At 37.8% G+C, this 72,089-nt stretch overlaps 1 protein-coding gene and 2 long non-coding RNA genes across 23 annotated transcripts; 2 read left to right on the plus strand and 1 right to left on the minus strand.

The window, feature by feature from the left end:
- Positions 1 to 4,840: 4,840 nt before the first annotated feature.
- LOC104239002 (protein ALWAYS EARLY 3) lies at positions 4,841 to 22,051 on the plus strand. Of its 5 annotated transcripts, none has more exons than XM_009793536.2 (22): positions 4,841 to 5,010; positions 5,291 to 5,354; positions 5,718 to 5,825; positions 6,514 to 6,612; positions 6,726 to 6,788; positions 8,415 to 8,492; positions 8,971 to 9,145; positions 9,446 to 9,705; positions 9,805 to 10,162; positions 11,283 to 11,360; positions 12,448 to 12,701; positions 12,783 to 12,839; positions 12,981 to 13,289; positions 13,369 to 13,547; positions 13,666 to 13,948; positions 14,896 to 15,123; positions 17,680 to 17,841; positions 19,176 to 19,319; positions 19,397 to 19,612; positions 20,610 to 20,714; positions 20,800 to 20,901; positions 21,589 to 22,051. In XM_009793536.2, exons 3-22 carry the CDS (start codon positions 5,727 to 5,729, stop codon positions 21,751 to 21,753), a joined length of 3,414 nt encoding a protein of 1,137 aa, XP_009791838.1. In that variant the 5' UTR covers positions 4,841 to 5,010; positions 5,291 to 5,354; positions 5,718 to 5,726; the 3' UTR covers positions 21,754 to 22,051. The 5 variants fall into 5 exon arrangements, with proteins under 5 accessions (XP_009791838.1, XP_070006832.1, XP_009791837.1 ...); XM_070150731.1 differs by having other exon boundaries at positions 5,725 to 5,825; XM_009793535.2 differs by lacking the exon at positions 5,291 to 5,354.
- Positions 22,052 to 24,891: 2,840 nt separating this feature from the next.
- Positions 24,892 to 33,369, plus strand: LOC104239000 (uncharacterized). 17 transcript variants are annotated; one of them, XR_011400986.1, is made up of 8 exons: positions 24,892 to 25,047; positions 26,131 to 26,218; positions 26,523 to 29,429; positions 29,680 to 29,871; positions 30,120 to 30,239; positions 30,363 to 30,392; positions 31,768 to 31,837; positions 32,951 to 33,369. It is a non-coding gene; the product is annotated as an uncharacterized lncRNA (long non-coding RNA). The 17 variants fall into 17 exon arrangements; XR_011401010.1 differs by having other exon boundaries at positions 26,591 to 29,429; XR_714023.2 differs by lacking the exon at positions 24,892 to 25,047 and having other exon boundaries at positions 25,054 to 26,899; positions 27,346 to 27,396; positions 29,302 to 29,429.
- Positions 33,370 to 33,643: 274 nt separating this feature from the next.
- On the minus strand, positions 33,644 to 36,497 carry LOC138879420 (uncharacterized). Its single transcript, XR_011402689.1, has 3 exons — positions 36,245 to 36,497; positions 34,736 to 34,942; positions 33,644 to 33,897 (listed from the first exon to the last, which is right to left on the minus strand). It is a non-coding gene; the product is annotated as an uncharacterized lncRNA (long non-coding RNA).
- Positions 36,498 to 72,089: the final 35,592 nt, after the last annotated feature.

Consider the following 72,089-nt stretch of genomic DNA (forward strand, 5'->3'; position numbering starts at 1 on the left):
ATTGGATATTTCGGAGCCCAGTCGGGTGTTGGAATGTGTGGTTTCTCGGTCTTCCTTATATGATCGCATCAAAGAGCGCCAATATGATGATCCGCATTTGCTTGTCCTTAAGGACAGAGTTCATCATGGTGATGCCAGAGATGTGACCATCGGTGATGATGATGTGTTGAGGATGTAGAGCCGGATTTGTGTGCCCAATGTGGATGGGCTTAGAGCGTTGATTCTGGAAGAGGCCCATAGCTCGCGGTATTCTATCCATCCGGGTGCCGCGAAGATGTATCAGGATTTGAGGCAGCACTATTGGTGGAGAAGAATGAAGAAAGATATCGTGGGATTTGTAGCTCGGTGTCTCAATTGTCAGCAGGTGAAATATGAGCATCAGAGACCGGTGGCTTGCTTCAGCAGATGGTTATTCCAGAGTGGAAGTGGGAGAGAGTCACCATGGATTTTGTGAGTGGTCTTCCTCGTACTTTGAAGAAGTTCAATGCTATTTGGGTGATTGTGGATCGGCTGACCAAGTCCGCGCACTTCATCCCTGTGTGTACTACCTATTCTTCAGAGCAGTTGGCAGGGATTTATATCCGGGAGATTGTTCGGTTACATGGTGTTCCGGTCTCCATCATCTCAGATAGAGGTACTCAATTTACTTCCCAATTTTGGAAATCTGTTCAGCGAGAGTTGGGTACTCAAGTGCAGTTCAGCACAGCTTTTCATCCTCAGACGGACGGACAGTCCGAACGTAAGATTCAGATATTGGAGGACATGTTGCGTGCTTGTGTTATTGACTTTGGAGGTTCATGGGATGAGTTTCTACCGCTTGTAGAGTTTGCTTACAATAACAGCTACCAGCGAGTATTCAGATGGCTCCGTATGAGGCTTTGTATGGGAGGCGGTGTAGATCTCCGGTTGGTTGGTTCGAGCCCAGCGAGGCTAGACTATTGGGGACAGATTTTGTTCAGGATGCCTTAGAGAAGGTGAAGGTGATTCAGGAGAGGCTTCATACAGCGCAGTCACGTCAGAAGAGTTATGTGGACCGGAAGGTCCGAGATGTGTCCCACATGGTTGGTGAGAAGGTCTTGCTGAAGGTTTCGTCCATGGAGGGTGTTATGAGGTTTGGGAACAAAGGCAAGTTGAGTCCGCGGTTCATTGAGCCTTTTGAGGTGCTTCGGAGGATTGGGGAGGTGGCTTATGAGCTTGCGTTGCCACCCAGTTTGTCGAGTGTGCATCCGACATTTTATGTTTCTATGCTCCGGAAGTATATCGGAGATCCGTCTCATGTTTTGGACTTCGGCACGGTTCAGTTGGATGATGATTTGACCTTTGATGTGGAGCCAATAGCTATTTTGGGTTGTCAGGTTCGAAAGTTGAGGTCAAAGGGTATAACTTTAGTGAAAGTGCAGTGGAGAGGTTGGCTTGTGGAGGAGGCTACCTGGGAGACCTAGCGGGAGATGCGGAGCAGATATCCTCACCTATTCGAGGCTTCAGGTATGTTTCTTGACTCGTTCGAGGACGAATGTTTGTTTAAGTTGGGGAGGATGTGATGATCCGGTCAGTCGTCTCATGAATTACCGCTCCGTTTTCCCCATTTCAGCTTCTTTACGCTTTGTTATTCGTGTTTTATGTGATCGGGTTGATTAGTTCGAGTTCGGAGAGGATTTGGTAAGAAATGAGACACTTAGTCTCTTTTAAGAAGACTTAAGTTGGAAAAGTCAACCGGATGTTGACTTATGTGTTAGAAGGCTTGAAAGTGAGTTCCGATGGTTCGGTTAGCTTCAGAAGGTGATTTTTGACTTAGGAGCGCGATCAGAATGGGTATTGGAGTTGTAGAGAAGATTTAGGCCTGAATTGGCGAAATTGATATTTTGGCAAATTCCGGTTGATAGGCGAGATTTTGATATAGGGTTCGGAATGGAATTCCGAGAGTTGCAATAGCTTCGTTGTGTCATTTGGGATGTGTGTGCAAAATTTCAGGTCATTCAGACGAGATTTGATAGACCTTTTGATCGAAAGCATAATTTAAGAGTTCTTGGAGTTCTTAGGCTTGAAACCTATGTTAAATTGGTGATTTGATATTTTTGTAAGCGTTCCGAAGTGTTGAACAAGTTTGAACGATGTCATAGGATGTGTTGGTACAATTAGTTTGAAGTTTCGGGGGTTCCGGGATGTTTTAGTGTGAAAATCATAGCCGTAGCAGGTCTAGAAGGGTTGGAGGCCCCGGAACTCACCCACACGGTCCGCACAAAAATGAGTGCGCCCGCGGTGAGTGCTGTGCGGACCGCACAAAAGCGGCCTCAGCCGTGGTAGGTGTCGCGCGGCCCGCACAAAAGGGGCCGCGGCCGCGGTGAAGAACCTTCCCGCTGGTCCAACTTCGGAAGCTCATATCTTTTGATCTATAAGAAATTTCAAGGTGATCCAAAAATGAAAGTTGTAGACCTTCGTGTCTAGTTTTCAGAAGTGTAAACATATCACAATTTGGACATCTGTAGCGAAAGGTATGGACAAAATACTAAAGCTTGTCACTGCAGAGGAAGGACTGTGCGGCCGCGGTTGTTTTTGCGCAGACCGCACTGGCTTGTGCGGCCCGCGGAGGCTGAAATTTGAGGGGTACCCTATAAATACGAGGTTTTGGGTTTTATTTAATATTTTGACCTAGAGAGCTCGGATTTTGGCGATTTTTCGAAGGTTTTTCAAGAAATTCACCGGGGTAAGTGATTTTAACTCAGATTTGGCTAGAATATTTGAATTTATTACTGAATTCATCATTTAATTCGTGATTTGGGATGGAATTTGGGAAGACAATTGTGAAATCTTTCAAAAACATAAAATGATGATTTGAAGGACCAAATGGTATCGGAATTGGATAATTTTGGTATGGTTAGACTCGTGAGGCTATGAGGATTCTAAAAATGTAAATTTTATCTGATTCCGAGACGTGGGCCTGTGGCTCGGGTTTTGCTAATTTCGGGATTTTTGATATTTTTCGAATGTTTTCGCTTGGGCTTTGTTCCCTTAGCATATTGTGACGTATTCGTTCTGATTTTGGATAGATTCGACGCACGTGGAGGCCAATTCGAGGGGAAAAGGCGTCGCGAGCTAGAGAATTAGCCAGTTCGAGGTGAGTAATGGTTGTAAATGATGTCTTGAGGGTTTGAAACCCCAGATTGCACATCGTAGTGCTATATTGAGGCAAGATACGCGTTGGATGATGAGCGTGAGGTCTTTTACTACTGGGGATTTGTGACTTGGTCCGTCCCGATTGATGATTTTACCACGTATTGACTGAAATACATTTGTTATCATCATGATTTGGGTTGATTGCCATATTTGGGGTTCGTGCCAACTATTTGAACCCTTCGGGGATTTTTATCACTGTTTCCTCATTGCTTGACTTATTATTTGAACTCAGTCCTGTTGATATCTACTGTTTTACAAACTCAGCCACTTTTAATCAGATTTGAAACTTAAATGATATTTCTACATCATGTTTTGGGCTGAGAACTACTGTTTTACTAATGCCCAAGGGGCTTGTGATGATTTTTGGACTGAGTGAGGCCGAGGGCCATATGTGAGGATATGCTGAGTGATATGAGGCCGAGGGCCTGAGATACTTTATATGCCACGAGGTGGCTTGAGTGATGTGAGGCCGAGTGCCGAGTGATGATGCCACGAGGTGGCTTGATATAGCGCTTGGGCCGTAAGGGGCCCCTCCGGAGTCTACACACCCACAGTGAGCACGGGTACCCATTATGATCTGAGAGTGAGCCCGAGGGGCTGATACTGTGCTGAGAGTGAACCCGAGGGGCTCATACTGTTCTGAGCAATTGATATTGTGCTTGAGGGGCAGATTTCTACTTGTTATTTACCTGTTAAATTACCTGTTTTACTTATTTTAAAAAGGAATATCATTTGATTTCTTCACTGATTTACTACTTTAAGTGATTTTACTGCTTGATATGGAATTGCCTTGTGCCTTTACGTGTTTTCATACTTTCAGCCATTATTTATAATTATTACTCACTGAGTCGGAGTACTCACATTACTCCCTGCACCGTGTATGCAGATTCAGGCATAGCAGAGTCCGCACCTGAGCGCTGATTCCTTCTAGGCTATACAGTGATTTGGAGTTACGAGGTAGCTGTTGACGTCCGCAGCCCCTTGTCTCTCTTATCCTCTATCATTTATGTTTTCTTCAGACTGTTGTATCGGATTCCGTACTTTGTAGACCTATAACAGATTCTGTAGTAGCTCATGACTTGTGACACCTCAGTTTGAGCTGTGTCGGAATGGTTTCTACTGTTGTTATCGTTAAAGTTTTCGCAACCTATGGATATTATATTATGTTTATTACTGTTTATGATAATTAACTGCTTAAAGAGATGTCCCGTTTTGGTCTGACTGACCTTGTCTTCACGAGAGGTGCCATCACGACCGGGTTCGGGAATTGGATCGTGACAATCACGTAGGATGGTGTTTTTCACATGGGAGTGTCCTAACAGAGGAAGGGTATCTTTGCAGTATTTTTGTAACATCTAAGGCAATAATGGACCTAAATATAATGAAGGATACGAATAATTTTTTTCGCATATATAGTATAAGAGTATTTTTGACCTTTTACGTTTAAGAACATATATCGTCCTAAATCCCAACCGAGTCATCGCACGTGCATTGTTTTGTTTCTAATTTAAATTCTAAAACTTGTTCGCTTATTGTGTATTCCAATAATTTCAGTATCCTATTTAAACATTAACAAACCTTGAATCAGAAAAAGACAAAAGTCATTTTAAGTTTCAATTCAAAAAGAGAAAGAATAATATATAAACCAATTTCTTCCCCATAAAAAATACAAATACAAAAGAGTTTCGCGGCTATTACCCCCAAATATTTTCAATCATCTTCTCCCCCATTTTATCTGCCGCAAGTTTATTCAAAATTAACCTAGCGAATTTCTCTCATCTGTATCGCAGCTCATGGTTCTGAGATTTGATTGAGAAGCTGAATCAGTTTCAATTGGTAAATCAACTCACTTTTCTTTCTGTATGATTTTATTTTTCAACGAATTGGTGCAAAAATATAGGGGTTTCAACTATGAATTTGAAAGTTTTGATCCTTTCTTTGTGGGTCTTTCTAGAAGTTTATCAGATCGCCATAATTATTTTCTGTTAGTGTATCTTGTAAATTTTGTTGCACAAAACTTATCAATAGGAATTATTGGTATGTATAATTCCATATATTTGCTGGATTTACTAGGTACATCCAAGTAGGGAATTTTTTTTAATTTTTTTTTGTGCAGAAGCTCAGAAATTTATATAGAAGATGCTGTTTGAACTTATGGAAACGCATTACAAGTACTTAAGGTGCTGCTACAATTTATATATGTTAATACAAATTATTTCATGCATATCTTTGATAACCATTAAAAGGACCACATATGTGAGTTTCGAAGGGAAAGAAGTTACTATATGCTAATAAGCCACTTGTTCACTTATAATAAATCTGCCATCTATTTATATATATATATATATATATATACATATATATATATATATATTAATCAAGTAACTATGCCATGGATTTTTATTTTGATGAAACTATAGTTTGGTGCTTACATGTTAAAATCATGTATATTACCAATCTATTTTATCACTTTCCTAAACATTTAACTGTCATAAAATAGAATCTTAAATTGTGCTTGCCTGATCCTGCTGAGGTTTCCCAAGATTTTAGGCATGGCTCCAGCAAGAAAATCTAGAAGTGTAAATAAGCGGTTTTCTCCTACAACGGAAATCTCTCCCAGTAAAGATGACAGTGCGAAGAAAAACTTGCGGGTGAGTTTTACTGAACTTTTGTTTGCTCTTGTAATATTACACGAAGAGGCATGTAAGTGAGTACTGTTTTGGTTTTATTTGCTTTTGGAACATGCACATAGGATGAACTAGTATCTTCTTGGAAATGACAGCATGCTCTTTTTTTTTTTTTTTGAGAAGTGGTACTTGTTTATAGCACATGATGGTGCATGTTACCTTTTCCATAGGGGAAAATTTAAAGAGATAGATAGTGCAAGGAAAAAGATGAATGTCTTTGTCAAGAATGTCAAGAAGTTGCTACTAATGTAGTGAAGTGAAGATATTTCCTGCATGTTTTTCTTTGAAGGAAAAAGGAAAGTTTGGAATGAGAAGAAAATATTTGTTCCCAACTTTCAACTTTCTTTAAAAGAAACTGTAGTTCTTTCATCACATTATTTGGATGGAAGTTTATTATGTGGGAAAGTTTCAAAGCTTTTCCCACAAATTTCCTCTTACTAAACACGGAGAATATGCAGGAAAGTTAAAATTTGCCAGCACTTCCCTTTCCTCTTCTTGTCAACCAAATGGTTCTTTAGGAAAGTGGTAATATGTTGAGTTGCAAAGGAGAAATATTTCATGTATTCATTTAGGTTAGTCTTTAAGTATTCTTTGAAGACACATAGAGGACATTATATAAGCATTTTGACATGGTTCTTTGTTCAAATTGTAGAAGAGGAAGTTGTCCGACATGCTTGGTCCTGAGTGGAGTGAGGAAGATCTGACACGCTTCTATCAAGCATACCGCAAGTATGGTAAAGATTGGAAAAAGGTCAGTTCAAATTCAAAGTCTTTGTTAATTGAAGTTTCTTGGATATCCCCGATAACTTGCATATTTTTGCTGTTGATTGATCTCTGACGCCTTGCCTCTAACACTTATCGCAGGTTGCTGCTGCAGTGAAACCCCGAACTTCAGAAATGGTGGAAGCTCTTTACATGATGAATAGGGTAGGCTGTGAATACAGACAACAAAGTAACGTGTCCTTATAATTGATTCCTCTTAGCTTATGAAATCAACGGATCTTGATAGGCAATACTTCTCTTCATTTTCTTATCCATCTTCTAAGCTATTTTCCTGCTAATATATAATTGGACTTAAATTCATCTATGCTAATAGCATGGTGAGAGAACCCATTTTGTCAGAATCTTGTTCAAACGCTTCATGTTGTTGTGAATATTATTATTCAATATAAGTTATTTGAGGAGAACAATACTCTAATGAATTCAATCCTTTTTACAATGACATCTGGTTAGGTTGTCAACTTCTGTGGGGTTGTATTCATCTGATGTTCAGTTTCTCTTGTTCTTGTAGGCAATCATTTTACATTGCCTGCCTTTGGCCACAGAGCCTTTGTTTCTTTATCTTGCTTTTGGAAATAATTAAGTCTTTCCTATTTCATGGTCATGATTGTTAATATGGTGTTATGTGCCTCACCGCTTGTATCAGAGACGTCTATGGATGTTATGAAAATGAGCTGCAGTCTCCTATCTCGATGAGTGCTCTGTACATAATCAGATAGTCAAGTGTGTACTCACGATTTGTTGTTTTCTACTCACCAGCTGCATAGATTTCAAACCTCCAACAGTAGGGTTCCCTGAGTACTGTGAGATTATCACATAATCAAGCACTTTCATACACATATATTTTCTGTTTTCTACCTTGTAAAATGACGCCGCCACAAAAGAATTGTAGGAAAGGTCAAAGGAGAAGGATTGTGTTAAAAAGAAAGTGCATAGTTCCCAGCTTTTGCAGGAGGATATCCCATACCAGTTAGGGATAATATGACGCTTACATTCTGTTTCTTTTCTTCCTTCAATATGTATGACATTTCTAGTCTGTTGTTAGTAAGCATTTAACACTTTTATCATTGATTGAGTTTCCTTACTGTAACTTACCTATTCTTCTCTTTCTTTCTCTGAAGTTTGGGCAGTCACCAGATTCCATTTCTCTGTTTTTTTTTTTTTTTTTTTGGTTTTGCGTCTCCTTCTCATCTTAACCAGCTTAGTTCGGTTTTTGGTGCTACTTTATTTTCCTGTTGTGGATCCTGATATGAAACATTGTAATCCTGTGGGTAATTGATATTACTTGAAAAGATTTGCACCAGAGCTGGCCTCAGATTCATAAATCTGCATTGCCAGTTGGTAAAATGATTTGTCCATTTGCCTTTTGATGTATTATTACAGTGTAACAGCCCTCCGTACTCCATCATTGCACTTGAAATAGAAAACTGTCATTTCCTGGTGAAGATCTCACTTAGAAAGAGTAATCACTTCTCTTGCGGTCATTTATACCCCTTACATGATTCTATACATCGAAATCATTGAGTGCCATGTTAATCATCATAAAACCATTGTCTTTATCAAAAAGATCATCATCATAAATCTTTGTCTTGTGATTTTAGCCAGCAACAAGTCAGAGACAATTTGATGATTGTTTTTGTGGTGATATTATTATAAGATTTTAATTTTAGAACAACAAATGACTCTAAGTACTTAATCAACATTGAATATATAGTTAAATCGTACAAAATGGTGATGGAAATCGTTACCTACTTCATTCTACTGTATTTTCAGGCTTATTTATCTCTTCCAGAGGGGACCGCATCTGTGGTTGGGCTGATTGCCATGATGACTGATCACTACTGCAACTTGGTAAAACTTAAAATATGTTGAGTTTGAGCATGGGGAATGTGGTGTGCTTATGTTTTGTTTTATCTGTGCACGCCTCCTCACTCCTTTCCCCGTCCACCAGACTCATCTATTGCTTTCCTATTTGTTTCAAGCTGAAGGAGTAGTTTTGCAAATGAGATACTAGAATTTTAGCTTTGTGGCATCCAGTGTGTGGGATTGCTTGAATGCTTCAATTGACATATGCAGTTTGTCTTGAACAGAAAAGTCTTTGCAAGTTGTTATTAAATAAACATCAGGAAAGGCGATTCTGTGCATTAGGTCGTGGCAAAGCATTGTCCTTAATGTTCAGATTTTTTTTTTTTTTAAAGAAAAGTGATTATCTGCTAAATGTTACTCCATCCCTTATATTTGTTCATGGTTTCTGAGTTCTAGTGTTTAAATTTGTACCTGAGTCTTAGTTTGTATTTGCTGTTGAAGTAACTTGACTATGGGATGTCAGGCAGCAAGCGACAGTGAGCAAGAAAGTAATGAGGATGCTGGAACGTCTCGAAAACCTCAAAAACGTGCTCGGGGTAAAGTTCAGTCTAATATTTCTAAAGCATATGAGATGACATCTCCGACATTAGCAGCTAGTCATGGTTGTTTAACTTTGTTGAAGAAGAAGCGTTCAGGAGGTGCGTTGTCCCTTCTACCCCTCCCGCAAAAAAGGGATAAATTAAATTAAATGAAGAATTATTCCTGTGAAAAGAAAGAATAGGATATTTCTAAAAATCTTCCGGATGGATCTTGATTAGAAACTCTCTTACTTTTTATTTTTGCATACAGTTTATTGTCACCAGTGCATTGCACTTACATGCAGTAGTAGCTTTTCTTGGGGTTTCATTTTGTTTAGCTGCCTTCCATTATCACTTATCTAAGGATTGAGCCTTGTCATGTAATATTATTGATGAAGATTCTCTGGAGTTGCCTTTCAGGAAGCCGGCCTCGTGCTGTTGGGAAAAGAACTCCACGCTTTCCTGTTTCTTTTTCTTGTGGAAATCCCAAGGGTGAGAAGAATTTTTCTCCTAGTAGGCAGAGTTTGAAACTACAGGCAGATGACACTGATGATGATGTGAAGATAGCATTAGTTTTAACAGAAGCTTCACAAAGAGGTGGCTCTCCTCAGGTCTCTCAGACACCGAACCGTAGGACGGACAGCGCTATGTCCTCACCTGTTGAGACAGCTGAAAGAAAGGTATTGCTTAACTATCGTTTCTAGTGTGACTTATCTCTGTAGACTATATGTACTGAGCACTGACTTTTTTATTTTTTCCTTTTTCTTTTTCTCGACTAGCATGTTAAAATAGGTATGGGAAATGCCAAGCTTCTTAGTAATGAAGTGGACGAAGAAGAGGGAAGCATGGAAGCGGACACTGGAGAGCTTTTGCGGTATAAGAATGATTCAGTGGAAACTGGAACCTTTGGTCGAACAGCACAGAAGGGAAGAAGACCTTATGGTAAAAAGTTGGAAATTGATGATAGTGGAGCCAATCATTTTGATGATATCAAAGAGGCATGTAGTGGTACAGAAGAAGGTCAAATATTGGGTGTGGTGAGGGGTAAACTTGAAATGGAGGCCACATATGAAAAGAATTCAAGGACCTCTTTACAAGGCCCTAGAAAGAGGAGCAAAAAAGTTCTTTTCAGCAGAGGTATTACAAAGTTTTGTAGATTACTGCTCTTGAGAACTTTCCCTTTGAATGGTTTAACGGGATTTTGAATATTCCATTTGGTCCTCTTTGATTATTCTATTTTATCTTTTTGCCATTAGCTAAGAGGGGGAATGAGATCCACTTTTGGAAAATAAGGAAAGTCGAATCCCTAATAGGATCTGAACATGCAACTAACTGCCCTTAGTTAGGAGGGGGAAGAGTGCTGAGCAGTATCGTGAGGTGTTATCATTGCACTAGCCCAACTAGGGGTAATTCTCTTGGAAGGAGAAAATGTCACAGTGGCCATTTCTTACTATCTCGATATAAATGAGTGTATATTAGATCACATCCTCTGTTTTCTTTAGCAGAGGCTACGTTAACCTCAAATATTATCCCCTTACACCCCTCCTCCCTCTTTTCCTGTCGGGTATAAATCATTCCTCCTCTCGCCCTTCTGGTACTCTTGATATGCCACTAAAATTGAAGGATAAAAGTTGTTTACAGAAGCAAAAACTCAAGGATTGCTCCACTAATAGACACAACATCCCTCCTGCAATATTTTAACAAGTTCAAAGTGGCCCGGGAACTTCAGAATGTTAAACAAAATAAGAAACAAAAGAGAGCATATATAGGTTTCCCAAGTGCTTAACCATCAAACAAAGTTTCCCAAGTCTACCTTCAAAGTGTCGGTTCCTTCTGTGCCATAATAATTATTGTAAGCGAAGCTTTCTAGTTGCCATTCTCTGGGACTTCTTCCTTTTTTCCAGCTTTTCACCTTTCAAGGCTTTACTATAGCTGGCATTAGATCAGAACATTACCCCCATAACATTAATATTAGCTAGTTACTTCATCCGTTAAAGGATAGACAGGCAGGAAAAGGCAGAGAAAGGAAGGACTCAGAATTACAAGTTTTGGGCAACTTACATCTGCACAAGTTTGTTATATTTTGAATACTGTTCCTTACTTCTCTGAGTTCTGCTATTTACACCAAAGTAGCATGCTGTTTTTGAAAAGTAATTGACTGCAAACCTGTTATTATGCGATAGAAACTGTTATATATCTTGGTACAATGAGCCAAATTAGAAGATGTATTTGCTAATTTACTTTTTCCTTCATGTAGACGAAAGCTCCGCTTTTGATGCTCTACAAACGTTGGCTGATTTGTCTCTGATGATGCCAACAGCAGAAAATGAAGATGGTAAGGACATAAAATTCTGTTTCTATAGATATTTGTATGGAGGCTTGCTTGTTTGGCAACTGCAGATATGCTAGGTGTTGATAGTATCTCTCCGTCTCCCCCTTTCACATTCTCTCTTAGCCTAACCTTTTAGCAACTTTGACCTTTATGATTTCAGGTATTCTGTCCTGTTATTTCAAACTTTAGAGCTTTGATTTTGCTTTTTTACTTAGATATCAGATGTACTATTGCTTGAAAGGAAACAATGTATTAAATTTGTCTGATCTGATGGACTTGTTAATTTCTATGAGTCTGTGATGTAAACACAAGTCCAGTTTTTGTTATTTTCTGCAGTATTACCTTAATACTGAATATCAATAAAACTTTACCTTATCTGAAAAAATAAAAATTTGTACTTAGATATCATTTTTTTCTGTGAATTATTTACAAAAAAGGTAACTTCAACTTAATCGAAGTTAGTTCGTTTAAGCACAATGATTTCTATTTAGCTTATCATTTGTGCATTGGCTTCAGGACTGTATTATGCTTCGATTTGTCTTAAATATTCGTCTTGGCTGCCTGTCTATTCATGTATTAGTGTCTAGTGAAAAATTATATATATGTGAAAGAAAAAGTATCAGAAGATAAAGAAGAGAAAGAATAAGAAGAAGGAAGGGGGAGAAACACAGAAAAATATTGAAAAAGGTGATGTTTTCCCTAGTTATAGAGGAGTGGGGCCCGTTTTAAATTTGTCAAAGCTCATTTCACACACTCAATACAAGTGAGAAACACGTCTGGTCCATGTCAGTAAAGCATGTCTAATCGGCAGAGTTTTTGAGTAACATAAGGCGTTCAATAGGTACTACACGAGGATGAGGTGCCATAATGGATTTTCAAACCAAGTTTAAGGGGCCGTCTATGTATTTGGCCTTTTAAATTGTTCTTTCCTTCGCTTTTTCTTTCATTTTCTTTCCCAATTGAAGCTTTGGATATGCGACTGTCCTGTATCTTCTTCATCAGTTCACGTATTTCCATTTGATTTTTCAGTTGTTATTCCCTGTCTTAACTAAGATTGTATCAGATTAACCTTTTCTTTTTCTTTTTTCAGAGTCCATGATCCAGTTCAATGATGAACTTGATGATCATGTTGATGAATCTGGCTCCTTGGAGGCCGTGCCTGCAAACAGACATAGAGATAAACGTGGATCTGGGGGGGTTAGATCTAGATGGAGTCAACCTTTATCAAAGTTTGAAGTTGCTTCCACTACAAAATCAAAGCATGGTAAAGTTACATCTACTGATGTTAGTGCTGTTCCTGAAACAAAGCAGGCGAGGAGGGCACATAAAGCAATGTCGTCTAAGGTATTTGGAGACAGCTTGCATCCCTGCTCAATATTCTGATTTTTTAAATGATATGTAACACTTCTGAGAATAATCTTGCAGGCTCGAAAAACTGAAGGTCATGTTAACAATAATGTTGCTGGATCCGAGGAAGCTGAGGTGATTTCTTATTTTTGTCCATTTCAAGTGATTGTTTAGAGGTTTAGACAGATGTTTGAACCATTCCTTTAAACATTTTGCCAGGTTGGCTACCTTAATCAGCTGCACTAAACTAGTTTCACGTGATTTTTTCTCCTATAGGCAAAAGAAGCATCAAAGAAGTCAACCTATAAGGGTAAAAGATCCTATCAGAGTGCATCCCCGAAATTAATCAAAGATCAAGAGCCTTCATCATGTGCAGATCCAAGAACAGAACGAAGTGATTCAGCTCAATCAACTGCGGAGATCCCTGTGGCAAACCAGGTTAACTTACCTACTAAAGTCAGAAGCAGGCGTAAGATGGACCTGAAAAAACCTCAAAGACAAAAAGATTTGAAAATTCCTGATAAAAGTTTGGATGATACTAGTGCATCCTTCACTGCACTTCATGACAGAGCATTCAGTCTTAAGGTTGGTTATGCACCTTTGTCCCTGTTGCAATGCTTTCTCGTGATATAAACACTAGTTAACTTGCATACATTGCATGCAGGAAAATATTTCCAATTGCCTTTCCAACCATCAGGTACGAAGATGGTGTACGTATGAGTGGTTCTACAGTGCAATTGACTACCCTTGGTTTGCCAAAAGGGATTTTGTGGAGTACCTGAATCATGTTGGATTGGGACATGTTCCAAGGTTAACTCGTGTTGAATGGGGCGTCATAAGAAGGTATGCTTCTCAACTTTCCTGCAATTTGGAAGTCACTCTATTCCCTGAGCAAGTTCTGAACATTAAGCTTGTTATTTTTATGTTAATGATGGTCCAATGAATCTGCAACTTGATTTAGTTCTCTTGGAAAACCACGGCGATTCTCTGAGCAATTTCTGAATGAAGAAAAGGAGAAGCTTAATCAATACCGGGAATCTGTCAGAACACATTACACTGAACTTCGTGAAGGTACCAGGGAAGGACTACCCACAGATCTTGCAAGGCCATTGTCTGTTGGGCAACGAGTCATTGCCATCCATCCAAAAACAAGAGAGATTCATGATGGAAGTGTATTGACAGTTGATCGCTCAAGATGTCGTGTTCAGTTTGACCGACCTGAGCTCGGGGTTGAATTTGTCATGGTAATTCATTAGTATTTCTTAATATATGCTCATATGATATTCTGGTATGTTAAACTCTAGTTTTTTTTAGGTCACCGTAAATTGGAGAAGATTAGAAATAATTACGATGGTGTGAGTAGTTGACGCAATGGATAGATGCGAGGAGGTCGCTTTAGATGGTTTGACCTTGTCCTGCATAGACCCCTATATGCACCTGTCCCTATAATCTCGCAAAATTAATATCGATTTATCCAAATAATAGAACACAATGGAATCAAAGGATCCATATAGGCGATGCCAACTAGTTGGGATAGGTTTGGTTTTATCACACTTACATTAGGTCCAGAGTTTGACAATAGGTCTACTGTGGTTAGAGATTATATGTCCATATAAGGTTACCTGAGACTTAAAGAATCTTTAGTCTTGAAAACCCCTTATTTGCCTTTTCTAAGACTCATATTTAGTATCAGAATGAAGTGTGCTTGAGTAGAGCAGACGTATACAGAGGATTTATATAGCCAATTTCAGCTAGTTTGGGATTTAAGAGCTATCTCATAATGTGGGAGAATAGAATTAGAAATTAGGTTACATGAAGAGATCCCAAATAACTGTACTCACACTGTGATGCCATCTCCTTAATTTTTCTTTAAATTTTTTTTAGAAAAAAAATCTTTCTTCTGAGGATACTTCTGAAAGCAAGAAAAAGAAAAAGATATATAACTAAAATTAAATGGATCACTGAACCAAGCTGAAGTATTGAACTCATGCGTCTAACCTTTTTTATCTGTTGGAAGACAAAGCTTATGTGTCCTTGTAACTGGCTTCTGTACTTGGTTCATAACAGGTTGTGTGTATGAGTTAGTAATCAGTACCTGTAAAAGAGGATCGGCATTTTATTTTTTTCTGTTCTGGTTCTCCAGTGGTTGCTTTCTGGACCTGATAAATTGTTGAAACATTTGCTCTGGCAGGACATTGACTGCATGCCTCTAAATCCATTTGAAAACATGCCCACACTACTTACAAGGCGTGCAGATGCTGTTGACAAGTTTTTCGAGAGTTTTAATGAGCTCAAGGTGAATGCACGAGTAAATGAGTATATGAAATTTCCGGCCTGTGACAACATGGAGAATGGAAATGTTTTCTCTCATTTCTCCCCACCAAGTCATCCCATCAGTGATCTCCTAAAGCAGACAAAGGTCAGTGGTTCTCCTCATACTCTCTTAAATACCTTTTATATTTCGTTTTTTTCGGATTCAAAGATTCTCAAGCACCCTGGTTTAAAAACTGAGAAACTCTCCTGCATGGCCATAGTTTTGTCCAAACTATTTTTCAAGACATCATATTAAACAAGATTTTGCAATCTGTCGCATCCAATTCCCAACCAAAATAATTATGACCTCATCGAGCATTTTCCGCCTTTTGTGCTGTAACTTGGGAGAACATTAGTGAAGAATTACTTATCAGGGGAAAAAACCTTAAGGCCTCATTTGTTTTTTTAAATATTAAGACGTCTGAATCTGAATACATCTCTGAATATCAAAAAGTGTATTAAGATTAAGATATTTGGATCTGAATATACATCTGAATATTAAGATGTGTATTAAGATCTGAATACTAAATGATTACGACTTTTTGCCTTTTTACCATCTGAATATATAAAATTTATCTTTATTTAAAAATTAATAAATATAAAATTCATATAAAATACTAATTAATCTAATATTTTATCAATAAAGTATATATAGTTTTTAAAATATGGTAGTTGGTGGTGGTGTGCTTGTGAATGCCAACTAGAGGCGGTGGTGGTTTTGGTTGATGGTGGTAGTTCTAGGTAGTAGCTAGTGGTGATTGGTAGCAATGACGACTATGGTTGATGATGGTGGGTGGTAGTAGTGGTTGTGGTTGTGATTGAAGAAGGTGATGGTGGTGGTAGTTTATAATGGTGGGCGGTGCCGGCTATGATTGTTGATGGTGATGAGATGGTTGGTTGTAGTAGTTGAAGTGGGTGAGTGTATGGTTGTGGTTGAGGATGATGGTAGTGGGGGTGGTGGTGGATGGTGGTAATGGTGGCGGCTATGTATGGTGGTGGTGGATGGTGGTAGTACTGGCGGCTATGATTGAGTATGGTGGTGGTGGTGGTGGATGGTGGTAGCGGTGGCGGCTATGGTCGAGTATGGTGGTGGTGGTAGTTGATAATGGAAGGCGATGACGGTAGTTAGTAATGAATGTGGATGTGCATCTTAATGAAATTAAGTGTATGTTATAGATCTTAATCATACATACCTATTAAGACCCATTAAGTGATTGTGAAGTAAAAAAACAAACACACTTAATGATCAAGATCTGAATGATTAAGATTCAGACTTTAAAAGCAAATGCACTTAATTTCTGAGACCTGAATGATTAAGTGAAGGATTGACTCTTTCCGTACAAAATCTAACAATTTTTTTGTAAGAGCTATGAACTTAGATTAGTAGGTGCAATGAAACAGAGTATGGTTGTATCTATGCTCATTTCCAGAAACAGTTGCCTTTTGATTCTTCTAGCTTATGGAGTGTTTTGTAATCTATGTACTGTGTTTTCTGGTTTGGCTTGTCCCTTTAAGTGGGTGAAGTCCTAGTAGAGATTCCACTTAAAGCCTAGCTTGAATTATTAAGATTGGCTGACGTAGCCTTTGGTCAAACAAACTAATGTGAGAGAACTTTACTCATCCAATTCCTAATCAAAATTATGTCATGCTGGAGTCGGATGGGGTGGGGAAAACAATTATTTCATGTTTCCTTTTTAAGTTTATGCCCTGTGAGATGCTTCTTTCCTCATGCAGTTATTCCTCTTCTCCAAATCTCCCCTTCAAGATTTTTATATCACATACTTCAGTATTCAATCAATGCATCTATGTACTTCCGTCCAAAATAGATGTTTGTATTTGTTTTTGGTGAATGGAAAACTGCAGGATCAAATGTAACATTATAGTTTGTAAGAAAGAGAAAAGGGTTAAAAGCAGGAAGAATACAGGCAACTGTCATTTAACTTTTTGTACTGCATTATATAGTATTTTTTCAAATTAACTATTCTAAGTTGACTTTTGGGGGTTAAAATTATTGACATTTAGCCGTCAAACTATTCTTAGTAGAACTTAGGGTTTTAACCAAAAAAACTTATTTGATAGTATTTCTATTTTAATGCAATGATTACCTGCCATTGTTTTTCTAAATCTTTGTTAACTGAGGCGAAAACCCACACAAAAGTAGGCCACGTAACAGAAATGGTGTATTTCTGCCTTTTGATTTAGCTGAACCTTAATTCGGTTTACCTGAGAATGGAAACCGACACTCAACTTGGGAGTTAGTAGATTTCATGATTACCAACTATACTCCGAATCTCAAATTCTCTGCAGTACTGTATTAATATATACCTTTCGTAGTCCCTTTAGGGCCCTTTTGGGTTAATTCTTCAACTCGAGTTTAAATTTGAGATGAGTTTATCCCATGTTTGGTTGAGATAAAATTGTTGTATAATTAATCCTGAGATTAGTTATCCCGAGATTGTAGTGTTATTTTTATCCCTGTGGGAGGGTGAGATAACAATCCCAGGATAATTAATCTTGGGACAACTTGTTTCCCAACCAAATGACCCCTTAGAGTTTTGATTGTAACTCCCTTATATTGGTTTCACATAATTAAGAAGAGTGAGTAGTTTTTTATGCTTCTCACTTGTCCTTCCACCTAATATATGAGTTCGTTGATGGTTAGGTGGCTTCAGCAGAAGTGGATATGCAATCTAGATTTGGAGTCATGGAAACTGCCATATATCAATCGACAGCATATTCAAAGTCTTCTGGGGTCGCTCAGATTCAAGCAAAGGAAGCTGATGTTCAAGCTCTTGCTGAGTTGGCTCGTGCACTAGACAAAAAGGTTACAAAACTTAATTTATTTTTTACTTAATGAAGATTATACAAATGAAAGCTAGATCTCTCTCTCTATATATATACACAACAACAAAAACAACCAGTAAAATCCCACAAGTGGGTTCGGGGAGGTCACCCAGGGTGTTTCCGATATATATATATATGCTTGTGTATATATATGCTTGTATCTTTGTCTGCTTATGTAAGTGTTGTGGACCTAAAGAAGCTTATTTACTCTCCAACTTAAGCTTTTAAATGAGGTGGTCACATAATTTAACATAGAAGCATAGCAAGAGATTCGAGGCTCAGTATCACTCAAAGTCAAAAGTATTTCCACGTGGTTAGCTCAAGTAAACGAATCAAGCCTGCATGTCAGGGAGCATGTTGCAAACCTATAAAAAATTAATGTATGTGTTTCCTTTCTAGAAGTTAAAGTTAAAGCTATTAGATGAGATGGTCGCACAATTCAGCAGTAAGTTTTTTTTATTTAACCAAATAAAATACCTTTATGAATAAAACTTGTCGAAGTTATGTTCAAATTGCCTATATAAGCTAATAAGGGAGAATAGCTTTCTTTATCGAAACCGAAATGGTTTACTTGCGTAAAAAGAAGAAGAAGAAGATTAACCCTCAGGGGTTGGCCTGGTGGCAATTGACTTGAGCCTTGGGGTTTGCTCCCTTTCAAGGTCTCAAGTTCGAAACCCACTGGGTGCAAACAATTTTTGAGGGCCATCAGACTGGGTAAAACCTGAATTAACCGTGGTGCACTTGCGGGAAACTCCTTGCCGAGGGCCTGTGCACCCCCGGGATTAGTCGGGGCTCTTAGAGACTCGGACACCCGGTGCAAATCCAAAAAAAAAAAAGAAAAATGAAGAAGATTTGTTGAAGGGGTAAGCTTTCATTCACTAGTCGGTTAAAGCTCTATTTACTTTTTAAAAACGAAGACTGAAGAAGTTTTATAGAACTTATTATAGGCATATGTACATCTAAAAATTGAATCTAAAATTGTGGAAGTATTCATTAAGCTTGTATTTGGTGTTAAGAAAAGATGCGTTTACCTTTTTGTTTAGGATGGGGAATATCTAAGATAGAGGTGAGCTAGTTTGAGCAGTTGCTGCTACCATATTGATGACTAGTTTCTTCTATTTTAGAGCTGTACTGCTTCTCGTATTTTATTTTTAAGTTCACTGTTAAGTAGTTGGCTGTTCTTGTATTTCGATGTATGTCTTCAGGAATTTGTGTCAGTAGATGCATTTTTCTAGTTGATCTTAGATATACAATAGGCAAGCATATTTTGTGCCAGATGTGCAGTGAGCTCATGACATTTGGTTGAACGTGTAGGAAGCAGTGGTTTCAGAGTTGAGGCGCATGAATGATGATGTGTTGGAAAACCAAACGAGCAATGACTGTTCTCTTAAGGACTCAGAGACTTTCAAGAAGCAATATGCTGCCATGCTAATACAGTTAAATGAGGTCAATGAGGAGGTCTGTCTATCCTCATATTAGAATTTGAAATTTTGAAAGTGCACAAAGTTTGCTATAGTATTCATTTGTTTTGGCAGGTTTCTTCTGCTCTATATCGCTTGAGACAGCGGAATACCTATCAGGGAAGCATTCCACTTGCATTCCCAAGGCCAGTTCCAAATTTTGCTGATCCTAGTACGTTGAGCACTTTTGATCGTTGTACAAGTCAGTCGCAAGAATCAGGGTTCCTTGTCAATGAGATAATAGAAAGTTCAAAAATCAAAGCCCGGACTATGGTAGATGCAGCAGTGCAGGTATACATTCATTCAACTTTTATTTCTGTTCGAATTCTTTCTAAGAGGATTGGTTGTGTGACCCAAATCGGTTGTAAGATAATGTTTGAAACAATTCGAAAGCGGGTTATGATTAAGCATAGCATGTCAATATTTATTAGTTTCTTCAGAAACCTCATTCACATGGTTGCCAGGTCGATTTATTCCTGAATCCACCTCAGCAGATTGGCAAATATTCGAACATGTTTCTTCAAAAGATGCAATTGTCCATTTTCTCTTCAGTAATAGCATTTACAACATAACAAACTGCACAAATAGTAATAATGCTGTTTATTGTTTAATCAGTATAAATGAAATTTCATGGAAGTACCTGCTTTTGTCCCTCTTTTATCTGAGTGAGAGGAGAAACTTCTTTATAAGGCACTAATTACTGGGTTTTACCTATATGATCTTTAGGGCTTTGGTGTCCTCAATATTTCTTAATATGGTTTTGCATAATTGCACATTCTCTGGATCTCTAATACTTATCCTGTTACCTGGTGATTTCTGCTTTAGCATTTTAAAATAAAATAATTCTTTGTTGGAGGCTTCTTAGAACTTTTGGGCCCTTTGACTCCATTGAAAAATTATAGTATATACTTTTGCATAAAGGTTGTAATTTTTTCATTTCGATATATAACCGAATCAAAATACTTCGAAAAATACATCAGGAATGAAAGGTTAGAGAGAAAAATTGGACGTGTAGTAACTTCTTTGAAACACTCTTTTGAAAGCTATAGATATTAAGTTCATTTAAAACAGTTTCTAACTAGGTTAAATAATATGACAACCTGTAATCTGTTTGGATCTGATTTTATCAATTCAATACCACCAGAGTTTTGCGTGCAGTGGAAAATTTATGATCGTGCATTGCATCCTAACTTTTCTTTATGTTTCTTCAGTCATGTTTGTGATCTTGTCATTATCTTCTGCATGTTGCTGTAGATTCTCTTTGATACTGATTAACTTGTCTGTGTAGGCGATGCTTTCACTTACTGATAGAGACAACACCACTGAAAAGATTGAGGAGGCTATTGGTTATGTGAATGATCGGATTCCACTAGATGATTCTTGCATGCCAACTGTGAGATCTTTTACCACCTCATGTTCACTTAGTGGCTATTTTGCTTCTCCTATCAATTGACTTTTAGTGCATTGATCTGTTGCAGCAACCTACTGATCCTAAGTCAAAGAATATGTCAGATAAAAATGAAGCAGAAATTCCTTCAGAACTTATTACTAAATGCGTCGCTACTTTGCTTATGATTCAGGTAAATACGATTTTTCTGTTTCTTTGGGCTGGCTTTTGTCATAAGAGTATTGCTTTAGAACGTAGGGGATGGAAATTACCTTTGCTTGGATTACCTTTCACTTTCTGTCCTTTACTGGACTTTGGATTTCCATGTTGGCTTGCCTCCTTTTTGCATTGACGTAAGATGTTCCTCAGAAAGATGCTTCTCGTGCTTCTCAAGTTGGATTACAAAATTATTTTTATCTAGCTAAGTCGACTATGTGTTGTGATTTTCGATCACTGAAAAATAACGGAAGAAGGAGAGACTCAAAACAGATTGACTGATGAAGGGGCAATTCCTCTTTCCTCACCAAGTTTTATTCCATAAAGATTGCTAGATAGCCTTCGAGGAGGATATGTTAGAAATTAGAAGGAAAAGGAAAAGGAAAAGATGGTCTATAGTCTCTCGCTGTTGCTTAAACATGATCTCCAGTATAATAAAAACATTGATATAACCTGCATTTTGTTAAGTCTCACGTCAATACATTAGAGATGAATATTTCTTGCTACTTAAGTCCGAAAGAAAAAATTGACCAAAGTGTTTTATGGCAGAATATGACATGATATCTCCTAAAGCCATACTTCACTTTGCTTATTCAGTTCATAGCTCTGGTGTTCCCATCATTATGCTTGACATAAATTGATTGTATATTGTACACGATTGCAGAAGTGTTCGGAACGACAGTTCCCACCAGCTGATGTAGCAAAAGTACTGGATTCCGCTGTAGCAAGCTTACAACCCTGTTGCTCACAGAACTTTCCAATCTATGCGGAAATACAGCAGTGCATGGGAATAATCAGAAACCAAATTCTGGCATTAGTACCGATGTAGACCATGTATTATCAACTGTTATTTTCTTGGCTCTTGTAAATTCACCATGTAGATAACTAGCCTTATTCATGGTTCAGCTCTCAAATCAATGCTAACTCACTTTTTTGCTGCCTCTCTTCCCATTGTTCTTCAATGTTGATTTCTGTATTTTTTCCCTCATAATGGAGGCTAGTCTTTACTTGATCAGTTTCCACTTTAACTAGTCCAATGGTGGCTTTGCTGAACCTGTAGCTACACCTGCTAATTGGCTTGGAAGTTCAGAGGCATGAAATAATATAAATTTTAGATTGTTCTTATATTTCATCTTCTTCATTTTATGATACATTGTCCAATTTCCTTAGTGAGAAGTGGTTTTATTTTGTATGGATTTCCAAATAAAATATGCACTTTTGACATAAAACTGCTTACTGCCCTCATCCTTCAAGTTGAGTTGGAGTTTCTTGCAAGTGACAACAAAGTCGGTAAAAATTTACTCACACTTGGGTTATACCAAATCAATGATGCATGAGATGAGTCTTCCACATAATCATCTATCAGCTAATATGGTTAATTAATCGGCATTTTTACCTCATTATTACTTAACCATGTAAAGCATATTCGCTTGATATAAATAGTGTGGATAAATTTTTACCAAATTCGTATATCTTTAACTTTTTTTCCTTTGTAGAAATTAATTATGCATTAAAATAATGGTTCAGATTTATTGAAAATCCCAGTCACATTCTCTCACTGCTTGAATGCTCCAGCTAAGCTGCAATGAAAATGCAAGATATTATCATGTCAACAAATTGTATTACTATCGGCCCTATCAGGTAATATTTACCTATAAAAGCTCGATCAAGAATAAGTTTTTTCTATCTTTTGAGAAGAATCCAAGATTCATGATGTGATAGCATATGTAGTTTGTGTAGGTAGACGGTGCATGATAGTATTTTTCTAGAAGCGACAGTTTGGGTCCTTCAACTGCATGTATGTATCATCAACACGCCTGTCTGGCCCATGATTTAAGCCCCTTTTATTGACCAAGTTTCAAGAATTTACCCACAAAACTTGATGACTTAGGGATACGTGGAAGAAGTCAGGCACATGTGGGGTCCAGAACCAATTTCTACTGAACAAACAAGAGATTGCATCTACTTCAATACTCAAAAAAATTAGAAAAAAGGAAGAGCTTTGGGTCATCATTCATGGTGCTAGCAGAAAAATAAAGAGCTCTCGGTTATCATCCATGGCTTTTCAATCTATACCCAAGTGTGTTATTGGAATCCTACAGGATAACATCCTTATTTTTAGTAGAACTCAAATTTGTTATACTAGGTTTCCACATTAAAATTAATATTCCATAACATAAAACTTTTTAAGATATCATAATAAGACAAAATACGTGAACATCACTAAATAGGAAAATCAGAGTACCAAAAGTCCAAAACTGGTCATAATGTATTTGTTTACTTTATTTTTGTGTTTTTTCCTTCAAAATTTTAAATTAATTTTGGATATTACATTAACATTTTATTTTGGAAAAGGAAATCTTGAATGGCCATTATTTCGAAATTTTGTTATATTCCTATATTTGGATTGTATTTTAATAAGTTAATAAATAACTGAATAATTCCACACATTAGCAAATTTATTTTCTAAACCTTAATAATTGATTTTCCCCCATAAATATAGTGAATGTAAATTCTAAAAATTATAGCTTCATTTGGGTTTTAGGAAATTTTTCTGATATTCCATTTGTTTGAAAACTTTGATAAAATTAACAGGTACAAAAACAAACAAGAGTTGTTTTGTTTCTTGTACTAATGTTGAATACTTTCTTATGGTTTCCTAGGTTAGGAACAACAATTACGAGTGTAGTTCCACATGATAGTATGTACACAGATCTTACCTATACCTTATGCAGATATGAAGTTATTTATGATAGATCCTCAACTCAGGTCTCATAGGTTAGCAACTTCAAGTGATATTGTAGATGTTGTTTTTCTTTATTAGAGTTTGAACATTTAATGTTAATTAGGTGTATAAAAAAGGGCAACCCGATGCACTAAGCTCCTACTATGCACTAACATTAATTATGTGTATATTTATATTAAACTTGCTTTTAATTATTTAGCATAATATAAATGTATACCAATTTATTTTATGAAAAGTAATTCTTCAATAATTGAGAAGTTCATCTATAAAAAATATAAAACAAAAAACTACTCTTTTTTGAATTGCAGAGAAACTACCTTACGAATAAAATTAATTTGATTGAAAAGGGATTGACAAGAATATTACACGTAAAACTGCAGTGTGTCAAAGGAATTTGCATACAGATTAAAGGGGCAAAGTATGTATTAGGCCAAAATTATTTTACCTTCTAATATGTATTTAAGTTAAATAAAATGAGGCAAAAATACAAACTAAATATTAGCAACATTTATGAGTTTATGATAAGGTTTCATTATATTATTGAGAGTTGTAATTCATAAAGGTGTGTATAGAGAATGCTCATTAATTAATGAGAATTCCATATATGTAATATTTGAAAATACGAATAAATATTATTTGAAGTTTTGTTTGGTTGCAACTTCAGAAATTCTAATCTTAAGTAGTTCACACTATTGAATGCAACTTCAAATTTCGAATCTTAGATTCTGAAACATAAACCTATTTTTCGATTTGCAATAATCCATTACACGATTCACTGCTCAAATCTACTTTAAATGAGCTCAAATTTGAAACATAACTTTAAATATCATAAATAAAAAATCTTGATCAATAAATTATTGAAACAACTATAAAGTTAACAAACCCGAAAAGAAAACAAAATTAAAGAAAAGAGAAAAGTGTATATATCTGAAATTATCTAAAAATTAGGTATCAGTTAAACCTTTTCTAAAAAGTGAATATAAATTCAACGAATGACGCAAAATTTGGCTTCGCATGAAAATTTTACCTTTCACTATGGTTGTTGGGCCCGGGCCCAGCCCGAGCTAATCGTAACTAGTTCTATTTATATAAAAGAGAGAGTTTCGACATGTGTGTTTCATGTTATTTTTAAAAGGTCGAGGCTATATTAGTCATTTCGCACCAATTCTTGCAATATCATACACGTGACTTATTTTTCTATACAAAATGCTACGTGCAAGTTTTAATTGAGCCAAGTTTTAAATGAGTACACACGAACGTGTGTTCTACGGAGCATATTAGGTTTTCACCCGATTTCTTTGTGCATAAATTTTTTTTTCAAATTCTGGATTGCTTCTCCACTTCTCTTTGTCTTCCTCAAATTCCTTCTATCTGCAGGTACAATTTTAATCAATTTTTTCCATGATTTTTGCTGTGCATATGATAAATTAAACAATCCCTTAATCTTCAACTTCAATTTTGTAGTTTGTATTTGTTTCTCCTTTTTCTGCTTTTCCAATTAGTTTCATCCGACATGCGAATTTTTTTGTTGAGATCAATCATGATACTGGTATGGGTATCATGCCTAATTAAAAGGAAGAAAATTTTGGGTATAGTGTTGCAGTGCTTACTCAAGTTTCATGGGTTCTGTTCATACTTCTTTTCTACCCTCTTCCACTTTAATTTTGTAGTTTTGTATTTGTTTCTCCTTCTTTTGCTCATTCGATTAGTTTCAGTCCACATAAATTTTTTTTGGTTGAGATCAATAGCTTCTAAACCTAATTTAAAAGGAATTTTTTTTGGGTATAAGTGCTTACTCAAATTTCACGGTTTTTTTTTAATCTTTATTTCCTTCCGTGCTTTTTCTAGATTCTCCATACCTTCTAAATTTTGCAATGTCATGGCTGATTTTCCTCATCGTTTTTTCCCTTCTTCTAATTTTGCCCTATCTTCTTTTGGGCTCTGTGATGAAGTTTAATTTTGCAACTCCATGGTTGGTGTGTGTTAAATCGAGCGATAAAATGTATTTTTAAATGTGACGCACGCTCAGTTTTTTATTTTATTTGTTTTTTTAGTTGTACGCCTTGAGACTAAACTTCTTATGCTAGATTTGAGAGAGGGGCCAACTAATAAACTTGAATTTAAGAAAAGCTATAGTTTCGACGTGTTGGCTTAAAGTCTTTACAATTGTATTTGAGGATATTTGAGACTTTTCACAATGCTTAATTGAGACATGGTTGTTAAACCTTGGAACATGACTTTTATCCGAAGATGAATAGCCACATATCAGAACAAGGATACTCTTTGTTTTGAAACCTTTACGCTCTTTGCTGGTTCGAGTAAAGTTCAGGAAATTCATCAAAATTCTTAATTTCAGGGGTTCTATGGTATTATTCCATCGATCCTATGTCAGTATTGTTGCTTCTTCATTGCTTTATTGCTCTTACATGATTTTTTTAATCTCTTTCTTTTTTCTTTTAGTTGTTTGATTATGTTTGGATACAAGGAAACTCAAACTGGTAGATGCAATCAAACCTTTTCTTTTGCTTTTGTATTTGTGGAATGAAAGGTATGAATCATTGACGCTCATTTTTTTCCTGATTTTTAATGCTTCCTTATCATAGTAGCTGAATCGAAAGTGACAATGAAAATAAGAAGAGAAATAAGATTTGGGTCAGATTGATATTATCACTTCTGTATGTTTTTTGTATTCAATTTCAATTTGTGTCAGTATTTTGGCATCCGATTTATGTACTTTATGGTTTTTTTTGACGTGTGTGCTTCGTGGTATTTTTAATTCAAGCCCGAGGGCAATTTAGTCATTTTAGTTACTTAGTTGATATTGGTCGTTGCGGTGGCTTTTGTTTTTGCAGCCAACACATCTTCCTTCATTTCTTACTCGACCGTATCTTATTCCTTCATTTGTTTTGCTTCTCTTCAGTTTCTCAAAGGTATATTCCAAATTCATTTTGTTCTTGATGCTCTTTAAATCTGATCTGAAACTTGGGGTTAGATAGTAAGGCATGAGGAAGAAGAGTGCAAGGCAGGAAGGAGAGACTATTTAGAGCTCATCGCCGGAACCAAAGATAAACTTTCTCTCTTTCCATCTCAAGTGTTTGCTTTCCTCTATATTTAGTCAGGACTATGCAGCATGCTTATTTGGTTTTCTGATTGTGGAATGTATGTATCTCTGTTGATTATGGTTGGAATCTTTTGGTTGACAGTCAGTTAATTTCATCTAAAATAACAGGTCAGTATATTTTAAATATCCAAATTCTCATTAATTCGATGTAGCTTCATAATCTTCAGAGAATAGAGGATGGATTCTGTACTTAGATTTGGTTGCGATTTCTAAATGTAGATGATATCCTCAGTATTAGATTTGGGTATGGTGTTTTTTTTTATTTTCTCTCGCGTATGCTGGCTTCATAGCTGTAAGTAACAAGAATTAAAGTTCACAGAACTTTTTACACAACCTTTGATTGTTTGACTATTTGTATAAAATAGCTGTTCTCGACTTGAATATTGGTGTTAATAAAAAGAAAACTTAGACGTGTGGCAAATGCATGTTTTTAAAGTCATGTCGTTGATTCGTCGCTTATGTGTCTATATACTTGCAGTTTAAAGACGTCCTCTGATTTTATTGATAAAGTATAGATGTCCTCTGATTTATATATTCAGTGTTTGTTTTTTCAGTCTCCTAATGGGTACATATCAAAGATCATAAAGAGTTTTCCGTTCTTATGAGTAAGTTTTCATATTTTTTACTCCTATGAATTATCGTGACATTGATCTTCAAAGACATACAATAACCTCTCTTCATTGCTACTTTGTTTCTACTATTTTATGCCTCTATTACATTCATTTCATCCATATGATCATGGTGGTTAGAATTCTATACAATAATAATAAAAAGTTTCAATGTGGAATAGCCTCTTATTCTCTACTGCCTTATGGGAAAATTTGAAAAGTAAAAAAGAACTATTGTTTGGAGGTGAAAAAAAAAGCTGAAAATAGTCATGTTTCTAATGTTTCTTTAAGTTATCTAATTTCCATGATTCATCAATCATATCATAAAGTAGTCATGCTTCCTACAAGCTTTTCTTTCCTTCTATCACTTCTTTTTACCTTTTTGGTATAACTTTTCATATAGGAAAAATGACACACCATGCAAATCGTTTGAAAATCTTATTTTAAATGATACTACTAAACAATAAAGAAATATTTGGTTCAAGTTGGTTGCTATCTGTCCAACTTTTTAGTACTAAAGATGAAATATTGGCCCTTTCAGCATTAAAAGAGAAAGGTTTGTACCCAGCAAGTGCGTGAACTTTTTAGGAGCTTAGAGAGGATAGCTTTTTTTGTTGTTGGTATAACTAGCTTTAAACTGCACGTTCATTGCATTTTTTCTGCAAATTCATGAATACATATGATACAGATGCTTTGTTATTCTAAAACTTGGGACTTTTGTTTTTTGTTTGGTTAAATTTATTTGTTTTCGTGAAAGAGGTAGGTGCTGGATTCATTTAGAATGGTTACAATAAAAAAATTATATCTACGATCAAAATATTATATGATTCTATAACTTAGTGAAAACATAGTGGACATGTAAGAACAGGGAATTCTACATTATATTCCATCATTATAAACTTACACATATGTGATTGCTTCGTAGTGTGAGACCAAAGGAGATGAGATAAATTTGGCATAAATAAGTCAATTATTTTCTTTGGCAAGTATTATTGAAAATGAAGTCCAAAAGTCAACACCATCATTGTTCGCATTATTAAGTTCCTTACTTAAATTCTTATTATTCTTGTAAGTTTTGTTCTTTGAAGATTTTTATAGTTTTGGTAATCATATTTGGTGTTCATATGTGCAAGTGTGACTTATCACCTACTTGAAAAGTTAGATTACATGAAAATTAATGAATGTGGAACGCATTTTCCTTTTGTTCTTCTTTTTTCACATTTCACTTCTAAAATTCCTTTGAAGATTGCGTGACAGTTGAATGCCTGGAGGTCATGAGTATTATCTCATTTAACTTGCTTTGGAGTAAATACATGCCAACACCAATAAATTCTTGATTCCTCGAAGAGTAGTGATCGTTTTACTCATTTTCGATATGCTCTATTCATAAATCTACAATGGTATTCTCTGGTTCGAATATATATTAGCAACACGTCTTTTTTTTTTCCCTTGTAAAAGGTTCATGCTGAATTTTTTTTCCGGTGGCTTGTCATTTTTGTGGTACTTTAAAACCTGAAAAGATGAGCATTTCTGGCAACTTGTGTCATTTTTGGTCCTCATCAAGCAAGTGATATTAAGGAGCTAACAATAATGGATCGTGGAGTGTACATCTATTCAAAAAATATTGTTAGCCCTGCTATATTCTATCCTACTATCTGGTATATCTAAAGGTGATATTATAACAAGGTACGATATAACATGTTTGCGAAACCGTTGAATATTAGCTGAAATATCTTGAATTTCTGAGAAGACACAAGTATCATACATGCTCCGTCTTTTGTCAAAGTACCTCTTACTGCTTATGCGCTGGTGAGGTATATTTTTGTAATTCTTTCTTTTTCCCTAGAAATGTATTCATACACCCTTGTTCGACAGTATGTTGATTGACTATTTAATATACAGAGGAAATTCAGACCTATGTAAAAGTGACGCCAAGGTGGTGGAATGAATTGTTGTCTTAGTGGAGGTTAGAAATACAAGTCTGCATTCATCTGTGCTAGTGTCTCTGCCTGTGAGACAATTCTGTTGAAGTAAGCAAGAATTAATTCTTTAAATAATGATTGGTACTTATATAGTATGAAAGTACTCTATTTTGTTCTGCTACTGTCCATTTATAAGGCCTGATGGTGTGTTTATATATGAAGTTTTTTGCAAAATTGATGGTGGGTTGATATAGTTCTATTGAACTTTAAGAATAAGAAAAAAATAAAGAAAAGAAAAAGTAGCAGGCTTTGGCTTTCTATTTCCCTCTTTTCATTAGTTAATGTTTCGATTATGCAGGGGCAATACCATGCACATTTAAGAAATGAAAGAAGTAAAAGTTGGGATTGCTGTAGTGTATTGGAATCTTGACGGTCACGGTCATGGACTTATTCTCAAGGATATCCATGTAGAGAATTTCAGTATATATAATTGGTGGTCATGTCTTTATTGTCGATGGTTCATCAAACTTCCCTTTTTGAAGACATTATGGTGAGTTTGACTTCCTTTTGTATAAAAGAGATGGAGAAAAATTTTTGTTTGCAGTTTGTTTTTTAATCTATTTGTCTTTGTCACATTAAGTACTTCATGACTGTAGTATTCCACGAAATGCAGATTTTTTTCTTAGGAATCCTTCCTCTATAGGGTGCTTTCTACTTAAATCTGTATATATTTCTTGATGTCTTAAACAAGTCAATTGTTTCAACTCTTTTTAATGTGGTATCTATGTTTTGGTCCAGGAAAAGAAAAACTTCAAGTACTCCATTGGAGTAGAGATCACTATGATGAAACTTGGATAAAATGAATCAATTTTGTAAAATAGTATGTGCCTCAATTTGGAGGAATCTGGGGCTTGCAAGGTATATGCAAATTTTGATATATGACCCATCTCTTCTTGGGCTCTAAGCTAAAATATATGTAGATTTTGATATATGGCTCATCTTTTATGGGTTTGAACTCTTGTCTATGCATTACTATTGCAGGACAAGAAATCTTCTTGCTCTCATGTCGAGGTATCTGCTATTTTTATTAGTATAGAAGTGCTTTACAGTGAATAAAGACCAGTTAAAAGGAACAATTCAATATTTTCTGTTGAAACAGTTCATATGTTATAGACATTCAAGCACTTGAAGAAACTACCTCTTATCTTTTGAGATTCTATTAAAGACTTCAATTTTTATTTTCCCTTTCCTTTCGTTCTACAATTAAACTTAATGTTATAGACATTCAAGCACTTGAAGAAACTATCTCTATCTTTTGAGATTCTATTAAAGGCTTGAATTTTTATTTTTCCTTTTCTTTCGTTCTACAGTTGAACTTAATGAAGTAATTTCTTCACCACAGAAGCTTGCTGCTTAATTAGATAGTTGCACATTTTGTGTAAAACAAGATAGTTGTGCACTAAACAAACCAAGCTCTTCAAAAATATCTCCAGACAAAGGAACTACAAATTGAGTAGTGTATCTCTAGAGAATGCAATATTGACTCTCAGAGTTCATGCTTTTAGGGGCTTCAAGTGTCTTTTGTCTCATTTTAATTTTTATTACATAAAATTTATAGTTTATTAAATAAAATAAAGATCAATCTTAGTCATAAAGTTGCTAATAGTTTGTATTTTTCAGATGATTTCCCTAAGGATACCAAAAAAGAAGCTTTCATTGGCAATCTGCAGTGCTTTTAGGCAATGATTTTGCATTTGATTCTTGATATAAGGCACATGGTTGATTTAAGATCTCTAACCCTTTAGATATATAGATTATGGAATGATGAAAGAAATGTGAAATGCTTATGAATCTATTGGCTGGATAGCTCTAAGTTGAAATGTCTGTAATTTATTGTTTGTACATGAAAGATCTTACATTACCAATGTCTTCTTTTCCTTTGAATGGAGAAATGAGTTGTCTGATAGAAAATCGTTTGAGGTTATGAAGAAGAAAAAAAACTTGAAAATATTATTTCGAGATATCAGCTGTTCTATTTTGATGAAATGTGTTCTGTTGTTATATAGAAGCATAAACGGAATTATTTGATTTTTTTCTATTATAATAGTAATTTGTGAGAGGAACAAGTAGGTGCAATTACAATAGTCCATTCTAGAATTTTAGGTGTTATATTGTAAGATGCTATTCAGATTACTATTTAGAGTTTGTGTGATAAAATACTAAATACTTAAGACCTGAAAATATCTGTTTTTAGATTCTCGGTGTATGGTCATTATGTGTATTATTTTACGTGCTATAATTCCCTTGAAAAGCATTTACATCAACATTTATGAATTTCTTTTTGTTTTAACAGTCTGTGCTCTTAAAGGAGAATATATAAATTTATTGGTAGAAATTGTCATACTACAATGTTCTGACCATTTTATTGTCTTTGATGCATTTCTAGGTTGTTACTATCCTTCTATTGCTGCTGGTGTTAAGACATTTTGATGCAGATATCATTGGGGAGGAGTCCAGTGAGTGCTCTTTTTAAAAAAATTCTTTAGCGTGTTTTTATGGTTGCACATTCTTCTTTTCCTCTTCTATTACCATGTGCAAAAAATCTTAGGAAGATTATAGTGGTATAAGGTCAAAATGCCATATGGTTATCCAAAAATAATCCTCCATTTCCTGCTTTATTCGCCTTAGTTGTGTAAAATATTAGTTATTGAATGAAGTGACAAAGGAAATTCATAATCTGCAAGAGTTCTGTGTCTATTGTCTCTCTTTCTACGTTGTAGTTGTAAGTGTTGAAACATAATCCTCAAGGAAATACATAGATAACTGAGGTAAGTCTCAACAAATCTTAAGGACCTGTAGCAACGTCCATTCGTTGCACCGAAGAGTATGAACCTAAAAATTAGAGCAGCTATTTTTTACTTGATTCACCATCCAGTTTTCGTATATGGTGGATTTTAAGGTTATGAATATTATTAGTGAAAGAAAATTAATCATAAAATAAAGCATGGAACAAGCACAAGAAATGTCATCCAGATGTCACAAATAAGCTTATATCATTAAAAGTAATCTTTATGTCAGAGTTCTTTGATATTCGAGTTGGATCAAATGGTCACCATTTTACTTTTTGTACATTAGATGTATGTATAACCTGACATTGGGTGTTACCTCATTATCAAGTTACATATATATTGTATACACAGTCATTCCTGTTCATTTACAATTTTCACATCTATTGATATATTTAACCTTGAAGTTTGGTTCATTCCGTCATTACAAAGCACAACCTGAAAATAGTCGAGGTAGTACTATCAAAGAAAGTTGGTTCTTCTTTCCTCCATGCATCAGTTATGATGTGAGACTCCTCATTTGCACGAGGACTCATGATGTTGATGTTGTAATTACGATGGAACATCTATAAATGCTTTGTACTCGATTTGAATGAACTCTAAAATTATTCAATTTAAAATTATAAAGATTTGACATATCTTATGTAATTGAGTTAATGATAATTGATTACTTGCTAAATAAGCGCATTGTTAATTCCTAACTTTATATAAGTGTGATTTTTTGCACTTTCTTATTATATGTTGAAAAAATGTTGGTCCTAAATGAATTACAAAATTATGAAGTTAAAGGATGCAGATTTAATAGTGAAAGAAACAGTGTGATCGGGCGCCGCACGGGCACATGCCAACTATGAGTAGAAGTCGAAAAATTTCTACCCTGAGCACATACATGCAGACGAGGAGATATAATGCTGTCTTGAAGGAGTGGATATCTTGATGTAAGAGACGAGGATGATCGCTAAATTTGTATCTTGGATTAAAGTTGGTGATCTGATTGTCTTACCTATTAGAATTACCATAAGTTCACCCTCGACAACAGGATCTATGTCAAGGTGTGCAAAAATTTAAGTTTCTCTTTTATTAAGCATAGAATAAAAGTGTTGTGTTCTCAGGTTTTAAATTCCAGCTTCTTTCGTCTCGCTGTTGACTGCCTAATTTGTTTTAATTTTTTTAAGTAAATTGGATTTGAATTTTATGTGTCAGACACTTTTTTCCGAGTGCTAGACTGACTATGGTGTGTGATCATAATAGCTTTAGTTTATAGCTCACTAGCATCGGGATCTTGGAGCTCATTCAGGTGATACCATCTGTTTAGAGGCAAACGTTAACCTTATAAATACTGAAATTTTTGAAGCACGCTAAATTTCAATTAACTGAGTTTTTTAAATCAAGGATAACTTATTGTTGCGGTTTTGATGAATAGGCAAAGATGAACTGATATTATAACATATTTCTTATGAATACAGATGAGCCACATATCTCACGCTGTCCAAAAACTCTCAGATTTTGTATAACTATTGATATTAGAGAGTATGCTAAGTTATATTGGGAAGAGGTTTTGAAAGTGCATTTTGCATGTTCCCTTATGCTTTGTTGTCTCAAATAAGCCTTTTTTTTTTCTTCTTCATATTATCTTAGGCACACAAAATTCAAAATTCACATGACTTGAATCTGTCGATCTTTTTGATGCATTTTCAGAACATTTCACATCTTGAAGGATTGCATTTCACCTACATGAAAGAATATGTTAATGTTTAAAATAATAATAATGATCTAACAATACAGTTGGGAGAAATTTAAAGTTGGCCAAATAGGTCTCTTTGCTTTCTTCTACCTTGAAAACTTTAAAATTTTCCTCTTTGTTATTCTTGGCCGTCACTTTGGCAAAACTTAATTGTCTTTTTCCACTTTTTCATTGAGATATGAACACTGACAATCGATCATTACTTCATAATTTATAGGCTTTTTTGGTCAAAAATTGCTAAGAAGGCTAAACACCGCACAGAAAAAGCATTGTGACAGCCAATATGTAAATAGTATAGAATGTAAATGGTTCTCCTATACATAATACAAAGAATCTGACACTTTTTACTGCCATAGATGTAAAGAGTATATCATTTGCAACCTTACAACATCGAGTGAAATTTTTGTTCCAAACGCATCGATTTTCAAATTTCATATGAAAATAAAGTTAATAAATAAAAAAATAATAATTCTAACTTTTGCAATGTTGGGGCCGTGCTGGCACGGGCTATCCCCACCTAGTATATATATATATATATGCTAGATATGGTTGCCCATGCTAATGCACAGGCCCAACACAAAGATTTGTCTGCTCTGAAAAATTTCAAATATCCCCATCGTTATTAAGGCCAATGCAAACGACAGTGCTAAGAAAATACTATTTAGTTTGGAAAACATAGAGGAAAAAGAGCATCTTTTTCAGACATGTTAATAAAAAATAGAGGTAAATATTACAACTTATAAAGAAAGTTGATGAACTGGTCAAAATTCTCGATTGTGTTTACCAACACTGAATAATACAAAAGATAAAAGTGAATAATACACCTCCCTAGCTTTTTCATGTGGCCATTCTTCAACTCATCGATACATGCCAGCTACACAGAGAGAGGATCTTAGTATGTCATTTTGACACCTACAATTTTATGCTTTACTATGAAATAGCCTTAAATAATTCTTCATCCACCCAAGACAATGTTGGAATCCCTTTCTTTGAAAACTTGAACACTTAAAAGAGTCCCTCTTGTCACCAGGCTGCACCATATATTCAGTAGTTAAAATAAGAAAAAAAAAAATTCATTGAAAGAGTTGAGATCTCCAAGTGACAAAAGTGGAGAATATTTTAATGAACATCATAAGTGTGTAGCGTGAAATAAGATCGGTACAATCAAAATATTTGTTATGGCTTATGTGAATATTATATGACTAAACAAGAAAAAAGAAAAAGCAATCTTCACCAGCAGAAACATAAAATTAAGCAACAATAATTATAAGAATCAATCGCAGAGGCAAAGCAAGGGCAAAATGAGAAAAGATATCAGGCGGATTGCTTAAAACTTGCAAACAAGGTATTCCATACGAAGCAAACTTAAGACTCTAATAGCATGTTTGGCCAAGTTTTTGGCAAGCTAAAAGTGCATTTTTTTTTAAAAAAAAGAAGAAGCTTATTTTAGAGACTTCAAGTGTTTAGCTAAGTTGTTAGGGGGAAAAATAATTATTTATGAGACGCTGAAAGAAACAACTTTTCTCTACAAACACTTTTGAAACCTTGGCTAAGCACAAATTACTACTTTAATATTGACAACTTTATTTTTTAAAATTGATCAGCCAAACACAAAGTACTACTCTCCAAGAATAACTTTTTAGAAAAGTATTCTGACAAAAAACATATTTCAAGCTAAGCTGGTTTTGGAAGTTCGATCAAACAGGCCAATTTATGAAACTAACCTTTATAATTAAGTACTTGTCGTTTCATCTTTCGAATTATGTCAGAGCATCAGGAATTCGACCCTTATAAATTTGTATGACCTCAGTACGGATACGTTGTTGCCAATTTGGATTTGCAGTCAAAAGCACGAGACACGCAAAAACATAACCAACGAAGTAAATATTTTTGCAGTTATCAACTATGAAACGATCAAATTAATGTATCATGGCTAATTAGTTCACTATTTCTGGCTCCTTCAAGAATCATTTGCAGTAAATCCTTTTCAGATCCAACTTCCTTTCTTTCCTTAACTATTTTTAAGATCTTAATAGCGACAAATTCAACATGATACGAATTGAAAACAATCTCAATTATAATTGGGCCAAACCATTATTTTCATAGAGCTGCATAATTCATACACCGAGTGACATGTAAGAAGTTGTGTATAAAATTCACTGCCTTTACTTTGTATCTGGCACAACTTCCACTAAAATAGACGATTGATCAATTAACTTTTTTCAATAGCAATTAAAAGTCAAGAACATGAAAAAAATCTTGAAGTAATATTTTATTGGCACTATTACACTATTTTAGAGAAGCGAAAGATGAATGTGAAGAAACTTTCATACCAGAGAGATTATTACTAACTAGTATAATAATTTTCTTTAATATTGAAGGAAATCTCCTCCATGATCCCACGAGGATGAGAACGGCCAGATAAGGCTGATGGACTAAGTTAAATGGACAAAAATCTCTTTTACATTTGATGCATATAAATAAATATCTTGACTCGCTATCCAAGGTGAAAGATAATAGATGAAAAGGTCAAGAAATGAAGGATCCATTTATGAGTTCACAACCTTTTTATTTTGATAACCAATGAGAGCACAATTGTTTTTGTCAAAAATGATGTTACTAAAATAGAAGAATACAGTTAACATGAATCAAACCATAAAGATTAATCCTATCTTGGGAACATTCATAGGTCCTAATAAAAATCGTATTTAGCTCACAAAGATCATGCTCTCTTTCAAGTCATCCCACAAAGATCGTGCTCTCTTTCTCTCACTATTTAATTAATTCCTTTGTCTTGGTGTTACCCAATGTCTTGTTTTAGATAACATTTGCAGAGTTTTCATTTGTCATTCAATTTTAGTACATGAAATAGGTGGATAGTGGTGTCTAGTGTATTTTTCCTCTAAAATTATTAATAGCACAATCTATTATTTGTTAATAGTCGCGAGATACCAAAGAATGTCAAAGTAGCTAAACGGATGCAAGGCCGTCCAACAACAAAATTTATTTCACTGTTATATTAAGCAAAAATTATAAGGAGAAACGATCAACTAAAGGTAAATATTTAAGAAAGTTATACTCTCTTTATTTACATATGAAACAACTCTCAATAATTCTAATATAAAAATATATGTGCACATCAACTGGTATTGAAAATTTTACAAGATAACAATTGATTTAATACATACCTTAATTAAAGTCGCTTCATAAACTTCTGCAGCTGTCTTTGAAAGCATCTTTTCTCCAAGAAGACCAGAAATCACATCAGTTGTTGACCCATTTCCATTGGTAAGATCAATTTGTAATAAAAATCTGTAACAAAAATATTTTAGCATATATATATATATATGTATATAATTGTATCTATATATGATAATCTGCTAAATACGTGAAGCTTCTAAGTGGGTGAAATAATAATACCAATGAACTAATGTTTGTATATCTTTTGCACTTGTTCAATAAAATATCCTTTTTCTTCGAGCTGACATAATTTGTTTGCAATCTGTGCATCCAAGCACATAAAAATGCTACAAGTCATTTGGCAGACATTTCTGGCTCGATCTGTAAACTCTGCATCTGTCAACTTAAGCGAATTACGTGTTTGTTATATCAATAAAAAGCATATATATTTTGATATATAGTGGACACACATAAATTTGTGATTGAATTACTGCAATAGGAATAATTCTTTCCTGAGTAGGAACAACCATGAGTGAAGTAGATAGGAAAAGTGCATATACTTGAAATTAACAAAGTTTCATTATGAAAGACTTAATAGCCTTGCAAATTATTGAGCAGCCATCTCAGATGTAAAAATAGCATCTCAGCTCAATATTGTATCTCAATCTCAAGGAAAAATAGCAACATGCACCAAGGAAGAGCAATAAAATACAATGTGCATCTCAATCTCAACTTAATATTGTATTTTGATGTTGAATGTTAATCTTTCCTAATGGCATATTTAATCTTACAACATATATAAAGATTTAGATTGTTTTGTTGTTGCCACATATACAGTCACACAAGAGAAAAGAGTGACCGAATAACTTTCTTCTTCTTTTTTCAGTTGAAAGCTACTAAATACCAAGAATGTTATACTAAAAAGTAAAAACTGATCGAACCGACTATCACTTCAATTTTTTAATAAGGCCTAGGAGAAAAAATCATAATTTTTCACAGAACAACATTAACAAAATAGAAGATAAAGAAAAAAATATATATACAGGGGTTCAATCTTATTTAAGAAAACAAACACATAGAGATGAGATAGAGTGGCAACTGGAAAATTTAATTTAGAAATGCATCTCTCTCATGAATTAAATCAAACACATTGTGTGACAAACACATTTCAGATATTTTTAATCAAAGAATTCCATAAAATGTAAATTTAGTTCTACCCACTCCGAACAAAAATTTCACACCAAAAATATCATTTTGAACAACCCCAAAATGTGAACACAACCACAATCTGTCACGACCCAAAAATCCCTCCGAAGGAGTTGTGATGATACCTAATCTTTAAACTAGGTAAATCTAACATAAACTGAAATAACATTGATATTTACTAACTTTAAATTAAATTACTCTGAACAACTCACAATTTCCAAAACCGGTGGTACAAGTCACAAGCCTTTATAAGAGTAGTTATACAAAATAAATACATCACTGCTCTGAAACAAAAAAGGAACAAATGAAAATAAGTACCAATAAAGGTGACTCCGAGGCCTACGAACGCTGTAGCAGGTTTACCTTGAGTCTCCACCGCAATGACCCGCACAGCTACTGTCGATCAAATACTTGGATCTGTACACAAAAATGTACAGAAGTGTAGTATGAGCACACCACGGCGGTGCCCAGTAAGTATCAAGACTAACCTCGGTGGAGTAGTGACGAGGAACAGTCCAGACACCTACTGGTCAAATAAATTGAATAGAATTTGATAATAAACTATCAATCTAAAAATGACATAGTAATATCAACAACAGGGAAAGAGCGAACTATAATCAGTAGAAACAATAAAGAGAAACACGGGTGGAAACGAAGATAAACAAATAAATTAACACCAACATAGCTGGAACACAGACAAGTAAAGAAAAATGTACTCAAACAAGGAAGGCGATGCCAGCTCAATAACTCATATCGTTTCTGATGCAAAATTCCCAGCCATCTCAAAGATTGATGTCTCATATCATAACCTCAATTACCAAACTTTTAGCACACCCGACACCTTGTACCCACATATTTCTATCTCACTTTACACAACAACGTTCTCATATTACTCAGTTCATAGGGTCTATAACCAATGCAATTAAGATGTTCAAGGAGTCAGATTTACATAACATAAGTGGAGTACAACTTCTAACTAATTAAGAACTCAGCAAGAAAAGAGGAAGTTATTTTTTTGAAATCATTTAAATAAAGAAAGTACCATTTTCAATTAAAGCACAACATCGCATGGAATATTACCTTTAACAAGAAATTTAATAATTATCTTAGTAGAAATTCTATTTTTAAGTAAAATACAACCTCAGACAGTTTAAGAAAATTTAATTGAGTAACTAAATGAATTGAAGATGAAACAAGTATTGAAATTTGAAGTATTGAAAAATATGTAAATAAATACGACAGAGTATTGAAAACATGGTGGAGTTCCTTCATAAAGGATCACAATGGTAAAGGAATCTGAACAGTTAGAACACTTGAATTGGTAACAATAAATAAACATAGCAAACCGAAGGTGCACACCACCAAAATCCAATTACTAACAAGGATAAGGAAAACAAACACAGAATTTCACTTTCATTTCATATCTCGTTGCAGGCGTGAAATCCGATTCTATTTCTCATGTCTCGTTGCAGGCGTACAACCCACTCCCATTTCATATATCTCATTGCAGGCGTGCGACCCGCTCTCATTTCATATATCTCGTTGCAGGCGTGCAACCCGATCCCATTTCATATATCTCGTTGCAGGCGTGCAACCCGATCCCATTTCATATATCTCGTTGCAGGCGTGCAACCCGCTCCCATTTCACATATCTTATTGCAGGCGTACAACCTGCTCCCATTTACAAATCATCATCAATCATAAAAGAATCTCGGAAAGGGAACAAGAGTATAACAACAACATCCCGGCAAGGGAGACAATATCATAAACAATAACATCCTGTCAAGGGATACAATATCGTAAACAATAATATTCCGGCAAGGGAACAATAGTATAACAATAATATCCCGACAAGGGAAACAATATGTACATAATAAGAGTCACGGAAAAACCAAGAAGCACGATAACCTCAACAAATAACAAGACATAATTAGCACGTGATAACTACACCGGTAACCACAATAATTGGACATGTAACATATTTGCACGAAGTCATAGAGAAACTCACAATCAAGAAGTATCAAAACAATAAGGAAGGCAATCACTTCAATTAAGGGTCTATGTAACAAGTAAGAATTAAAGGAGAGCTAACAACGTCATATGGAGCATATAAAGGTAATTTAAGCAATTAGGAAACCCAATCATAACGAGATACTTTCTACATAAGGACCTAAGAACCCTAGAGGCAAATTTTCCACAATCAAGTCCGAGCACACACTTGTCACCTCGCATGCATGGACTACAATTAACATATAAGACTCAATTCCTAAGGAGACACAAGGTTAGGTAAGATACTTACCTCAATCCAGCCAATTCAATACTCAATTTAGCTTTTCCTTTATCAATTCATCAATGCTCGGCTCAATCTAGCCAAAAACGACTTGAATACATCTAACAATGCAAGAGAAAATAATTCCAATTAACAAAACTATAATTCTTATAAAATTTGTAAAAAGTCAACAAAAGTCAACTCCCCGGGCCCGTACATCGGAACCCGACAAAATTTACAAAAATCGAATACCCATTCCGATACGAGTTTACCAATACAAAAATTATCCAATTCCGATACCATTTGGTCCTTCAAATCATCATTTTACATATATGAAAGATTTCACAATTTTTCCCAATTTCCATCCCAAATCCCAAATCAAATGATGAATTCAATGGTAGATTCATGTATTCTAGCTAAATCCGAGTTAGAATCACTTATCCCGATAAATTTCTTGAAAAATCTTCGAAAAATTGCCAAGATCCAAGCTCTCTAGGTCAAAATATGAAATTAAACTCTAAACCTCATATTTATAGTGCACCCCCCAGATTTCCATCACTGCTGATCGCACAAAAACCACCGCTGACCGCGGTCCAGGTCCATCACCACTGACTGCGAAGAATGTTGACTGCAGCGACATGCTTTAGTATTTTGGCCATAACTTTCTCTACAGATATCCAAATTATGATTTCTTTATCTTTCTGGAAACTATACACGAAGGGCTACAACTTTCGTTTTGAATCATCTAAAAATTCCTTATAGATCAAAATATATAACCTTCTGAAGTCGGACCAGCAATCCTGCAGAACATCTTGATGTGCGGTCGCACACCAAATTGTGCGGTCCGCACCGAGGTCCGCGAAATTTTAGTGCGGTCCGCACTCTCCTCTGTGGTCCGCATATTTTTGGTGTGGTCCCCACTCCCAAAAGTGCCAGAACCATCTTAGAGTACCGAAATGCACCGACTCGTTCAAAATTCACCCCGAAACTCATCCGGGGCCCCCGGAACCTCAACCAAATGTACCAACACATCCCATAATATCATACGAACTTAGCCCCACTCTCAAATACTTCAAAAATCGCTAAGACCACGAATCAGATGCCCAAACGCATGAAAATCTCTATGAACTTCAAGAACCTCTAGAATTGCGACCAAACGTCCGAACCATATCAAATCAACTCCAAACGACACCAAATTTTGCAGGTAAGTCCCAAATAACATAACGAAGCTAATCCAACTTTCGAAATCGCATTCCAACCTCGATAACATAAAAGTCAACTATGGGTCAAACCTCTCCATTTTCCAAACTTCAACTTTTCCAACTTTCACCAGAATGCCACAAATTACCCTACGGGCCTCCAAACCCAAATTCGAACACACGCCCAAGTCCAAAATTACCATACGAAGCTACTGACATCATCCAAAACTCATTCCGGAGTCGTTTACTCAAAAGTCAAATTCCGGTCCAATTCTCTCCGCTTAAACTTCCAGAACTATATTCCTTCTTTCCAATTCGACTCCGATTCATCCGAAAACTGAATCCAACCATTCACACAAGTCGATATACATAATATGCTGCTCTTGACCTCAAACTGCCGAACTGGGCGCAATTGCTCAGAACGACCAGTCGGGTCGTTACACAAACTAAAAAAGCAAAGAAAAGAGAGCGTGCACCTAAGTATTTCTTGCCAAACATACATATCAAAATCAGATAGAATTTCATACATGCATGTAGAAAACCTAGCAATAAATTATGCAAAAGAAGAGAAAAACCAACATTGAACCAAATACGGACAAAAATAAAATAAAATCCAGAACACAGTGCAGGAGAAAGAAACAGGAGAGAAAACTTATTAGATTTAACAAATACAATAGAGGCTCAAAAATTATTGCAAGCAAAATGTAAAAGCAAGAAAAACAAAATTCGTTAAAAATTTCGGAACACCAACTCATGAAAAATTCATGAAAGAAGAGAAAATGCAAGCTTATAGATCCAGATAAGCCCATAAGAATTGAAAAACTCACCAACAAAAGATGACACCTTGAATCATTGATACCTTTGAGCAATAAGAAAATTGGAGGGAGTAGCTAAGGAGAGAGAATTAGAAGAGGGAATAGATGGATAATCCTAGAGAGATAGTACTATATCTGAAGTAGTGAATGAAGCACACGTGGTTTGGTAAAGCATAAGTGTGATACAACTATTAGCAGCGCTTTGCGTGTGCACTCTATATTCCTGAGTATTAGATTTTAGATATTTCATATCTATGTTAACTAATGTGTATGAGTTGTAAAAAAATATTGCAAGAAAGAATGTAAAGTCCTAAATATAATGAATGTCGATCCTATTTAGTTAGCTTAAAAGAAAAATCACGTGCTACATAAGTCCTCAGATGCTTTATTATGATTTCTCACTTTGCCTCCACATATCGAAGTTATTCAATATAAGTGTCAACTTTATTTTTTAATTAATTAGTAGATGTTTGATATAAATAAGTGAAACAATAAGATTGTACTGATATATCTCTTCATCTCCTCTTAGATTAGATTATTTGAGCCTACGTGCAATTGTCAAGTTTTCTTTCAAAAATTATTTGCCGACTTGAAAAATAAAATATTTATATGATGATTTTGAATTGAATATTTTTGATAATAAATTAATTAAGAGCTCAATTATTTATTTATTTTAATATCAATTACATCATATAAATATTTTATTTTAATATCAGTGCACCACCAACTCCTGTTTGTGCACCTCCGCTCCAAAGTTATCAGGGTGGTTACCTAGGTCGATAGGGCCAGTTCCAAGGTCAACAGTCACAGTAGCCAAAGGCCTGTTATACTTGTGGTGATCCGAGGCACATTGCTAGATTTTTCCCATGGGCACCGGATAGTACACAATAGTAGGGTTCTCGTGCCATGGTTCCGGCACTGGTTGCTCCATCGCTCGCTCAGCCAGCTAGAGGCAGGGGTAAGGCAGTCAGAGGTGGAGGTCAGGCCATTAGAGGTGGGGGTCATGCCGTTAGAGGTGGAGGCCAGCCAGTTAGAGGCCGTCCTAGAGACGTGGTTCAGAGTGGTGGGGCCCAGCCCATATGTTATGCTTTCCCAGCTAGGCCTGAGGCTGAGTCAACTAACACTGTTATCACAGGTATTGTTCTAGTTTTCCATAGAGATGCTTAAGTTCTATTTGATACGGGCTCTACTTATTCCTACGTGTCATCCTATTCTGCTTCATATTTGGTTGTGCCTCATAATTCCTTGATTGCTCCTGTGTATGTGTCCACACTTGTGGGAGATTCTATTATTGTAGATCATGTCAATCGCTTGTGTGTGGTTACTATTGGGAGCCTTGAGACTAGCGTAGATCACCTACTTCTTGATATGGTAAATTTCGATGTCATCTTGGGTATGGATGGACTATAACCTTATCATGCTATATTGGATTGTCGCGCCAAGAGGGTGACCTTAGCCTTTCCGGGGTTGCCTCGACTAAAGTGGAGAGGGACTTCTGGCCACTGTACCGGCAGAGTTTTGATGAACCAGGTGTTCCCCCTACTTGGATTCTTTCGTGATTGTATTTATTGATAATATCTTGATCTACTCCTGCAGTCCAGAGGAGCATGAGCAACATCTTTAGATTGTACTTTAGACTCTGAGAGATAGCCAGTTATTGCCAAGTTTTCAAAGTGCAAGATTTGTTTGGACTCACTCACCTTTTTGGGGCACATTGTATCGGCAGAGGGCATAAAGGTGGATTCTAAGAATATTGAAGCAGTTCAGAACTGGCCTAGACCCACTTCAGCTACAAAGATCCGGAGTTTTCTAGGTTTGACGGGTTATTACCGCCGATTCATAGATGGATTTTCATCTATAGCAGCCCCATTGACCAGATTGACCTAGAAGGGTGCCCCGTTCAGATGTTCAAACGAGTCTGAGTTAAGCTTTCAGAAGCTCAAGACTGCTTTGACTATGATGCCAGTGTTGGTGTTGCCCACCGGTTCAGGGTCTTACACGGTGTATTGTGATGCATCTCGTATTGGGCTCGGTGCAGTATTGATGCAGGATGACAGGGTGATCGCATATGTGTCACGGCAGTTGAAGGTTCATGAGAAAAATTACCCTATTCATGACTTAGAGTTGGAAGCCATTGTTCATGCGCTGAAGATTTGAAGGCACTACTTTTACGGCGTGTCATGCGAGGTATTCACGGATCATCGGAGTCTATAGTACTTGTTCAAGCAAAATGATCTCAATTTGAGGTAGAAGAGATGGTTGGAGCTATTGAAGGACTATGATGTCATCATTTTGTATCATCCTGGGAAGGCCAATGTGGTGACCGATGCCTTGAGTAGAAAGGTAGTGAATATATGCAGCCTTGCGTATTTTCCCGTCGGTGAGAGACCGCTTGCATCAGATGTTCAGGCTTTAGCCAATTAGTTCGTGATGTTATATATTTCAGAACCCAGTCGTGTTCTAGTTTGCAGAGTCGCTCGATCTTCCTTGTATGAGCGCATCAGAGCGTGGCAGTATGATGACCCTCATTTTCTCATCCTTAAGGACACAGTGCGGTAAGATGGTGCCAAGCAGGTTACTTTTGGAGATGATGGGGTTCTGAGGATGTAGGGTCATTTTTGTGTGCCCAATGTGGATGGGCTTCGTGAGTTGATCCTTGAGGAAGCCCACAGTTCCCGATATTCTATTCATTTGGTGCCGCCAAGATGTATCAGGATTTGCGGCAACATTATTGGTGGAGAAGGATGAAGAAGGATATAGTTTGCATATGTAGCTTGGTGTCTAAATTGTCAGCAAGTAAAGTACGGGCATCAGAGACCTGGTGGCTTAGTTCAGAAGGTAGAGATTCCTGAGTGGAAGTGAGAGCGTATCACTATGGATTTTGTTGTTGGACTCCCACAGACTTAGAGGAAGTTTGACGCGGTATGGGTCATTGTGGACAAGCTGACCAAGTCAGCACATTTCATTCCTGTGGCAGTTACATATTCTTCAGAGCAGTTGGCTGAGATCTACATCCGTGAGATCGTCCGTCTTCATGGTGTTCCAGTCTCTATCATTTTTAATCGAGGTACACAATTCACCTCGCACTTCTGGAGGGAAATACAACATGAGTTGGGCATGCAGGTTGAGTTGAGCACAACATTTCACCTCCAGATGGACGGACAGTCCGAGCGCACGATTAAGATATTGGAGGATATGCTTCGCACTTGTGTTATGGGTTTCGGGGGCTCTTGGGATCAGTTTTTGCCGCTTGCAGAGTTTGCCTACAACAACAATTACTAGTCAAGCATTCAGATGGCCCCCTATGAGGCATTATACGGGAGGCGGTGCCATTTGCCAGTTGGGTGGTTCGAACCGAGGGAGGCTCGGTTGTTGGGTACAGATTTGGTATAGGATGCCTTGGACAAGGTCAAGATTATTCAGGATCGACTTCGCACAGCTCAATCTAGGTAGAAGAGTTATGTCGACCGTAGGGTTCGTGATGTTGCATTCATGGTTGGAGAAAGAATATTGCTTCAGGTTTCACCCATGAAAGGTGTGATGAGATTCGGGAAGAAAGGCAAGTTGAGCCCTAGGTATATCAGACCATTTGAGATTATTGAGAGAGTGGGTTAGGTGGCCTACAAGCTCGCATTGCCACCTAGTTTATCTGCAGTCTATCCAGTGTTCCATGTGTCCATGCTCTGAAAGTATCAGGGTGATCTTTGCCATGTGTTAGATTTCAGTTTCAGTCCAGTTAGACAAGGATTTGACTTATGAGGAGGAGCCGGTGGCTATTCTAGCCCAGCAGGTCTGACAGTTGAGGTCGAAGAGTTATCCTTCAGTTCGAGTACAGTGGAGAGGTCAGCCGACCGAGGCAGCCACTTGGGAGTCCGAGTCGGGCATGCAAAGTAGATATTCATACCTTTTCATCAGTCCAAGTACTTTTCTATGTCCGTTCGAGGACGAACGTTTGTTTTAGAGGTGGAGAATGTGATGACCCGATAGGTCATTTAGAGCTTTAATCCTTAATTCTATGTTTCGAAACCTCAAATAGCTCCTTCAATCCTTCCTTATTTTGCATGCACAGTCCGTGCCTTTTTCCGAAAGGCTTTTATGTGAAAAATTGATTAAAATATGAAATCGTTCTTTAAAACTCATTAGAGTTAACTTCGGTCAATATATCAAGCAAACAGATCCAAATCCATGTTTTACGGTTTCGATGGGTCCGTATCGTGATTTGGGACTTGGGCATATGCCCGAAATCGAATTCGGAAGTCCCTAGCTCGAATTATTGCAATTTATGGAAAACTAGAAGCTTAAAGGTTTAAAGAATTAAAAAGTTTGACCAAAGACTTTGTCGATACCAGGTTCGGATTTTGGTTTCGGAACTTGGTATAGGTCCATTACTGTATTTATGACTTGTCTGCAAAATATTGGTACAAAAACGGAAGTGATTTGACGTGATTCAGACATCCGGTTGTTAAAATGAAAGTTCTTAAGTTTTATTGGAAATTTCATTCGTTTTGGTATCCGATTATTAGTTCTAGGTGTTATTTTGGTGTTTTGATTGTGCAAGCAAGTTCGTATAATATTTTTGTACTTGTGTGCATATTTGTTTGGAGCCTCGAGGGCTCGGGTTTGTTTTAGATAGGCTACGGGTGTTTTGAACTTAAGGAAATTTCTGGTTTTTAGCTTCTGCTGGTTTCTGGTGTCTTCTTCTTCGCGATCGTAAGTCCCGCGATTGCAAAGGGTAGTTTGGGATAGGGGAGGTGATTGTTCTTCACGAACGCGGGGTCCTAGTCGCGAATGCGAAGTGGAGGGGGGTTTGCCCTTCGCGAACACGACTGTTCCTCTGCGAATGCGAAGTATAGTGGGCTTGGGGAGGGGGGGGGGTTGGAGTGCTACGCGAACGCGGACCTTGGGTCTCAAACACGATGGTCTGGGGGGGGGTGCATCGCGAACGCGAAGACTATTTTGGCCGCTGTGCATCGCGAACGCGGTGCATGTCCCTCGCAAATGCGATGAAGACCTGACACACAGACCTTAAATATTTCAAAACACGAGATTTCACCCATTTTACCATCTTTCCATTTGAGCTCGGCCTAGAGGCGATTTTGAAGAGAAAATTCATCACCAATTCATAGGTTAGTATCCTTTAACTCATTTTCTTCCATTTCTAATATTACCCATTAATTTCTAGCCTTAATCTTTGTTCTTCCATGGTAGGAAACTAGGGATTTGGGAAGAATTGGGGTTTTTTGCAAATTCAGGATTTAGACCTCAATTTGGGGTCGGATTTTGAAATTAATTGCATAATTGAGCTCGGGGGTGAATGGGTAAATGGGGTTTGGTCCGAATCTCGGGTTTCGACAAAGCGATCCCGAGGTCGACTTTTTTTGACTTTTTGGAAAAGGTGTAAAAATCCTAGCTTTATGTATTGTAATTGATTTCCTTAGCATTATTTGACGTCTCGAGTCGATTTTGGTTAGATACGATTCGTTTGGAGGCGAATTCTAGAGGAAAGTCCCCGATAGAGCTCTGAGTTGATTGCGGAGTGAGGTAAGTGTCGTAGTTAACCTTGACTTGAGAGATTAGGACTTGTTTTCCTATTTGCTACGTGTTTAAATGTTTGGGTACAACATATATATGAGGTGAAGCGTACTTATGTGTTGTTGTTGGGTTAGAGCATGCAGGTGAGACTTGTTTCCTTGTGATTTACTGATTTTCTTTAATTATGACATGCTTAGATTAGATTATTATTTATTTGGCCGTTCTTTCCGCATTTATGAATTAATTGTGATGGTTGAGTATTTTTGGAAGTTAAGGTTTGGCTTCTCGGAACCATATTGACGTAAGGTTTATTCTTGCATTATCTATCTCCCAAATTTTTATATTCATTACTGAATGGTAAGGGAGAGTGTTAAAGCACGAAGGGTGATCCCGTGCCGTTTATTGCTTCATTTATCTATTAATACATAGTGAGGAAGAAAGTAAAAGCACGAAGTGTGATGCCGTATCGTATTTATCGTTTCACGGAGAGGTTGAAAGTAGGAGCATGAAGGGTGATGCCGTGCCATATTTATCATTTCATGGTGAGGTCGAGAGTAAAAACACGATGGGTGATGCCGTGCCATCCTTATTCATTATGTTTATCCGTTATCATTTGTTGAAGATTTATTTGACTGTCTTATGTTGTCATTGCTATTGTAGTTATTTTATCTTGTTCCCCATTCGCATGTCCCCTCCCAATTTTACTTATTGAATATTTATTTATTACTATGTTGCACATATATCTATGTTGTACAGGTTAAATTATGTGAGTGACGTGTCATAGCCTCGTCGCTACCTCGTCGAGGTTAGGCTTGCCACCTACGGAGTACATTGGGTCAGTTGTACTCATACTATACTCTTCACTTCTTGTGCATATTTTGGTACTAATCCCAGCTGTACGTGAGGTGTTTCCACTGGGATTATCAGATTTGGAGACTCGAGGTAGATCTGCTGGCGTCCGCAGACCTTGAAGTCCCCTCCCTCTTTCCTCATTTACTGTTCATGTCACGACCCTATTTCCCTTATAGGTCGTGATGGCGCCCAACGCGATGCTAGGCAAGCCAACAGTGAACTAACCATGTATTTATTCTTTTTAATAATTTCAAAATAGTTGATTTTTATTTATTAAGTAAATGAGAAGTGGAAAATTTAGTAAGGTAAAGCGTAATCAAGTGTCTACTAGCATGTTCCCAAGACTCGGTGTTACAAGTGTATGAGCAACTAGTAAAATATACAAAACACCTATGCTACTATCTGAAATGAGAAAGACAGAAAGTAAATACAAAAGAGAGACTGTGGGTGCTGCAGAATGGACTCAGAAAGCAACTCACCACTATGCATCGAGATAATGGGGGCGCGCGCCTGAATGACTGCTAGATGCACCTGCCTCAGATCCTGCATGATTAGTGCAGAAGTGTAGACAACATGTACCCAACAAGTATCGAGTTAACCTTGAAGAAGTAGTAATGAGGGATCGACTTCGACACTTACTATGGGCCAACAAATAAAATACAGAAATTCTAAATAGGCAATGAATATGCGAATATTAATAATAACACAATAGCAAGCAGTGAATAAATGATTCTTTAATTGATAGTTAGTTTAAAGATCTCCAACTAACACATACTAACTCCAACAATTTCGGGCTAATAAATTAATTATAACCTCTCAAGTCATAAATATAACATCAAGAGTAATCGAGCTCCAAGCATATCCACGCACGATTTATGCCGAGGTCGTATAGTCCGATCCAGAATAATGTGTACACTGCCAAGGGTCGAGTGGCATGAACCATAGATGCATCTATTATACTTTCAAGGCGTTCAACCCGCTCCACACAAAGAGAGAATACTCTAAGAACATCTGATTTAAGAGCTATCACAAGACTAATACACAAGGAAGCACAATCTCTAAATAACCCGCCAAAACTAAAGTAATGAAATTTGGTCTTTACGAATCCTTTATCAAGTTTCAATATAATTTAGGCACTTAAATTAACAAGTAGAGTGCAAACAATACAAGTATTTCATGATTTGGGTCCTAAAACTACCCGGACTTAAGCATGATGAGTAGCTACGCACGGACTCTCGTCACTTCGTGCATACGTAGCCCCCACAATTAGAAGCAAATAGTAATTTAAAATACCTATGGGGTAAATTCCCTCTTACAAGGTTAGGCAAGAGACTTACCTCGTCTCAAAGATCACTTTCCGACCCACGAATTCACTCTAAAGTCTCAACTTGGTCCCAAACAATCCGAAGCTAGCCAAATATTATATAAATTAATCAATATACACTCACAAGTTCATAATTTAGCTATTAGAGTAATTACCCAACCTAAATTGGAAGATTCTTAAAATTTACCCCGGGGCCCACGTGCCCGAATTATGAAAATTTTCAAAGATTAATGTTACCCATAACCTTATGAACTCAAATATATAATTTCCACCCAATTCCATAATCATTTTCGTGGTTAAATCTCATTTTTATCAAAACCTAGGTTTTTCAACTAAACCCATAATTTCTCCAATTTATATGTTAAGAATCTACCTAAAATGCATGTATTAAACTCATATTATTTAGAAATTACTTACCTCATAGTGCTAGGTAAAAACCCCTCTTCAAAGAGCTCCAAAATCGGCCAAATAAATGAAAAATGAGAGAAAATGACCTAAGTCCCGTTTTTAAAACAAGTCTCTGCCCATGCATTCCTTCTTCGCGATCGTGGAAGAGGCCTCGCGATCACGAAAGCAAACAGCCCAGGCCCAGTAATTTTGACCATCGCGAACGCAACCAGGGACTCTTGAATGTGAAGGCTCGCCTGACATACCCTACGCGAATGCGAGGGCTTCTTTGCGAATGCAAAGACCACCAGTTTTCCACCTAGCTCCAGCCTCCTCTACGCGAACGTGGGCTTATTCATGAGAACGCAAAGGCCATATGTCCTAGACCTTCGCGAACGCGAACTGGCTGTCGCGGACGCGTAGCACAAATTCCCAGTCCCCCATTTTCCTCCTTCGCGAATGCGGCCCCTCCCTCGCGATCGCAAAGAAGGAAACGAGAACCAGTAGTGACAGCAATTTGGACTTAGCTCCGGGTGGTCTGAAACTCACCCGAGCAACCCGAGACCCAATCCAAATGCACCAACAAGTCCAAAAACATAATACGGACCTTTTCAAACTCTCGTAATACGTAAAACAACATCAAAACTAAGAATCAAATCCCTAAATCAAATTGAATGAAGTTATGAACTTCAAACTTCTCAACTAGCTCCGAACGCACCGAAACCAATTAGACTACTCGGAATGATGCTAAATTTTGCGTGCAAGTCTTAAATCACCATACGAAACTATTCCCAGGCTTGTAATCTCAAACAGACCTCGATAACACCAAAACCTACTTCATACCAAACCTAAAAAACTTCAAAACCTTCAATGCTCCAACTTTTGATATTAAGCGCCGAAACGCTCCTGGGTCATCCGAAACCCGATCTGAACATATGCCCAAGTCCAAAATCATCATACGAACCTATTGAGATCATTAAATCCCGGTTCCAAGGTCGTTTACTCAAGTCAAACTTAATTAATAAAGCCACTATTAAGGAACTAAGTGTTCCGTTTCAATCCGAACCCTTCCAAACCCGAACCAACCATCCCCACAAGTCATAAAATAGTAAAAGCACATACGAGGAGTCTTAATTAGGGGCACGAGGATATATAAAGCAAAACGACCGATCGGGTCGTTAAATTCTCTACCTCTTAAATAAATGTTCGTCCTCGAATGGGTCTAGAATCATACCTGGAGTGTCGAATAGGTGTGGATATATGCTCTACATGTCATCCTCAGTCTCCCAAGTCGCCTCCTCGACTGGTTGACCCATCCACTGAACCTTTATCGCAGAAATCTTCTTGGACCTCAACTGGCGAACTTGCTTGTCAACAATGGCAAATGGCTCCTCCTCATAACCCAAGCTCTCAGCTAGCTGAACTGTGCTGTAGTGAAACACATTTGAACTATCGACATGATACTTCTAGATCATAGACACGTGGAAAACCGAATGAAATCCGATAGACTAGGAGGCAAAGCAATCTCATAAGCAACCTCCCCAACTCGCGTCAACACCTCAAATGGACCTATGAACCTTGGGCTCAACTTGCCCTTCTTCCCGAACCTCATGATTCCCTTCATCGGCGAGACTTTCAAGAGAACCTTCTCACCCACCATAAATGTTAAATCACATGCCTTCTAATTCGCGTAACTCTTCTGTCTAGACTGTGCTGTGTGAAGTTGCTCCTGAATCAACTTTAGATTTTCCAAGGTATCTCTCACCAAATAAGTACCATATAACTTAGCCTCGCCGGGCTCAAACCATCCGATGGGAGAACGCCATCGCCGACCATACAAAGCCTCAAATGGAGCTATATGCTGGACTGATAACTGTTGTTATAAGTAAACTCATCCAAAGGCAAGAACCGATCCCACTGCCCTCCGTAGTCAATCATACATGCTCTAGGCATATCCTCTAGTATCTGAACCGTTCGCACCGATTGTCCATCAGTCTGCGGATGAAAGGCTGTGCTGAGCTCTACCCGAGTCCCTAACTCACTCTGTACTGCCCTCCATAAATACGAAGCAAAATAAGGGCCTCTATCTGAAATGATGGAAACATGCACACCATGCAACCAGACAATCTCCTGAATGTAAATCTGGGCCAATCTCTCTGAAGAATACGTAGTCACAACCGTAATGAAGTGTGCCGATGTGGTCAACTTGTCGACAATGACCCAAACTGCATCAAACTTCCTTAAGGTCTGTGGCAATCCAACTACGTAGTCCATAGTGATATGCTCCCATTTCCACTTAGGTATAACCATCTGCTGGAGTAGGCCACCTGACCTCTAGTGCTCATACTTAACCTGCTAGCAATTTAGAGATCTCGCCACATACTCAACTTTGTCCTTCTTCATCCACCGCCATCATAATGCTGCCTCAGGTCGCGATACATCTCATAGCTAGCTCCTAGGCAAATAGAATACCGAGAATTGTGCGCCTCCTCTAGAATCTTCTCTCTCAAGCCATCAATATTAGGAATACATAGGCGACCCTGGAGTCACAGAACACCGTCCTCACTGATAGTAACCTCCTTGGCACCACCCTATAGTATCATCTCCCTAAGGACTAAAAAGTGCGGATCGTTGATGTCGCCCAAATTCACACCACTAATTGGGATTGTGAAGCGGTCGATACAATTATAATTACCCAATGTGAGTCGGGATCGATTCCACAGAGAGCTTATATTGGATTAGGTATATATCTAGACTAAGTGTATGACGTGCCCAAAATGCACTTCCACATATTTGGTTATTTCTTTCTACTTCTAATTTTTATGCTAAGGTTTGTAAATGAAAATCTAGAGAATGATATTTTTGGTGTTGTTTTCTTTTTCAAGTTTAAAAAAGATCTAGGGTCGTGACTTCCACCTAGGTGGTTACCTAACGAATTGTGGGATTTAGGGAAAGTTTGATTGGTCGGGGTATAGTATAGCAATCACACACAATTCCCCACTCGATACCTCTCGGTAGTTAGAGTGGTTTTGCCCAATTTGGCTTTCTCAAGTCCAAATGGGTAATTCACAAAACAAGTGATACATGCTCAAGCCGGGTTTTACTATTTGTAGATTCAACCCTTTAATTGGGGTATCAATTTCTTGAGTTCACCCTAATTCCTTGTTAGCCAAGTATTCCTAGACTTAGTCTCTCTTTCTCAAGTAGAGCCTAAGTTAATTAGGCACGAATCAATATTTGCAACTATTAATTCCTAAATTCAAGCAAGAATTAGGCTAAATATCAATCACCCAATCACAAATAAGCCCTAAATTAAACATCCATTACAAAGATTAAATTGAAGAAACTAAAGAAAAAACTAAGATTAAACTCATAATAGATGATAAAGGGAAGAAATTTAATGTTAAAATGACAAACTATTACAAAGTTACACAAAACAGTAAAGGAAACACAACTATCTATTTTCTGGTGTTCAAAACTTGACCTAATTTTGATAAAGACTATTTATACACAGCTGAAATTACGAACAAAATTACCCTTGCGGAGGTTCTGTAGCCGCACAATTCTGTGTGTGGTCCGCACTTTGAAGCTGGCTTGATAGGATGGATTTCTGCGACCGCACAATTCTGAGTTGCAGCCGCAATTCTTCAGATTCTGTGCACTATACATTTTTTAGCGCGACCGCACTCTTGAAGTCGATCTTGACATGAGAGACTTCTGCGGGCCGTACGTTTTTTAGTGCGACCGCACTTTTGAATTCTGTGGCTGCACAATAATAGTGCGGTCCGCACTTCTTCATGGTCCCAGAATTACATCTCTCTGAACCTCATCTTCTGCGGTAGCACAATAATTGTGCGGTCCGCACTTTGCAAAGGAAATCTATCAGAGTTTCTTCATCGTCTGCGACCGCACTCAATATTGTGTAGTCCGCATTTTGCTCTTTTTGCTTTGTTTTAGTCCTTGTCCAAAATTATCCTTATTGAGTTGATTTTTATCTCTTTGAATCATATTCCAACACTCTTACAAGTAAGCACATTTAATCAGTTTTCGGGAATATCTTTAAGCAATTTTGAGCTAAAACAAAAGTAAAAGAATGCAAGTAAGTAGTCAAAATCCCTACTTATTAACTCCCCTAAACTTAAGCTTTTGCTTGTCCTCAAGCAAATAAGGTAATTCCCACCTTCACGAGAAAAGAGCTATTTCAGCTAGCCTAAGGTGAATCAAATACACATCAATTGGGACCAACAATTACTCACAACACTTATGAATTATCAACAAGGCAATGATTTGACTTTTCAAGTACAATAGTTCAAATGTGACACTAGAGCATCAAAAGTTGACTTTATTCATCAAGGGAGCTCACTCTTTAACGTAGGTTATTGTGGATCCCAAACTCCTCCTCCTCTACTCTCCGTTAGCATATCTCACTTAAGAATGCAGCACTCAATTCAAGGATTTGTGAAAAGTTCGCTCATCTCTCTCAAAAGAATGTCACAAGTACGGCTCTAGGTACCATATGCTTGCCCCTCATGTAAATCACCACTAATGTAAGTTCACTCGGCTTAAAATCACGGAATGTATGAAGGCTTATTGGACAGGGGTAGGGAATCTTGTAATAGAAATGAGTTCATCTTTCCTTAAGCACTCCATTTTTCTCTTTTTGGCTCATGTTTTGCCGACTCTTTGAGTCATTATCTTTTTCCTCGGGGGAACTAGAGAGACTTAACATCACTCTTTCTCGGTCATGATGGTCATTTTCTCCTTCTTTGTTTTCTCCATGCTTTGCATCATTGATTTTCTTTGAATCCATTCAACTCTTCATTTTATTCACTTTTTTTTTGCATTTTTCTTTTGTTCTTTCTTTATTTTTCTTTACCTATATTTTTCTTCATTTCTTCTCTTTTTGTGCCTTTATACCACTTTCAAACTCCTCGTCTCTCCCCCAAACTTACGTTTTAGCCAATTACTTCTCAAGAGTGATAAGGAAAGCTAGGGTGCCAAGAGAGGGTCACTACAAAACGGGTAAAAGCTTGTAACATGGCTATCAAATGAGAAAGATCTTAGTCTCAAATGGGTTGACTAGGGATATCAACATTGGTGGGATATGGAAAATTTCAAGCGGGTCAAGGAGAGCCTACAATCACTTCTAAAGCCAAGTAAAACCTAGAATTTTGCCTAGAAACATATTCGGGGCAAGTTCTAGACCATTCACACGGGTACTTGGACTTGCAACAAAAATCTCACTTCTCACACAATTGGATTTTAAAGAGGATAGAGTCGAGGGCCCACAACAACCATATTTAAGATTGAAAATCACTAATGGTTCAACTAAACCATTCGATGATTACGCAAGTCAACACAAGAGTCTAAAGGTACCATGAGGCCTAGTTAAATGTGTTAGTACCAAGTGAAGCATGCTTTACCCTTATTCATTAATACTACTGTTTTTACCTAAACATCAAAAATGGACTCAATCCCTTAAGAAGGTTGTCACGCCATCCATCGTTGGGAAGAGCCACTTGGTTCACACAAAACCCACCTTTGGAAAGAACCATGGCATTAAGAAAACCAAAGGCTTATTGTACACTTAAACATAAAAAGAAGCTACCAAATCAAAAAGAAACTATTATAGTAAATAAGAAGTTATACTACTAAGAAAAACAAACTAAAGAAGCTATGAAATAAACTACTGAAAATAAGACAAATGAATATACAAGCCGAGGGGAATAGAATATATACATCAAAGAGAGGGGGAGGAATATATACATAATGAAAAATAAAATAAGATAAAATAAAAAGAGTATTAAAGTTATTACAGGCCAATGTCATATCAAACTAATCAAAATAGCCCCCCCAATAAGAATAAGCATTGTCCTCAATGCTTAACAAAAATTAGAATAAGGAAGGGTAGAGAGTGAAGAGAACTCCCTATGTGGTCTCAGTGTGCATGGCATCATCAATACCCTCGCGATCCTCCAACTGGATCTCATCATCCTCCGGCCGGGGAATAATGGGGTTAGTGAACATCTGAAGCATCTCCTCAGCCGTGTGGGCAGCAAGGTTTGGTTCCTCAGACTGGCCAATTACTGCCTATGATGCCCCAGGTACTAATGGTGTTGCTGGTCCTGACTCCATCAGCAGATCAAGTGGTAAATCACCAGCGGATGCTATCTTGGCCACTTCTTTACTCAATCTATCAATTGATTTTTTTGAAGCCTGAGATTTTCGCATCTTCTTCACCTATTTCCCTAACTCCTCAATGAATCCCCCATATGACACCAGAGTATCCATAATGGTATGTTGGTTTTCCAGAATCTTCTTCAATGTTTCCTCCATAGACGGAGGTACCTGTGATGCTGTTGGGGTAGAAGACCGTGCTGCAACAACACTGGATATGTCAGACAACTTTGAAGTAGCTGTCTGTATCCAGTTGTTGAGACTCGCAGTGCAGTGAATGGATATATAGATGAGGCAGGCACTGGAACTAATGCAGATGTCCTAGAAGATGGAGGTGGTGGCATGTCAGATGTCTCGGTGGAATGACCGGCTGCTGTGGAAGGCATAAGAGCTATAGAAGGCTCAATAGCTGAATCTGTAACCACCACTGTTGGCTCATCAGACTGGCCACCGGTGGTAGTTGCCTTACCCTTGGGTTTCTCGGGCCTTGCAAAGAGTACCATGAGAAGGGATTTTTAGCCTGCACCTTTGTATCAAAGCTCCTCGGCTCCACCTTTGCATCTGTAAGGTATTCTATGAGGGTATTAGTATATGGATAGGAGCTTTCACCTTTTTTGGACAACCACTGACATGTTGGCACCTATATTGATTGGGTACCCAGCCATGATAGATGCCACTAAAACTTCTTGAGGGAATGGGAGATTGTTCTCATTCCGACTCGAGTCTAACCGGCACCGCACACAAAAGTTTGCCACCCTTTTGCTTCAAAATTGGGGGTGGCCTGTGTAATGGAAACCCCAGCTGTGATCCACAGTGGTGGTGGTCCCGGAGCTGCCAAGATCTCTGCTAGCCAAGGGCGAGCTGCCTCACCCATAAAAAGCTTCTCCAAGTACCGGGCTGGCTCTACCTCCTCGAACCCCACGTAAGTATTCAGATATCTTTGATCGAATATGACCTTAAAATTCCTCACTTTGGTCACTTTGGTACCCTTCTTGATGTGTGCCACATTGGCATAGAATTCACGTACCAAGTGCTCCTTGGCATCCATAACACTCTTGGTGAACCACATCCACCCTTTGCACTCCCTGAACTGCTTAAGGACATTTGGATAGTATCTATCTAAATCCTTCAATAAGAATTGCCGCTCAATTGTGAGCGATCTCTGGGACCACAACTCTCTGAATCTTGTGAAATCTGCTAAGCTTACAAATCGATCTTCCCATATATCCTTCTTCTTCGACCTCTCTAGGCTGCTCACTCTAGTGTCACCTCCTCTACCATCATCAGGAACATCATCATCATCTACTACAACTGGTGCAGGGGGAGTGAGTGTAGAGGAGGGCTCTGAACCCTGGCTGCCGACATATGAACCCTCAGAAGAACTTGCTGTGGTTGAGGGTTCATCACAGAGTTGGTATCTCCTAGGGAATTATGATGGTTGGGACTGGGCCTCATGTTGTTCCTCCACTAATTTACCTTCGGAGGCTTCCCTAGACGGGAGGTATAAGCTTGATCTTGAAGGCTCTATGGCCCTATGTCATGCCCCAAACCTAGGGAGGCGAGGCTGGCACCCGGTGCCATACTTGGCCCGAGCGTACCACTCTGTAACTGTGAATTCTGGAGGGGTAACCCTCAACTTAGGCCGATGAGGCCATATTCTGGATCGTCCGAAAACAACGTCTCTCTCATATATGGGGTAAACATACCCAAAATCTGATATATATAACTATGCAGGCCGATAAAGCCGCCATGAACATCTACTGATATACAAACTATACTGGACCCGTCTATAAGCCTCTAGATTACTGAACTGTACCATGGTCGGAACAGGGCCACGACCTACCCATCAAACCTGTATATGTAAAATGGATTCCAAGATCTAGAACTGGTAACTTCGAGGAAGTGGAGCTTACCAACTGATAGCATCAATGACAATGATAGAGTTTTGGAAGCTCCAAGAAGGCCATTTACAAGATCTCAAGCTAAAGAATTGCAGACTAAAGTTGCTGGACTTCAATGGCAAATAAAGAAGCTTTTAATTGTAGAGGAAGTGCTCAAGCTCGAAGGAGATGAATTATCCAAGTTTTACAATTATTTGGTGGTCCAAATTGAAGTCCAAGAGGACGAAGATTGGGTCCCAACATTAGCCCTTGAAGTCCACCAAAAAGGCACCCAGAAGAGCTTAAAATGAGCTTAAAAGAGGTCCAAAAGGGGGTGTTTCAAAAGGAGCCCAATTGGAGTCCAAACCAATGGCCCAAACTAGTAGTTTTAAGGTCCAAATCTGCCCATAAGGGTTTTGGCCGCCCACCCTCTTATTTTTATTAGCTTTTATTAGGTTTTCTAGTATTTAGCTTAGCCTCCAAGTTAGGGTTTGCCTTGGCAGCCACCCTACCTAGTTTTAAGGATTTTTACCTCCTATAAATAGGAGTTCTTTTCATTCATTGTGGTACTTCATTATTGATTAATAATATTATACTTTGAGAGTTCTTTTGATTCTTTGTTACTTATGCTTTGAGATTTATCTTTCAACCTTTACTAGTTCATAGTTCAAGGTAGTAAGATAACGTCTTTATTGTGATATCATTGATTCCTTTGTGGTATTCTTAGAAGGCGATTAATACTACTTATTAATTGTTGTCTCAAGTTACTCGTAAAGCGGTCAAGATCCGAATCTATTATTTTTGATTTGTTCTTAAGTAAAAGCATTTGATTTCTTCAATAAATCAAAACGTTGTTGCTTGGATCTTGTCAAGGCTATAGGACTTGTGTTCTTGGAATTCTTTCCCTGAATTTTCCTATATCCTTTATTTTCTACACTTTAATTCTAGTTGTTCAATTTCTTATTGTTATTGCTTCCGCATTTAATTCTTAAATTCTTACTCTAGTTTAGATCCCCGACCTTGCTGTTATCACCAACCAAGCTGATGTTTGACTTTGTTTGTTGGGAGGGTCTGTCCAACTGTCAATGAGGACCTGCAGGCATGAAATACAGCGTCCCTGGCAAAAAGGACGTCAGTACGAAATAATGTACCGAGTATGTAAGGCAACAGAATAACTGAAAGCTGAAACTGAACTGATAATATAATAACTGAAAGTAACTGGGAGTCAAAGACAATTTGAAGATATGCTTACCTGCTAATACTGACTCAACTCTCTCAATATAGTAAGTAAAATAGTTGTCCAGCCTTATAAGGCTCAGTGTATGTAACTGCTCTGTCGTAGTAGGCTCGCTCATAGGCGCTCGGCCATACTAGGCTCTGTATCTTGGCCATTCTAGGCTCTTTCATAGGCGTCGGCCATAGTAGGCTCGGTATATAACTCACCATCTGATCAGATGTTGCTCAATAGGGGCCTGCCCATCGATTATAGCTCAATGGTGGTGAAAATACTATAATACTATATATATATAGACTCTCTGCTCTCTTAGCTAAAAGAAGACAAAACTAAACTGAATATGAAGTCCCGATAAGGGAGAATGTTGTAACTTATGAGATTAGGAAAATGTACACAAATTTAGGAATATGAATTTCTCTTTATGTCTCGTTATCAAACACATGTAGTTACTGGATCATACCAAAATGAAAGAACGGTTTAGCCTTAACATACCTTATCACAATCTGTCCAATAACCACGTTAAACTCGTCTTGTTTCACCTTAATCTACAACAATGATAACAATACTATCATCAAGTTATGGAAGGTACAACTATCACACAATGAACGACAAGCTTATTTTGTAATAAAACGGGCGACATCTCCCCTATAATCTCTACTTCCTCCCAATTCGACATAGCACCACCAACAACAAGAACACAACAATAACAACATATATACATCATTTTCCAACCTTACATCCATAAAAAAATACCACAAAACAGCCCAACATACCCCAATCACTTCATACACAAAACGACAACCATAATAATGTCAAACAATCCGAAAATGTTACGACGAATGACCAGCAAACAACCTTGCCATTATGTGGTGTTTCTCCACAACCTTTCTCCTCCAAAACTCCATATAAAAAGTAGCAAAAGAGACAAGCCAACAGCAACACGAAACAACCAACAAAACAGTCTCACAAGTTCAGCAACATAAAATTAATTTTTCAGTTTACTAAAACACGTTTCGCCTTGCCGTTTCTTTCAAATTGAGCAACACAACAAATAGTACTTATTTACGCCTCTTATCCAATAAACCAGACATGAATTCAACTTAAAAATAAGTTTACAATCAGCCAACAGTAATAAAACAACAAACAACATACCACTCTTTCGAAACTCAGTAGGTCTAGCATTTACGATTGAGTTATAACTCGTACAAGCATAGATAATGGAAGGAGAAGCATATATTTACCTTGGACTCAGTAGAACCCACGAAACCTAGCTCTTATTCATCCAAAATTAGTCCCCCAACGCAGCTACAAGAGGGAGAAAAAGAAACTAACAAGCTGTCAGGTGTTTTCGGCACTAGAATCACATCGAAACACCCGAAATAACCTAGGGTTTGTGTGGGATTTTTGGGGAGGAGTTGCACGGTTTCAATTTTGTTTTCTTGGTCTGAAATATAGGTGAAATAAATGAGTTTAATAGCCCTTAAAATTACCCTCTTGGCCGACTTTGGAGCTTTTAATTGAGGCCTCTCCTTTTGGCAAGTAGGTGATGCACCTACTAATCTGCGCAGTCTAGTGAAAATGCAAATATATCTCTACTCAAATGTTGTATGAATGAGAGGTTTAATCTGTTTGAAACTAGACTCGTAGATCTTCAATTTGGTAGGTAGATCATCCCGTAATTCCAAGTACATTGGGAGAAATGCTCAGCTACATTTGACCTAATTTTCAACATATTTATGAATGGAACTTGTGATGACCTTTTCCAAATTTTTTTCCACAACTCGCTTGACTTCAAAACATAACACACGACTAAAATAACTCAAAAACTAATCTCCTTATAATGTTAAGCACCCTAGTCTCACTCCAAAAGTACATGTTATAATATTCCAACTTGTTGACTTTTGACGAAACGTATTTTTCTCAATTCGTTTAGCTTCTAAGCCTTCAAACCCTCTTAGTACTTGGTATTCATGATCTTAAATATTTGTAACCTCCACGTTTACATGATTAACTAACTTCATAAACTTTTCAAAGATGATTTCATTTCTGAGCTTACATCAATTGACTTACAACATACTCTTACGTACGAACACATGGGGTACACCCTACCTCTCCCCGTGGTTTGCTTTTTGGTTAATGTTTTCATCTGCACTCCCAAAGGTTGAGTACCTTTGCCTCGGCCTCGGGAGGGTTCACCTCTCCCTTTAGCTGTATCGCCTCTACCTCATGATCGAACCATTGTCTGCAATACAAGGCACATAAGTTAGTTAGAGTTCAAAATAGTGTAAATAGTTGTAGGAAAATAGTCTGCAGGAGAGACAGTGTGGACCGCACAATTTTGAGTGCGGCCGCAGACTGCCATGTGCGGACCGCACAATTTCAAAGTGCGGTCACACATCCTAAAGTACGGACCGCACAATTTTGAGTGCAGCTACACAATTCCATGTTCAGAACACTGCTTCTCTGGAGTTCCAAAGTTTGGTTGCACACATTTTTCTGCGGTCGCACAATTTTTCTGTGGACCGCATAATTTTGAGTGTGGCCCATATAATTTTGAGTGCGTCCTGCACTTTTCATGCAACACATTTGCTTTAATTTTAAGATCTGCGTGTGCGGCCGCACAATTTGAAATCACACGACACTGAGTTTAGGTTTTGCAATTTTGACACAATTTAGACAAGGTATTTGCAAATAAACATGATTAACGATCTACCCAGTCCCCCAATGAACACATATGATATTACCCACATGATTTACTTGGGTATCATTCATGGTCTTATTAGCATAGTAGACCGGATGGAAGATTTTGTTGATTCGTTGCCTCAAAACTACTCCAACCGCCACATCACTTGTGTCACACAAGAGCTCTAAAGGCAAGCTCCAATCTGGTGCACTAATAATAGGAGTAGTAGTCAACTTAAACTCAAGCAATTAAAATGCCTTCATGCAATCTTCGTTGAAATGGAACTTGACATCCTTCTCTAAAAGCTTACACAAAGGGTTCACCACTTTGGAAAAATCCTTGATGAATCGGCAATAGAACCCCGCATGACCCAAAAAGCTCCTCACTCCCTTCATGGATGTAGAGGTGGGAGTTTAGAAATCACCTCTATTTTGGCCTTGTCGACCTCAATACCATTCTTTGAAATTTTATGGCCAAGGACAATACCTTCCTCGACCATGAAGTGTGATTTCTCCCAATTCAATACCAAGTTCGTTTCTTCACATCTTGCCAAGACCTTATCCAAAATTTTCAAGAAATCATCAAAACAGTTCTCGACCATGGAAAAATCTTCCAAGAAGACCACAAGAAAGTTCTCCACCATATCGGTGAAGATAGCCATCATACACCATTGAAAAGTCGCCGGTGCATTGCATAACCCAAATAGCATCCGCGAGATTGCGTAAGTACCATAGGGAAATGTGAAATTAGTCTTATATTGATCCTCCGAAGCAATAAGAATTTGATTATAGCCGGAATACCCATCGAGGAAACAATAGAAAGCACGGCCGGTCAACCTATCAAGCATTTGATCAAGGAAGGGAAGTGGGAAATGATCTTTTCTTGTAAATTTGTTGAGCTTATGGTAGTCCATACACGCTCTCCACCCATTCAGTGATCTTGTAGGAATCAACTCGTCATTGGTAACCACAGTCATGCCCCCTTTCTTTGGGGCACATTGCACCGGAGAAGTCCATGAACTATTAGAAATGGGGTAAACAACCTCGGCATCCAACTACTTTATGATCTCCTTTTTGACCACCCTTGCATTGCTTTATTTAGCCTCCTTTGAGTTTCAACAGAGGGTTTGGCACCCTCCTCCAACATAATCTTGTGAATGCAAAAGGCGGGGGCTTATGCCCCGAATATCTGCCAATGTCCATCCTATAACTTTCTTCCTCTTTTGTAGCACCGCCAATGTGGAGTCTACCTGTAAGTTAGTCAAACAAGAGGAAAAAATAACTTGTAAAGTAGAACAAGAGCCAAGGAATTCATACCTGAGATGTGGAGGCAATGGCTTTAACTCCAAGGTGGGAGGCTCGTCGATTGAGGGCTTTGTTGGAGGAGTTTTCCGGTTTTCAAGATCCAAGGATAACTTGCGGGGTTGATAAGTGTACGACCGCTTTCCTTGCAAAGCATTCACACATGCCACATAGCCATCCTTCTCCTCCTCATCATCATGGTTAAGCAAAACAGCCTCCAAAGTATCCTCAATATTAATTGTGGCACTAGCACATCAATAATCACATCGATCACCAAATCCATGAACGAACAAACTTCATTGCTATTCGGTTGCCTCATAGATTTGCACACATGGAAGACCACCTTTTGATCAACCACCCATAAGGTGAGCTCACCGGCTTCCACATCAACAAGAGCCTTCCCCGTAGCAAGGAAAGGTCTACCCAAAATAATAGGCACCTCCTCATAGTCCACTTCACAATCAAGAATCACAAAATCCGCCGGGAGGTTGAACTTATCAACACGAACCAACACATCATCAGTAATACCCAGTGGTCTCTTCATAGTACGATCCGCCAGTGTAACCTCATAGATGTAGGTCTTGGTTTCCCAATTCCCAAAGTTTTGAATACCGAATAGGGCATCAAGTTGATACTCGTACCAAGATCATAAAGAGCTTTGGCAAAGTCGGCGCTTCAAATAGTACAAGGGATTGTGAAAGCGCCCAGATCTTCCAATTTAGGAGCCATTGAGTGCACAATTGCACTCACTTAGTGTGTCATCTTTATAGTCTCACAATTCATCGACCTCTTCTTTGTCACCAAGTCCTTTATGAACTTTGCATAACCTGGCATTTGCTCCAAGGCCTCAACTAATGGTACTTTAATAGATAAACTCTTCATCATGTCAATAAACTTTTTGAATTGGTTCTCGCTATTTTGCTTGGCAAGCCTTTGAGGGTATGGAGGAGGAGGCCTTGTTGATGCCTTAGCCTTTGGCACTACCAGTTCCAGCATGTCAACAATGTGCTCCCTAGACGGGATCACTCTTCTTGAGTCTCCTCCACAATGTCTTCAATATCAATTCTCAACTCATCATTTGCTTGCACTTCATTGCTTGGCATCTAATCTTCTTATACCAATTGTTCCTCATCCACAATTTTCTTTTGGCTTGAGGTGGTTGCAGCCCCACATTTTCCACTCCTTATAGTAACAGACATGGAATCTCCCGTGTTGTTCCCACCCTTTGGGTTCACCATCGTATCACTTGGTAGTGCCCCCTTAGGACGAGTGTTCAAAGCTTGCGAGATTTGGCCGAATTGAACTTCCAAATTACGAATAGAAGTGTTGTGAGAGGCTAGTTGAGCATCAGAGTCGGCATTCTTCTCCATTATTTGTTTAAACATGTTCTTAATTCGTCCCAGCTCATTGTTGGAAGAGCTTGGACCTTGAGAAGGATAAAGAGGTGGGTTTCTCGGTTGTCAAAACATCAGGTGCCTTTGAAAACCTGACTCCCGGTTGTTGTTGTTGTTGTCCCACCCTCATTGGTTGTTACCTCCCCAATAGCCTTGATTATTGCCACTCCAATTGCCTTGGTTATTTTGACCATTCCAATTTTCTTGATTGCTTTGATTGTTCCAATTCCCTTGGTTGTTTTGATTGTTCCAACTACCTTGATAGTTTGAATTCCAATTTCCTTGATTTCCTTGTGTTGCAATTGTTGTTGATTTGGGCCTTGATTGTTGTTTCTTTGGCCTTGGAAGTTATTCACATATTGTACTTCCTCCTCTTGTTCATTGTATTTTTGCAACACAGTTTTGCACTTGAGGGCCCTTTTGCCTTCTCTTATTTACCATCATATTAACTCCCTTCATTGCATTTACTTGCTTGGGACCTTGCACTTGTTGAAGTTGGGATTTGGCTAGTTGATTCATTGTGGTGGCCAACTCGGCAATTGCTTTCCCATTATCATGTAATTCTTTATGCAAGTGAAGCACATTTGGATCACCTTGAGGAACGTTTGCTCTACTTTTCCATGCCGATGAAGTATCCGCCATTTCGTCTAAGATCTCACAAGCTTCCACATATGGCGTTGTCATGAAATTTCCATCGGCAAGTTGGTTGACCACACATTGATTGGTAGTGGTGATCCCCTATAGAAAGTTTGTTGAATCATAGCCTCCATCATGTCATTATTGGGGAACTCTTTGACCATTGTTTGGTATCTCTCCCATATCTTATGCAAAGGCTCATTAGGTTCTTGCTTGAAATCTAGAATCTCATCCCTAAGAGTTGCCATATGCCCGGGAGAAAAGAACTTGGAAATGAATTTCTCGGCCAATTCATCCCATGTATGGATAGAATGATTTGGCAACCTCTCTAACCAATCCAAGGCCTTCCCTCGCAGAGAGAAAGGGAATAGCCTCAACCGTAAAGCATCATCGGATAAGTTGGTCTGTTTACTCCCCCATCAAGTGTCAACAAACCCTTTCAAGTGCTTGTATGCATTTTGACTCGGAGCCCTGGTGAAGAGTCCCTATTGTTCCAATAGTGTAAGCATAACATTTTGATTTGAAAGTTTCCTGCCCTAATGCAGTGCGGGACTATGGCACTTGCGTATCCTTCATTTGGCAACACTCGGTGTGTCGTCGCTCTTGGAGGAGGCGGTCGGCCTCGTCTATTTGCTTGAGGTTCAATAGGAACCTCTTCAACTTAGTCATCATCCCCCCCAATGGCATGTTTCCAAGAGGATCATTGTTGTTGAAAACCATTGTTTCAACTACAATTATTTCACAAAGAGATTAGTAGCCCGGAAGAAAAGGAAGACAAATCACACACAAAACCAAATATATAGCTAAATCCATTTTTATCTCTCCAGCAACGGTGCCAAAAATTGATGTCGCCCAAATTCACACCATTAATTGGGATTTGAAGCAGGCGATGCAATTATAATTACCCAACGTGAGACGGGGTCGATTCCACAGAGAGCTTATATTGGATTAGGTATATATCCAGACTAAGTGTATGACGTGCCCAAAATGCACTTCCACATGTTTGGTTGTTTCTTTCTACTTCTAATTTTTATGCTAAGGTTTGTAAATGAAAAGCTAGAGCATGATATTTTTGGTGTTGTTGTTTTTTCAAGTTTATAAAAGATCTAGGGTCGTGACTTCCACCTAGGTGGTTACCTAGCGGGTTGTGGGTTTTAGGGAAATTTTGATTAGTCAGGATGTAATATAGCAATCACACGCTTACCCACTCGATATCTCTTGGTAGTTAGAGTGGTTTTTCCCAATTTGGATTTCTCAAATCCAAATGGGTAATTCACAAAACAAGTGATAGATGCTCAAGTTGGGTCTTACTATTTCTAGATTCAACCCTTTAATTGGGGCTATCAATTTCTTGAGTTCACCCCAATTCCTTATTAGCCAAGTTTTCATAGACTTAGTCTCTCTTTCTCAAGTAGAGACTAAGTCAATTAGGCACGAATTAATGTTTGCAACCATTAATTCTTAAATCCAAGCAAGAACTAGGCTAAATATTACTCACCCGATCACAAACGAGCCCTAAATTAAACACTCATTATTTACCCACACTAGGATTGGGTCACAACCCTAGCTAAGAAATTAGCTACTCATAGAGAAAATTGATGAAACTAAAGAAGATACTACGATTTAACTCATAATAGATGATAAAGGGAAGAAAATTCAATATTAAAATGATAAACTATTACAAGCAGTAAAGGAAAAACGACCATCTATTTTTTGGTGTTCAAAACTTGACCTAATTTTGACAAAAAACTATTTATACACAGCTGAAATTATCGAACAAAATTACCCCTGTGGAGGTTCTGCGGCCGCACAATGCTGTGTGCAGTCCGCACTTTGAAGCTGTCTTGACAGGATGGACTTCTGCGGCTGCACGTTTTTGAGTGTGGCCGCACTCTTGAACTTGAGCTTGACATGAGAGACTTCTGCGGACTGCATGTTTTTAGTGCGGCCGCACTTTTGAATTTTGTGGCCGCACAATAATAGTGAGGTTCACACTTCTTCATGGTCCCAGAATCACACCTTTATGAATCTCATCTTTTACGACCGCACAATAATTATGCAGTCCGCACTTTGCAAAGGAAATCTGTCAAAGGTTTCTTCATGGTCTGTGGTCGCACTCAATATTGTGTGGTCCGCATTTTGCTCTTTTCGCTTTGTTTTAGTCCTTGTCCAAAATTACTCCTTCTTGAGTTGATTTTCATCTCTTTGACTCATATTCCAACACTCCTACGAGCAAGCACATTTCATCAGTTTTTGGGAATACCTTTAAGTAATTTTGAGCTAAAACAAAAGTAAAAGAGTGAAAATAAGTAGTCAAAATCTATACTTTTATAAATTGTCGAACTAACGAGCCTTGATCTGCTCGAATAATGAAGACTAAGTGACGACACATGCAAGAACTCGGCTGGGCTATGAAATATCCAACCTCATAAGTCTATTAGCCAAGGACTGAATGTCCAGAGCTAATGGCCCTTCCTCTGCTGAAATGAATGCCAAACTACCCATACTCCTAGCCTTTCTGCTCAAGGCATCCGCAACCATATTCGCCTTTCCCAAATGATAAAGGATGGTAGTATCATAGTCCTTTAGTGCTATCAAGCCACATGCACTGCCTCAAATTAAGATCCCTCTGCTTGATCAAATGTTGTAAGCTGCGATGATCGGTGTAAACCTCACATGAGATTCCATAAAGATAATGTCTCCAGATCTTGATAGCATGAACTATCGCGGCCAACTACAAATCATGTATGTGGTAATTCTTCTTATGGGGCTTTAGCTGACGTAAAGCATATGCAATAACTTGCCCATCCTGCATTAATATACAACCCAGGCCAACACGTGAAGCGTCACAATACACACTATACATCCCTGAACCGGAAGGTAACACTAACACCGGTGTTGTAGTCAATACATTTTGTAGTTAAAACTCCCACTTATATTTTTCTAATGTATCCTTAATTAATATTTAAGATATCTAGTAAATTGTCTTATTGGAATAATTGAGAATTATGTATTTATTAGTGATTTGCTCAACATTCCAAGTAATTGTGCCTAATTGTAACGATCTGATCGGTTGTTTTGAACATTTGCACTTCGCTCGCCCGTTTTCGGGCATGACTAGCCTCGTATGATATATTATGACTTATGTAAATCGTTAGTTTTGATTTTCAGGTTAATCGGAACGGATATGGAAGAATGATTCTCAACTTGAAGCTTTAAATTTGAAAGGTTTGACCAAGTTTTGACATTTTAGTATTCGATCTCAGATTTAAATATTTATGATTTGGTTAGCTCCGTTAGGTGATTTTGGTCTTGGGAGGGCGTCCGGAATGTGATTTGGAGGTCCGTGGTAGAATTAGGCTTGAATTGGCGAAATTGAAAATTTGGCGTTTCCTGGTCGGCAGTGAAAATTTTGATGTCGGGGTCGGAATGAAATTTTGGAAATTAAAGTAGGTTTGTAGTGTCAATTGTGATGTATGTGCCAAATTTCAAGTCATTCAAACGAGGTTTGATAGGTTTTGGCATCGTTTGCGGAATTCGGAAGTTTGGAAATCCTTAGGCTTGAATTCGAGGGTGATTTGGTGTTTCGATGTTGTTTTGAGTGTTCTGAAGTTTGGTATAGGTTTGAATGATGATATGTGACTTGTTGGTATGTTTTGTTGAGGTCCCGAGGGCCTCGGGATGGATTTGAGTGGTTGACGGGAAGTTTGGCTTTGAGTTGTTGCTGCAGATTTTGCTGCTTCTATCATTTCCGCACTTGCGAATTGGGGACCACAGGTGCGAGGTTGTAGGTGCGAGAGGAAGGCTGCAGATACAGAGAATTGGGAAAAGAGGCAAAGCTGCAGGTGCGCACTAAGGACCGCACCTGCGAGACCGCAGTTGCGGGTGAACAACCGCAGAAGCGAAATTTCGAGGTTTAAGTGGAAACCGCACCTACAATGGATTTTCCGCAGGTGCGGCGTCGCAGAAGCGACATAGGGACCGCATATGCGGAAAGCGTTGGGCAGAAAGTATAAAAGGTCCCCTTCGCGGATTTTGGTCATTCTTCACAATTTCAACTCGGTTTTTGGAGCTTTTGGAGGGTTTTGAAGAGAGATTCAAAGGGAAACTTCTTGAGTTAAGCTTTTTGAACTTAATACTCGATTCTATGATGATTTTCAGTAGATTAAGCTTGGAATTTGTGGGATTTAAGGGTGAAAATTGGGGAATTAGGGCTTGGAACTTGAGAGTTAAAATTGAGTGATTGAGAGGTCAAACGAAGTTAAATTTTTGTAAATTTGGTATGTATGGGCTCGTGAGAGGACAAGGATTCTAGTATTGTGATTTTTATCGGATTCTGAGACGTGGGCCCAGGGGTCAAGTTTGGCCAATTTCGGGAATTTTGATATAATTTGATAATTTTTGCATGGGTTTTGTTCCTTTAATGTATTGATGATATGATTCTGATCGTGGATAGATTCGGGGCGATTTGAGGCCGAGTAGAGCGGCAAGGGCATTGCAGAGTAGATTTTCTTCCGGTTTGAGGTAAGTAACGATTGTATATCTAGATCTGAGGGTATGAAACCCTGGAATTTCGTACTATTTTGATAAATGAGGCGACGCACATGCTAGGTGACGGGCGTGTGAGCGTGCACCTGCAGGGATTGTGACTTGGTCCGTCCCGTGGCAACTGTAGAGTTGCATATTTTGATAAACTCTATATGATATCTATGTGTTTTAGAAATGAATCTATTAACTTGGGCTGAATGCCATGTTAAGGGCCTTGTGCCGTACTGTTTGGACCCTCAGGGGTATTTTACTGTTATCCTCACATTGTTTTTTATAGAAAGCATTATCCTCAGTCATGGTTTATACCTATTAATGTTTAATCTTGTTCATCACTCTATTTTAATATATGAAAGTTGTTTTGGGCTGAGTTCCTTGAGTGTACTGAAATGCCCGAGTGGCTTGTGAGGTTGATGAGTGAGTGAGGCCGAGGGCCGAATCGTGAGGATAGTTAAGGACTAGGAAGCATGTCGCAACATTATATATATATATATATATATATATATATATATATATATTTATCGGGCTGCACACCGCAGCGAGATATTGTGTCATGACCCCGGTTCGCCCTCCGTGAATTGTCGTGACAACACCTAGTCTCTACGACTAGGTAAGCCTAACAAATGCAGAAAATAACAAAACTTGCGGAAGAAATAATTAAAAGTCAAAATAAGTGAATGAAACAGTATTTAAAATGCCGCTCGACATATACAATACAACTTCTCAAAACATAGACACTTTCCCAAAACCTGGAATCTCATGAAACCACAAGCCTTGGAATATCTAACAGTGTCTAACTCCAGAATATATAACAAGGAAAAGAAATACAGAAGTGCTAATACTTCAAAGCGAGAATAGAAAGGGACTCCATGGTCTATGAACGCGACAGATATATCTCAAAGTTGCTGGAGCAGTCGTCTCGCCTCAAGGGTGATAGGACTGAGTCGCAGTACCTGGATCTGCACATGAAAAACATGCGCAGAAAGGGCATGTGTACACCACAATGATACTCAGTAAGTGCCAAGCCTAACCTCGGTGGGGTAGTGATGAGGAAAGTCAGGGCCCTACTGAGATTAAATAAAATATAAAGTTCAACAGTGTAGAACAGAACAATATAAATAGGTGCAGTAATAAAAGTAACACCATATATAAATGGCAACAACAACTATTACAGAGACAAGGTAAACACAGAAGGAAATATGTTCCAACACCAAAATAATAATCGGGGATCTCCCAGGATACCGTCCTGTATTCCCAAATATACATATCCAATGGATCTCCCAGGATCCCATCCCGTAGTCCAACTCATAGTGCGCGAGGATCTACCAGAAATCCCGTTTCGTAGTCCCAAATGTAAATACCCAGTACTGGGGGAATCTACTGGGTGCATTCCTGTAGTTTCATATAACAGTGCACGGGGATCTACCGGAATCCCACATCCGTAGCCCCAAAATAAACAGAAAAGGGGAGCTACCGGAATCTCACATCCGTGGTCCCAATGTAAATACACAGCAACAACAGGAAAATATTCAGAAATGGCAAATTTCATATTAAGGCAAACAGG

Source organism: Nicotiana sylvestris, chromosome 1, assembly GCF_000393655.2.
Source record: "Nicotiana sylvestris chromosome 1, ASM39365v2, whole genome shotgun sequence".
Taxonomy (NCBI): Eukaryota; Viridiplantae; Streptophyta; class Magnoliopsida; order Solanales; family Solanaceae; genus Nicotiana; species Nicotiana sylvestris.

What these genes read in the sequence shown, in the direction of transcription:
- LOC104239002 (XM_009793536.2), top strand. Translation starts at nt 5,727, where the DNA reads ATGGCTCCAGCAAGAAAATCTAGAAGTGTAAATAAGCGGTTTTCTCCT. An exon ending in CTGATCACTACTGCAACTTG is followed by an intron (nt 8,493 to 8,970) that starts GTAAAACTTAAA and finishes ATGGGATGTCAG; the next exon opens with GCAGCAAGCGACAGTGAGCA. An exon ending in AACAGCAGAAAATGAAGATG is followed by an intron (nt 11,361 to 12,447) that starts GTAAGGACATAA and finishes TTCTTTTTTCAG; the next exon opens with AGTCCATGATCCAGTTCAAT.